We start from the raw sequence: 72089 nt of genomic DNA on the forward strand, positions 1-72089 counted from the left end.
AATGCCTACCTCATAGTATGGCTGTAAAGTTTAAATGAGGTAATGGATTGAAAATGCTCAGCACAATTTTTGACACCTAGCAAGTGCTCTATAAATGTTAATTTTCTGTCACATTAACACACACACACACACACACACACACACACACACACACACACACAACTGCCCCTGCCTCCCCACCTCAGCCTTTACATTGCAGGTTTAAGTCTTTTTTTTTTAAAGATCTAAACTTAAAAATAAAAATACATTGTACTGCTTGCTTTTATTTCATTTTTATTTTTGGCCACACCGCATGGCATGCGGGATCTTAGTCCCCTAACCAGGGATCAAACCCGTGCCCCCTGCAATGGAAGCATGGAGTCTTAACCACTGGACCACCAGGGCAGTCCCGAGGTCTTTGTAAATATCCTTTGATGGTGACACAAGACTCCAAACACCTGAGCCCACTTTATGCATTCTCACCTTACCCTGCAGCTTCCCTCCTCTCTACTCTAAGGAAGTTTGTCCCTTAGAACTAATGAAACTAAATTCCTCTTTTTATGATTCATTTTTCAGCCTTACCTGGAGATGGAAAGTCACAATCTACTCTAAAAGAGTTCCAGGGCTTCCCTGGTGGTGCAGTGGTTGGGAGTCCGCCTGCCGATGCAGGGGACGCGGGTTCGTGCCCCAGTCCAGGAAGATCCCACATGCCGCAGAGCGGCTGGGCCCGTGAGCCGTGGCCGCTGAGCCTGCGCGTCCGGAGCCTGTGCTCCGCAATGGGAGAGGCCACAACAGTGAGAGGCCTGCGTACCGCAAAAAAAAAAAAAAAAAAAAGAGTTCCAACTGGGGACTTCCCTGGTGGCCCAGTGGGTAAGGCTCCACGCTCCCAAATGCAGGGGGCCCAGGTTCAGTCTCTGGTCAGGAAACTAGATCCCGCATGCCGCAACTAAGACCCGGCCCAGCCTAAATAAATAAATCAATATTTTTTTAATAATAATAATAAATAAAAGGGTTCCAACTGTACACAGGCCAGTCCTCCCAATATTGTTTGTGAAATGTTTTGGTTACCTATTGTTATGTTAACAAAGTACCTCAAAATTTAGTGGCTTACAGCAATGCCCACTTTATTTGCTCCTGATTTTTCAGTTTGGGCTGGGCTCATCTGGGTAGGTAGCTCTTCTGCTGTTCTTGACAGGGGTCTCTTGTGTGGCTGCATTCAGCTGTTGGGGCAGCTATAGGGACTAGGCTCAGCTCACACGTCAGGACGGCTGAGACTCCCGCTCTCCACGTAGTCAGAGAGCTTCTCTCTCTCCATGCGGACTCTACATGTTTTCTGCAGCAGGGTAGCTGGGCTTTTGACATGGTGGCTCAAAGCTCCTAAGAGCACAAAAACAAAAACTGCCAGATTGTAAGACCCAGAACTGGCACAGTGTCATTTCTGCTGCATTTTATTAGTTAAATCAGGTTCCAGCCCCAGCCCAGATGCAAGGAGAGGGAAATCTACACAGATGTGAATACACAGATGAGGCCCGTCGCCTCATCCATCCAGCCTGGTGACTCGAGAGAACAGAGGTGAGCCCTCTATTCTAGCTTCTGGGTCACTGAGGAAGACAGACTGCCACTCCGCATGCTCTCCCTCCACCCCAGGCCCACTGGTAAACTCCTCTTGATTTAGAAGCTCTCTTTCAACTCCACATACATACATTGTGTGATTACTGGGTGCTGGGCATTATGCTGTGCTCTGGAAGTAACTCCAGAATAAATAGCAGCGGTTTGTGTCCTTGAGGAGTTCATAGTGCAGCCAACAAAGAAGGGGGCTTAGAACCTATCTTCCCAGCTGACATGAGGTGACCTCACAAACCAAATCAAGAGCTGGGAGACATCCAGGCTAGATGATGGCCACAATAGCCACTTGACCTAACAGGCTGAGCCTTAGGTCACAAAAGGGCATCTGATTAGTCTAACAGGCATAATTTTGCTAAGGGCATGAGGCTATTACTAGTGTGTGGCTTTATTGTTTAGATCAACATTTTTTAGATTCTGAAACTAAAAGCTAGCTACTTTTGCCCTGTATAACCTAGTACTATCTTCATTGCTCATAATAGGAGCCAAACAAAGATTTATTTTTAAGTTGAAATGAATTAGTGTTTTTTTTAATGTCTAAGAAATGCTGTTTTACTGTATGTGATACTTAGAACACCACTATTACAAAAATACCCAGTAAACCTCCAAAGACACAGATACACACCCATATATATAAACATAAAATAGCTATTAGTCCTAGATTATTTTAGTCTGCTTTTAGCCAATTACATTTTTTAAAGTTCTAGGACACTTTGAGAAGCAAATAGGCACCACTTGTACTCCATAGCTAATCACTTTTAATTCTTCCAGTAGTCATTTTGATAATGTCAGACATAATTAAATCACTTTTCAGTAACGTGGGTCTAATTCCCCCTATGCAAAATAGTCCATTTTAATTCAGGTTTGGAATCCCTGCCAGAGCTCTTGAGGCTGCTCTTTCTATAGGGTCATTATTGAAGGAAGTTTATTTTTATGATAATAAATTCTTATACAAATAGATCTCACACAATAACACGGAACCCCAGCTAGTCTTTCCCAACTGTTGTCATGAGATGTTATCATTCTCCATATTATATGAATAAATAAGAAGCTGGCGGTTTCTAAACTACACCAAGTATACTGTAGGGGGTTATGAAGGTGACTCCTGGATCCCTGATAATCTGTCATTGCACTAAGAATTCAGATTAAATGGAATCTTATTAAATCAGGTATGAAGAAACTGAGGGCAGAACTGCTTTTATCTTTAATGTAAATAAGGATTGGAGCGCATCTTTTTTTTTTTTAAGGCATGATTTTTCTCTTGATGGACGATGTGGCTTGTCTGACATCATTAAGGCCCTTTGTGTGGTTTTAATCTGCAGTTTGGATACTGGAGAGTGTTATGCTATTTTCACTCTTTAAAGTGACATAAGCTTGTTTAATGGAAGAAAGAAGATGAACCCCTGAGGGTCCTCAGCCAAAAAGCATTACTTACGGGATAAATCAGTCTTCTATTTGGGTTGGAGAAAATCAGCTGAAGAGAGGTGTTGAATAGCCAGGAAATGGAAAGGAAGTTGAAGAAAGGAAAATGGGAAGGGAATGAGTCAAAGCCACCTCCATGGTCTTGACCATTCTTCTTCACAATGGGACCCTTTCTCTTCTCCAAGCTCCTCCTTTCACACACAGAGCCTGACAGCCTAAAATTGCAGGAAGTGGACAGTTGGTACCATTAATAGCTAAAGGAAAGAAACATCCAGCCCTGCCCCCAGATAAGCCAGATACTCTTTTGTCTTTCTGCATAAAACTTGGAAAATAAGGGCATGCATGGTATGAAATATAGCTTTGTCTTAAAGTCTCTGAAGAGGAAAAAAAGACCAAATTGCTATCTTAAACTTACTGTGAAAATGTGTTTTAGTCACTGCATTTTCCTTTCTTGATACATCTACATCCTCACAAATGGATTCATGCTGTACCAGTCACTATTCACGTTAGAATCCTTGGACCAAATTTGCAGAGAAAGATTCAGCTCTAACTCTCTTGCATATTTGTTGTTGTTGTTTAACTCAACCAGACCTGTGATTCATTAACTGCTTGTCATGTTTTGATATGTGGATCAGGAATTGATCAATAGCGGGCAAAATTTAATAAAAGGAGCTCATTTCTGGAGAAACGAGCTCGTTGCCATGCCAACTATCGATCTTCCCTGATGGAGGCTCGGCAGTCAGTCACAAAATGGGCCCTGTTAGGCAGACCCTACTGTCTGTCCATAGAAAATCACTGGGTCGCCAACCTCAAATGAGTTCCTAAAAATGACATCCGGTTCACAATGGAGAGAACTAGGCTACACTTTTCTGCAGGGAAGACTCTGCCTTACTATTGCTCGAAGCACATCTATTCCATTGAGCACCTGAGAATCTTGTCACATAGCTGGTATGGAATGCAACATGATGGAAATACAGCATTGCATTCTGCTTGTGCAGTGCTTGCCATATTACAGCCATGGAGAAAAAATGAACAGCTTAATATATTACTGCTTCATGTTTATGAAGTGTAAATGGGAAGAAATCTGTTTACTCTGTGTCATTATGTACTCGCTTCCTAGGTGTGAGAAAGATTAATAGCATCTTTATCAAAGAGAGATCTGGGTCTGTACTATGTTGTATAACATAAAGGCCAGGGGAAAAAGAGAGTGAGAGAATAATAATCAAAGAACTCTTTGAACTTTTTCAAACTCTGAAAACTCCTTTAAAGTTAAGAAGTCATCAGAATATTTGAAAATGTCACAGATTCTAATTTGGGGAATTTCATTTGCTTTTATAGGAACTAAGACATCTTTAAATATAGAAATTGCATTTTACTATATTGTTAAGTGAATAAAGTGCTTAATATTTGTTCAACAAATATTTATTTGAACACCCACTATGTAGAAGGCAAAGCTCATGAATGTAACTTTTACCTGCAGAACAAGTTTTTGGAATCATACCGTCATAAGGATTGAGATACGAGGTAATGGTCTCCTGTTTAAGCTTTGTCCAGCAATCTTCAAGCCTCAGGGACATGATTTCTCCCTCCCCCATCAACTGAACTCAGGAACCAGTTTGTGATGATGAGAGAGGACCACACTCAAAACAGAACCAACCATCACATATATAGTCAATAGATTTTTGACAAGGGTGCCAAAATCATTCAATGGGGAAAGGACAGTTTTTTCAACAAACGGTGCTGGGGCAACTGGACACCCACATGCAAAAGAATGAAATTGGACCTTCACCTTACTTCATATACAAAAATGAACTCAAAATGGATCAAAGATCTAAAAGTAAGACCTAAAACTATAAACCTCTTAGAAGAAAACATTGGAGGAAATCTTCATGACATATGGTTTGGCAATGACTTTGTGGATATGACACCAAAAGCATAGGCAAAAAAAAGAAAAAAATAGATAAATTGGACTTCATCAAAATTAAGAACTTTTATGCATTAAAGGACCTTATCAAGAAAGCAAAAAGACAGCTTACTGAAAAAGAAAAAAAAAGACAGCCTACTGAATGGGGAAAAATATTTGCAAATCATATACCTGATAAGGCAGCCATATCCAGAATATGCGAAAAAAAAAAAACCTCCTGTAATTCAACAACAACAAAAAACAACCTAATTCAAAAACGGGCAAAGGATTAAATAGAGATATTTCCAAAGTAGATGTGCAAATGACCAATAAGCACATAAAAAGATGTTCAACATCATTACTCATTAGGGAAATACAAATCAGAACCACAATAAGCTGCCACTTTTACACCTACTAGGATGGCTACACTTTTTTAAAAAATAGAAAATAAATGTTGGTGAGGATATGAAGAAATTGGAACCCTCGTGCATTGCTGGTGGGAATGTTAAATGGTGCAACCACTGTGAAAAACAGATTGGTGGTTTCTCAAAAGGTTAAACGTAGAACTACCATGTGACCCAGCAATTCCACTCCAAAAGAATTGAAAGCAGGGACTCAAATAGATATTTGTACATAGTAGCATTATTCACAATAGCCAAAAGGTGGAAAGAACCCGTGTCCATCAACAGATGAATGGATAAACAGAATGTGATATTTACATACAACAGGATATTATTCAGCCATAAAAAGGAATGAAATTTGTTACCTTGCTACGGCATGGATGAACCTTGAAACATTATGCTCAGTAAAATAAGCAAGACACAAAAGACAAATACTATATGATTCTACTTACACGAGGTACCTAGAATAGTCAAATTCATAGAGACAGAAAGTAGAATAGTGGTTACCAGCGACTTGGGTGAGAGGAAATGGGGAGTTATTGTTTAATGGGTACAGAGTTTCAGTTTGGGAGGATGAAAAAGTTCTGGACATGGATGGTGGTGATGGTTGCACAGCAATGTGAATGTACTTAATACCACTGAAATGTACACTTCAAACGGTTAAAATGATAATGTTATGCATATATTAGCACAATTTTTAAAAACTTGACCTGAAACTAATATTGCATATCAATTATAATTCAATTTTTAAAATAATTTAAATTGAAAAAATACTAACCTTGAGAGATATCCTGGTTTAAAAAAAAAACAGAAGCAGAATCATCTGCTATCATTCCCTTTTCTAATTAATAAATACCCTCAGCAAAGACATATTTCTCCACTTTCATACCAGCGTCCCATGGTGTTGTAATTGTCAGTTTCCTTCTCCATCTTTCCCACTGCTGTGAGCATCTTGAGGGCAGAGGCTGGCTTTTCTTTTCTTTTCTTTTCTTTTTTACATCTTTATTGGAGTATAATTGCTTTAAAATGGTGTGTGAGTTTCTGCCTTATAACAAAGTGAAACAGTTATACATATACATATCTTCCCATATCTCTCCCCTCGTGTCTCCCTCCCTCCCACCCTCCCTATCCCACCCCTCTAGATGGTCACAAAGCACCGAGCTGATCTCCCTGTGCTATGCGGCTGCTTCCCACTAGCTATCTATTTTACATTTGGTAGTGTATATATGTCCATGCCACTCTCTCACTTTGTCCCAGCTTATCCTCCCCCGCCATATCCTCAAGTCTTTCTCTAGTAGATCTGTGTCTTTATTCCTGTCTTACCCCTAGGTTCTTCATGACATTTTTTCCCTTAGATACCATATATATGTGTTAGCATACTGTATTTGTTTTTCTCTTTCTGACTTACTTCACTCTGTATGAAACACTCTACGTCCATCCACCTCACTGCAAATAACTCAATTTCGTTTCTTTTTATGGCTGAGTAATATTCCATTGTATATATGTGCCACATCTTCTTTATCCATTCATCTGATGATGGACACTTTGGTTGTTTCCATCTCCGGGCTATTGTAAATAGAGCTGCAATGAACATTGTGGTACATGACTCTTTTTGAATTATGGTTTTCTCAGGGTATATGCCCAGTAGTGGGATTGCTGGGTCATATGGTAGTTCTATTTGTAGTTTTTTGAGGAACCTCCATACTGTCCTCCATAGTGTCTGTACCAATTCACATTCCCACCAGCAGTGCAAGACTGTTCCCTTTTCTCCACACCCTCTCCAGCATTTATTGTTTGTAGATTTTTTCATGATGGCCATTCTGACCAATGTGAGGTGATATCTCATTGTAGTTTTGATTTGCATTTCTCTAATGATTAATGATGTTGAGCATTCTTTCATGTGTTTGTTGGCAGCCTGTATATCTTCATTGGAGAAATGTCTATTTAGGTCTTCTGCCCATTTTTGGATTGGGTTGTTTGTGTTTTTGTTATTGAGCTGCATGAGCTGCTTGTAAATTTTGGAGATTAATCCTTTGTCAGTTGCTTCATTTGCAAATATTTTCTCCCATTCTGAGGGTTGTCTTTTGGTCTTGTTTATGGTTTCCTTTGCTGTGCAAAAGTTTTGTAGTTTCATTAGGTCCCATTTGTTTATTTTTGGTTTTATTTCCATTTCTCTAGGAGGTGGGTCAAAAAGGATCTTGCTGTGATTTATGTCATAGAGTGTTCTGCCTGTGTTTTCCTCTAAGAGTTTGATAGTTTCTGGCCTTACATTTAGTTATTTAATCCATTTTGAGCTTATTTTTGTGTATGGTGTTAGGGAGTCATCTAATCTCATACTTTTACAGGTACCTGTCCAGTTTTCCCAGCACCACTTATTGAAGAGGCTGTGCTTTCTCCACTGTATATTCTTGCCTCCTTTATAAAAGATAAGGTGACCATGTGTGCGTGGGTTTATCTCTGGGCTTTCTATCCTGTTCCATTGATCTATCTTTCTGTTTTTGTGCCAGTACCATACTGTCTTGATTACTGTAGCTTTGTAGTATAGTCTGAAGTCAGGGAGGCTGATTCCTCCAGCTCCGTTTTTCGTGCTCAAGATTGCTTTGGCTATTCGTGGTCTTCTGTGTTTCCATACAAATTTTGAAATTTTTTGTTCTAGTTCTATGAAAAATGCCAGTGGTAGTTTGATAGGGATTGCATTGAATCTGTAGATTGCTTTGGGTACTACAGTCATTTTCAAAATGTTGATTTTTCCAATCCAAGAACATGGTACATCTCTCCATCTATTTGTATCAACTTTAATTTCTTTCATCAGTGTCTTATACTTATCTGCATACAGGTCTTTTATCTCCTTAGGTTTATTCTAGGTTTATTCCTAGATATTTTATTCTTTTTGTTGCAATGGTAAATGGTAGTGTTTTCCTGATTTCACTTTCATATTTTTCATCATTAGTGTATAGGAATGCCAGAGATTTCTGTGCATTAATTTTGCATCCTGCTACTTTAGCAAATTCATTGAATAGCTCTAGTAGTTTTCTGGTAGCATCTTTAGGATTCTCTATGTATAGTATCATGTCATCTGCAAACAGTGACAGCTTTACTACTTCTTTTGCGATTTGGATTCCTTTTATTTCCTTTTCTTCTCTGATTGCTGTGGCTAAAACTTCCAATACTATGTTGAATAAGAGTGGTGAGAGTGGGCAAACTTGTCTTGTTCCTGATCTTAGTGGAAATGGTTTCAGTTTTTCACCATTAAGGATGATGTTGGCTGTGGGTTTGTCATATATGGCCTTTATTATGTTGAGGAAAGTTCCCTCTATGCCTACTTTCTGGAGGGCTTTTATCATAAATGGGTGTTGAATTTTGTCGAAAGCTTTCTCTGCATCTATTGAGATGATCATATGGTTTTTCTCCTTCAATTTGTTAATATGGTGTATCACGTTGATTGCTTTGCATATATTGAGGAATCGTTGCATTCCTGGAATAAACCCCACTTGATCATGGTGTATGATCCTTTTAATGTACTGTTGGATTCTGTTTGCTAGTATTTTGTTGAGGACGTTTGCATCTATGTTCATCAGTGATATTGGCCTGTAGTTTTCTTTCTTTGCAACACCCTTGTCTGGTTTTGGTATCAAGGTGAGGGTGGCCTCGTAGAATGAGTTTGGGAGTGTTCCTCCATCTGCTATATTTTGGAAGAATTTGAGAAGGATAGGTGTTAGGTCTTCTCTAAATGTTTGATAGAATTCGCCTGTGAAGCCATCTGGTCCTGGCCTTTTGTTTGTTGGAAGATGTTTTATCACAATTTCAATTTCAGTGCTTATGATTGGTCTGTTCATATTTTATGTTTCTTCCTTATTCAGTCTTGGCAGGTTGTGCATTTCTAAGAATTTGTCCATTTTTTCCAGGTTTTCCATTTTATTGGCATAGAGTTGCTTGTAGTAATCTCATGATCTTTTTTATTTCTGCAATGTCAGCTGTTACTTCTCCTTTTTCATTTCTAATTCTATTGATTTGAGTCTTCTCCCTTTTTTTCTTGATGAGTTTGGCTAATGGTTTATCAATTTTGTTTATCTTCTCAAAGAACCAGCTTTTAGTTTTATTGATCTTTGCTATCGTTTCCTTCATTTCTTTTTCATTTATTTCTGATCGGATTTTTATGATTTCTTTCCTTCTGCTAACTTTGGGGTTTTTTTGTCCTTCTTTCTCTAATTGCTTTAGGTGAAAGGTTAGGTTGTTTATTCGAGATATTTCCTGTTTCTTAAGGTAGCATTGTATTTCTATAAACTTCCCTCTTAGAACTGCTTTTGCTGCATCCCATAGGTTTTGGGTCGTCGTGTCTCCATTGTCATTTGTTTCTAGGTATTTTTTTAATTTCCTCTTTGATGCCCTCAGTGATCACTTCGTTATTAAGTAGTGTATTGTTTAGCCTCCATGTGTTTGTATTTTTTACAGATCTTTTCCTGTAATCGATATTTAATCTCATAGCCTTGTGGTCAGAAAAGATACTTGATACAATTTCAATTTTCTTAAATTTACCAAGCCTTGATTTGTGACCCAAGATATGATCTATCCTGGAGAATGTTCCATGAGCACTTGAGAAAAATGTGTATTCTGTTGTTTTGGGATGGAATGTCCTATAAACATCAATTAAGTCCACCTTGTTTAATGTATCATTTAAAGCTTGTGTTTATTTATTTTCATTTTGGATGATCTGTCCATTGGTGAAAGTGGGATGTTAACGTCCTCTACTACGAATGTGTTACTATCGATTTCCCGTTTTACGGCTGCTAGTATTTGCCTTATGTATTGTGGTGCTCCTATGTTGGGTGCATAAATATTTAAAATTGTTATATCTTCTTCTTGGATCGATCCCTTGATCATTATGTAGTGGCCTTCTTTGTCTCTTCTAATAGGCTTTATTTTAAAGTCTATTTTGTCTGATATGAGAATTGCTGCTCCAGCTTTCTTTTGGTTTCCATTTGCATGAAATATCTTTTTCCATCACCTCACTTTCAGTCTGTATGTGTCTCTAGGTCTGAAGTGGGTCTCCTGTAGACAGCATATATATGGGTCTTGCTTTTGTATCCCTTCAGCCAGTCTGTGTCTTTTGGTGGGAGCATTTAATCCATTTACATTTAAGGTAATTATCGATATGTATGTTCCTATTCCCATTTTCTTAACTGTTTTGGGTTTGTTATTGTAAGTCTTTTCCTTCTCTCCTGTCTCCTGCCCAGAGAAGTTCCTTTAGCATTTGTTTTAAAGCTGTTTTGGTGGTGCTGAATTCTCTTGCTTTTGCTTGTCTGTAAAGGTTTTAATTTCTCTGTCAAATCTGAATGAGATCCTTGCTAGGTAGAGTAATCTTGGTTTTAGGTTTTTCTCCCTCATCACTTTAAATCTGTCCTGCCACTCCCTTCTGGCTTGCGGAGTTTCTGCTGAAAGATCAGCTGTTAACCTTATGGGGATTCCCTTGTGTGTTATTTGTTGTTTTTCCCTTGCTGCTTTTAATATGTTTTCTTTGTATTTAATTTTTGACAGTTTGATTAATATATGTCTTGGCATGTTTCTCCTTGGATTTATCCTGTATGGGACTCTCTGTGCTTCCTGGATTTGATTAACTATTTCCTTTCCCATATTAGGGAAGTTTTCGACTATAATCTCTTCAAATATTTTCTCTGTCCCTTTCTTTTTCTCTTCTTCTTCTGGAACCCCTATAATTCGAATGTTGGTGCATTTAATGTTGTCCCAGAGGTCTCTGAGACTGTCCTCAGTTCTTTTCTTTTTTTTTTCTTTATTCTGCTCTGCAGTAGTTATTTTCACTATTTTATCTTCCAGGTCACTTATCCGTTCTTCTGCCTCAGTTATTCTGCTATTGATCCCTTCTAGAGTATTTTTAGTTTCATTTATTGTGCTGTTCATCATTGCTTGTTTCATCTTTAGTTCTTCTAGGTCCTTGTTAAATGTTTCTTGCATTCTCTCTATTCTATTTCCAAGATTTTGGATCATCTTTACTATCATTACTCTGAATTCTTTCTCAGGTAGACTGCCTATTTCCTCTTCATTTGTTAGGTCTGGTGGGTTTTTATCTTGCTCCTTCATCTGCTGTGTGTTTTTCTGTCTTCTCATTTTGCTTCTCTTACTGTGTTTGCGGTCTCCTTTGTGCAGGCTGCAGGTTCGTAGTTCCTATTGTTTTTGGTGTCTGTCCCCAGTGGCTAAAGTTGGTTCAGTGGGTTGTGTAGGCTTCCTGGTGGAGGGGACTAGTGCCTGTGTTCTGGTGGATGAGGCTGGATCTTGCCTTTCTCGTGGGCAAGTCCACATCTGGTGGTGTGTTTTGGGGTGCCTGTGGACTTATTATGATTTTCGGCAGCCTCTCTGCTAATGGGTGGGGTTGTGTTCTTGTCTTGCTAGTTGTTTGGTATAGGGTGTCCAGCACTGTAGCTTGCTGGTCGTTGAGTGAAGCTGGGTGTTGGTGTTGAGATGGAGATCTCTGGGAGATTTTCGCCATTTGATATTATGTGGAGCTGGGAGGTCTCTTGTGGACCAGTGTCCTGAACTTGGCTCTCCCACCTCAGAGGCACAGCACTGACTCCTGGCTGCAGCACAAAGAGCCTTTCGTCCACATGGCTCAGAATAAAAGGGAAAAAAGTAGAAAGAAAGAAAGAAAGAAAGAAAGAGGATAAAAGAAAATAAAATAAAGTAAGATAAAATAAAATAAAGTTATTAAACTAAAAAATAATTATTAAAAAAATTTTTAAAGCAAAAAAAAAACCAAAAACAAAAACGGACAGATAGAACCCTAGGATAAATGGTGAAATCAAAGCTATACAGACAGAATCTCACACAGAAGCATACACATACACACTCACAAAAAGAGGAAAAGGGGAAAAAATAATAAATCTTGCTCTCAAAGTCCACCTCCTCAATTTGGGATGATTCGTTGTCTATTCAGGTATTCCAGAGATGCAGGGTGCATCAAGTTGATTGTGGAGCTTTAATCCGCTGCTCCTGAGGCTGCTGGGAGAGATTTCCCTTTCTCTTCTTTGTTCGCACAGGTCATGGGGTTCAGCTTTGGATTTGTCCCCACCTCTGTGTGTAGGTCGCCTGAGGGCGTCTGTTCTTCGCTCAGACAGGACGGGGTTAAAGGAGCCGCTGATTCGGGAGCTCTGGCTCACTCAGGCCGGGGGGAGGGAGGGGTACGGAGGCGAGGCGAGCCTGCGGTGGCAGAGGCCGACGTGACGTTGCACCAGCCCGAGGCACACCGTGCGTTCTCCCGGGGAAGTTGTCCCTGGATCCCGGGACCCTGGCAGTGGTGGGCTGCACAGGCTCCCGGGTGGGGAGGTGTGGATAGTGACCTGTGGTTGCACACAGGCTTCCTGGTGGCGGCAGCAGCAGCCTTAGCGTCTCATGCCCGTCTCTGGGATCCGCGCTTTTAGCCGCGGCTCGCGCCCATCTCTGGAGCTCCTTTAAGCGGCGCTCTTAATCCCCTCTTCTCGCGCACCAGGATACAAAGAGGGAAGAAAAAGTCTCTTGCCTCTTCGGCAGCTCCCGACCTTTTCCCGCACTCCCTCCCGGCCAGCCGTGGCGCATTAGCCCCTTCAGGCTGTGTTCACGCAGCCAACCCCAGTCCTCTCCCTGCGCTCCGACCGAAGCCCGAGCCTCAGCTTCCAGCCCCGCCCGCCCCGGCGGGTGAGCAGACAAGCGTCTCGGGCTGGTGAGTGCCGGTCGGCACCGATCCTCTGTGCGAGAATCTCTCCGCTTTGCCCTCCGCACCCCTGTTGTTGCGCTCTCCTCTGCTACTCCGAAGCTTTCCCCCCTCCACCACCCACAGTCTCCGCCAGTGAAGGGGCTTCTAGTGTGTGGAAACCTTTCCTCCTTCACAGCTTCCTCCCACTGGTGCAGGTCCTGTCCCTATTCTTTCGTCTCTGTTTTTTCTTTTTTCTTTTGCCCTACCCAGCTACGTGGGGAGTTTCTTGCCTTTTAGGAGGTCTGAGGTCTTCTGCCAGCGTTCAGTAGGTGTTCTGTAGGAGTTGTTCCACGTGTAGATGTATTTCTGATGTACCTGTGGGGAGGAAGGTGATCTCCCCGTCTTACTCTTCCGCCATCTTCCGCCTCTCTCTGGCTTTTCTTTATGATAGAGGGCTGGATGGAAGTGGGCTTCAGATTCAAATAGGCCTTAGAGTCCAATTCCAAATCTACCAATAACTAGCCAGGGGGCCTTAAGCCAGCTCTTGAAGTCTCTGTGACTGTGCTTTCTCACCTGCAAACTGGAGATTGTTTTAAATAAGGTCATACATGTAAAGTGCCTGGAATCATAAGCATTCAAAACATCTCAGTTACAGTAACAACCTTAATTTTAGTAATTAGAACTAGATGATGTTTAATGTAAAAAATTTATAACTTTAATCAATACAATGATTTCTATTATAATTATTATACCCAACATAGGCCTAACACATGACTGGCTCATGGCAGGTAAGTTTCGGGGTATGTGCTTTTACCACACTGTAATTGCCAATTGCAGCGGGCTCTTTTCTTGTTTGTCTTCCCACTAGATTGGTCTTTCCTGGAGGGCTGAAACAGTGTCTTATCTCGGTATCTGCAGCATGTTGTATAGTACTTGGTATACAGTAAAAAAAAATCAGTATATGTTTATTGAATGAAGAAAATGAATGAATCGGGGACTGGGTACGTTGGGAAACCAAGTGAGAGAACCCCAAAGGAGAGGGAGGAGAAATGAGGAAGGAGATGATAAGGACTGCTTGTGTGGCCACTTCCATCTATGTGGAACTTTTCCTAGAGCTCTTCTCAAGACTTGCGAGGTCTTCTGATTATTTTGAACGAATGGCCTTTCCTTGTTCATGCTTCCTAATTAGAATGCAGCAATGTAGAAAGTTACAAGGTATTTGCCTGTTTCCTTGTTTGCCTCCCTCCTCTAGACTGGGAGCGCCTGGAGACAAGAAACCATCCTTCATTCGTCTTTGTGTTCCAGTATCTAGAGCAGTGCCTGACACACACTGGTGGTGCTCAGTGCATGTATAATGCATGAAAGAAGCAGAACAGAATTGGATCATATGTTCACATTTTACTTTACTAAAGACCTCTTACATTGGGGAGGGGGCAGTCCTGGCACAGTCAACGCTCTTGAATAAATGAATGAATGAATGAATGAACCTTATTGGTTAATGTTAGGTTTGGGCTTTTCTTTCCCTGAGAAGAGGGGCACAGTAAAACATTCCTTCCTCAACATCCTTTAGGCATGTTTAAATGATCTCCTGCTCATCATGAACTTAGGCTTATACAAATAAATAGGAGTCTGTCCATGTTTTCAGGGTTTTAGGAAGTAGGAGATGGTAACAAATTGAGGGGGTACAACAGGGAAAATAATAAAGGCCCAAGAATTTTCCATCTGAAGGACGTTAAAATAGACAAAGGGGAAGAGAAAGAAAAAATACGGAATGCAAAAGAGAGAAAACTCATGGATGTTTGCACCCTGCAATCTGGAGGAAAGAAATTCATAGAGCATCACTTTTATTTAGAATGATAGTATTGTCTTATTTTGATGCTGCTCTCTCCCTCCCCTGCAGTCTCTTCCTGCTGCAAGCCCTTAGAAAATGTTTTTGAGTTTACTGGCTAGTTCACATCCTCTCACTATTTTCAGTTTGGGGAGTCTAGGTTAAAAACAGTCCAGTGACTTGACTCCATTTTGCATAATTGTCCCTGACTTCTGAGTTCTATATTGAGATCTCCTGACTTTCTTTTAAAATATTATTGCAAGATTTCCTAGAGTGGATTCTCATCGTAGGAAATGCTTTATCATCAGGAGTAATGAGTCACTCCAACCTGGAATATGTGTTAGTTCACAGTCACCAGCAAATACACCGATGTGGGGTTTAGCCAGGGAACAGTTACCACCAGGAGTATTGAGAATCAGCCCAAACCTGCTGCTCCTGGTGACATAGGGCTGTCAGCTGGGCCTGAAGGCAGCCCTGCGTGGCATCCATTCTCCATGGCTGATCCTGTACTCCGTCCACAGTCCAGTCAGGCCTCACAGGGACCCAGAATTTAGCTCCAGTGACAGGTTAAATCCTGCTAGAACAAACTGTGCAGTCTGGCGCCAAATTCCTTTGCTATAGAGGAACTCAGCTATAATAAATAGTGCTTGAAATCCAGCCATCAGTGGGACTTCCTGCCATATGGAGTTTTTTGGCTTGTGTGATGGTATTTCTTGTAACATAAGTTGACCTGCATCGTTTGGGGTCCTGCTGTACTTCCTTTCTGGGCATGAATGTCTGAAGAGGCCTGGTTACTCAGGCTATCACTTTGAAAGAGTCCTTCCATTTTTAAATATATGGTAGCAAAGGGAGTATTCAGATACACAAAAGTGGGAAGGCTCCGCTTTCACAAAGAAGAAGTCTATAAGTATCTCTAACTATGAAAGGCAAACTGGCTTCAATTTGTCAAATGTGCCAGCAAGAGAACAATGCTAAAACCTTTTGGGAATTTATAAATAAATTGTACAAACTGTACACATGGTATACCTTTTTGTCTCACAGTACAACCTCGTCTTATCTGTAGACACCTCTTTTCAATTTCCTTTGCAGTTTTGGAGGAAAGGCAGTTTGAAAGTTCCTCCACATCTAGGTGTGCCCCATCCACAGAGTGTTTCAGGACTTCTTGAGCCACGGCCACTCAGAATTCCCATGTTATGTGACATCATGGCTTTGCTATATGCCATTAGCACCTAGAAATAATCTATTGTTCCAAAAAGAATAGCTCTTATATCATGAGAGCAGGGCACAAACTTGGCTACATTCTAAGGATACAGTGAGAAGGACACAGTTCTGATCCTTCCTTGAGGAGTTTACAGGCTAATGAAGAAGGGAGTCAAGGAGTTGTGATCTGTTGTGATTCATGGTGTAGCAAGGGGCACACAGTAGATACCTGAATCTAGTCATTGATTTATTTTCAGATACACAACCAAGCCAATAACAAAATCCAAATTCCAGCCTTCTTTGAATTTGTGTATCTACTCTGCACTGCTTCTTAAAATTGGATTGAATACAGATAGGCCCCAACCCAGTAATAATTTAAGCCAAAGCTTTCCCTGTGTTTTTATTTTTATTTATTTATATATTTATTTATTTATTTTTTTGGCTGTATTGGGTCTTTGTTGCTGCGTGCAGGCTTTCTCTAGTTGCAGCGAGCACGGGCTACTCTTTGTTGCAGTGCACGGGCTTCTCATTGCACTGCAATGGCTTCTCTTGTTGTGGAGCACGGGCTCTAGGCACGCGGGCTTCAGTAGTTGTGGCTCGCGAGCTCAGTAGTTGTGGCTCACGGGCTCTAGAGCACAGGCTCAGTAGTTGTGGCGCACAGGTTTAGCTGCTCCGCAGCATGTGGGATCTTCCCGGACCAGGGCTCGAACCCGTGTCCCCTGCATTGGCAGGCGGATTCTTAACCACTGTGCCATCACTAAACCCATGTGCCACAACTGCTGAGCCTGCGTTCTAGAGCCCGCGAGCCACAACTACTGAGCACACACACCACAACTACTGGTCCCGTGCACCTAGAGCCCGTGCTCAAGCTTCAAGAGAAGCCACTGCAATGAGAAGCCCACACACCACAACGAAGAATAGCCCCTGATTGCCGCAACTAGAGAAAGCCCACGTGCAGCAATGAAGACCCAACTCAGCCAAAAATAAATAAATAAGTCTCAAAAAAATAAATAAAATTATATTCAAAGCAAATATCTGAGCATAAGGTATGCAAAACCATGAACACTAAACTCACAAGGCCAAAGCCACATAATTCTACTTAGTAGCCAGGGCAAAGCCATGGTATTTTTAGAGCCTTTTATTCTAACCACATTGTTTCTTCTTCTCCTCAGAAAGTCCAAAGCAGAGGAGAACCCAAGTGTGGATGTATTCTTCCTGAATCCAATGAGGCTGCCTGTCTAAATACCCTACTGTTCAGTCTAACAGAGATAAGAGCCAAACTACAATCACCTAATGCCAAAAGAGTTTAGAATTATCTTTCCTTTCTTCACACACGTGTTCAGAGTTTTTGACACAAAGAAATGTAGCAGCTATTAAAATGCAACTGAAAATATGCTGTGACTCAAGTGACGGTCACTTAAAGTTAGGGAGTCATTGATTCCAGAATGAGCTATTTAAAGGGAGTGTTACAGAGATTTAATAAGAACCTAAATGGTACAAACCAAGTCCAAATGCAGGGACTACACTGAAATCATTTTCTTAATTGAGAAATCTCTTACATGTCTCATTACTTGTATGTTGGGAGATTATTTTTAATTGTCACGATACTCCTTGTGTTTGATATTTTCAGTTATGTGGGTAGGCATTTGGGGACTCCAGAGTTACTTAGTCCATGGCTCATAAGCGAAAATGGATGTGATCCTGAGAGATATCAGTTGGCTAGGATTGTTAACCTGGGCACTGTCGGATGGTTCTGGAAGGTCTGGGAGACAGATGCGCCCTCCCTTGGAAGGATGGAGAGAAAAGATCCCACCTGATTTTTCACCAGTGAACTCCCTGGGGAACCAACACCATTCCTTGCAATTAGGTTAACCAAGGCCAAGCAAAACCACAGGAGTTTAGAATAATTTCCCAGAGGCATATAATGCTGTCCAATATAGGTGCAGTTAAGGTATATAGACTCTTCAACTATGGTTGACAGATTCAGTGGGAACCTGGGATCACCATGACCCCAGGAAGGAGGTCAGGACATCCTTCTCAGGTAACCTGCTTCTACTTTCTCTGTTAGGTTGCACTTCCTCTTGATCTGGATTCTTGAAGTAATGGATCATGGAGATTTCTCGTCTCATTCTTAGGAAAAATCTTCTGCTCAGAAATAATCCAAAGGGCTTAGAAATGCCATAGCCACTCTCCCTCAGCCCCGTTCTGGCTCCACCCAGTTATTCTCTCAATGCTGTCAAACTTGATCTTGACTTTTTACGCAGGACTATGGTCATAGATCCTTAGGAATGGAAGGGCTCGTAGGGATCATCCAGTCCAGCTGCCTCACATTTGCACATGAGTCCAATAGAAACCCAGATAGCTTAAGTAACTTGTCCAAGGTCACTTGGCTAGTTTAGGGCACTCCATTCAGTTGCCCATTGTGTCTCCACTTCACCATCTTCTTTGTCTTGAGATCATATTTCCAGAACTCTGCTACTGGCAGAGCTCAGGCCCAGGACTGACTCTAGGCATTCTGAAATACTGTCATTCTTCTGGGTACCTTGTTAGGGTGAGAGTTGAGTTGAGCTATTGAGAACTGGGCAGTGATTAAGGAAAGGAAAACTGATGGGGTCGCAGGAGTTCCATTTTCCCAACCCCACCATGCATGTAGCTCAAAGATTGCCCAATGGGTTCTCCTTCCTCACCTGGTACTTCCAGTTCCTTAGGTTGCATTTTATGACTCCTCCCACACATTCTGGACTGCTACTGATAATCCTCTTATCTTCACTTACCCGGGAACGGGAACACTTTGGAATGGAAATGAAGGGAAGGGCAGAGTCTTTTTGCTGGTCCACATCCCCTTAGGGCTGGGTCTTTGGCCGCCCTGGGTAGAGATGGGCCACTGGATCAGGGAAGACTTGTCCTATTTTAGAGAGAGGAGTTTCCAGCTTGGCCCGGGCTAGGTCTGAACTGATAAGGGGCTCAGTTAAAGTATCTCCAGCTGGCAATGGAGTTGCTCTTTGGGGATCTGAGGCCCAAAAGCATCTGTCCTAAGTTGGTATGATGGCAGGTAGGATAAGGGGCTATAGTCATAGATTCAGGGGCTTCCCTGGTGGCGCAGTGGTTGAGAGTCCGCCTGCCGATGCATGGGACGCGGGTTCATGCCCCAGTCCGGGAGGATCCCACGTGCCGCGGAGCGGCTGGGCCCAGTGAGCCATGGCCGCTGAGCCTGCGCGTCAGGAGCCTGTGCTCCGCAAGGGGAGAGGCCACAACAGTGAGAGGCCCGCGTACCGCAAAAACAAACAAACAAAAAAAGGAACTTCATTCAGCACACTTTTCTCCAAGACCCCACAAAGATGGTGAAGCACATTAACCCCTTCTAGCCACTTTGCCTGCTCTGACACATTACAGAGGAAGCCACTTTACCAGAGATTACTTTATTCATGTTAGTAGCCATCACTGAGTGGCCACTATGATGTGGCTCCATTTCATCTAATTTACCCGAAGACCATAAAGATAGGCACCATTATTACCCTTCTTTCACAGATGTGGAAACTAAGGCTCAGAGTTCTTAAGTCACTTGTGCCAGGTCAAGAAGCTAGTTAATGGCAAGATGTAGAGAATCAAACCTTCCTAAAACTGTTTGACTAAAGTCTGTGCACTGATCGCAGGGCTTTTGAGAAAGAGAGAGAATCAGTGAATGAATGAATGAATGAAGTGTGTGAGAGAGAGCGAAAGAGAGAGAGACAGATACAGAGGGAGAGAGACGGGGGGCTGGGGGGAGAGAGAGAGTTGTGTTAGGTCTTCTGTGGGGTGGAGAGGTTAGACTGGATTCCCCATATCTCAGCTTGACCAGAGGGTGGGAATCAGTTAAAACATTGCAAGGAATGGGACATTTTTAGGTGTGGCAGTGTGGGCCACTGTCCCCCAAACCAGGAAGACTAACAGCAAAAGCCACTGCTTCCCCCAGAGCGCCCTTGAGGTCTTGTCCCAAAGCCCCTCAGGACCTACACCCGGCAAGCTTGTGGACGCCAGGGCACTATTTATGCCCTCCCTCACTAGATCCCCGCCGCCCCCGCCCCGTTCCCGGCCTGAGACACTTCAGAGTGAGCAAAAAAGCGCCACCGCTTTTCCCACTTGAACTTTCCAAAGCAAAAATGCTGTGCCCATCCCCCCGCCCGGAGTCGGGGCCCTCAAGGCCAGGTTGGGTGCAGGTGGCGCTAGCCTGCACACCCCGATTCCCACCCTGTGCACAGGCTTTCTGGAATGTCTACCGGAACCGAGCGTCAGTACTTCTGTTTACACTTGACCCCGCGCTTTGCAGCCCCAAGCTGGGTGTGGCCCCAAGTAAGTTCGAAATAGCAAGCAGAGTAGCTGGGCCAGCTGGAACGCAAAGCATTTTCAGAACAGCCTCGGTCACCGGGGGCGGCGATTCTCAGGCTGCCAGGTGCGCCCGAAACTTTCCCCCAGACTCTGTGCGGGCCCGGCCCGGACAGTGGGACTGAGTCCTGCTCCAGAGGCTTCTCCAGGGTTGGGGGGGGGGGGTCGGGGGACTTCCCAGCCGCAGTCCCCGCAAGTCCACTTCCCGTGAAGTGGGCTACTGGCATGCTGCCCAGCATCCTGGGCAGACAAGGACCCTCTAATCCTGCCTTTGCTCCCTGGATCAGCTAATTTCAACAGTGCATTGTACTTGACAATATCGCAGACATTTTCTCCCCGGATTCTGACGTCCACCCAATGAAGGGATAGGTGATTATCATGATTCCCAATATAAAGATGGGGGAGAAGCAGAGAGGCGACGTGACTCCCCCAAGGCCCAGGGCTGGTCAACAGCAGTCTAGACAGGGCTCTAGATCTTGCACCTCATGCCATGCAGTTGCTGAGGGCAGACTCGGTGGGCAGTTGTGCCTCCCACTCAAAGCCTCTTTAATTTTGACCCTTCTCTTCCAGCCTCAGGAGGAAAAGAAGAGGTTAGGGACCACTAAAACCGGTTAAGAAAGGAGGCTTCACAGTTGGGTCAAGTTAGGTGGTGGAGGGGCCTACTAGATTCTAAACACTTGCAAGCAAGTCACTTCAGCCCCGTGCCTCAGTTTCCTGATATGTAAAATGAGGGATAGTAGTACCGACCTCGGAGGGTTGTGGAGGGGATTTCTTGGCACGATGTACGCTCAGCGCCTTATATTTAGTAGGTGTTAAATAAATCGCTGTTCCGTTGCTTTCCCGGAGCGCTCTGAACACCGCAGGTCTCACAAAGTTGTGAAATCATTTTCTAAACGACTGGAAAGTCCAAGGTGAGGTGGGGAAGCTGAGAGAGGAGGCAACTTTGAACTGGCTGGAAGCAGATGTTAATGCGGGACAACCAGTTGACATGGATGGAAGTCTAAAAAAATTATAAGCGCAAAGGGCAGAAGGGCCAGTCGGTGCACTGGGCAAACTGGATTAAGCCAGCGGATTTTTTTTTTTTTTTTTTTGTGGCCAGACTTTGGCAGAAAGGGGCCAGTTTGGGGGTGGTGGGAGGAGCGGCCGTGCCGGGACCCTTGAGGGTCCTCCGGCCTCCTGTGCAGAGCACCAAGTGTTTGCCCCAGGCGTGCTCATTCCTAATTCTCGACCCCGGGAGAGCAAGGGACACGTTCCTCCCACCTGCCTCTTGGCTGGGGAGGTAGTGCGCAGCGCCGAGGCAGGGGGAAGCCAGATGAGAAGACGCGGGCTGGAAAGCGGCGGCCGGGGCAGCGGCGGAACAGCTGGGTAGTGGGGAGCCCCGCACCGCGGACGAGCATCGCGCCGGGCAGGGGCTCAGCCGACCGCCGGGATCTTCGCCTATCGTGTTTCTCTGGCCTGTGGGGAGAAGAGGTCCCACCGAGAAAATGGTCACACGGTGCGGGAAAGGAGCTATTTGTGTCTGGTGTTCTCGACCCGTGAGGTTTTACAACCAGGCAGCGATCTCAGCCGGGCAGTGGAGAGCGAGCAGGAGGGCTGCGTCTGCACGCTCTTGGACCGCTCGGAACTGCTTGGGCACAGCCTGGGATTGGCCTCGGCTTCTTAGCAGGAGATTGGACAGCCTTATTTTTGCGATCCCTAAACATTTAAAGCCCCCCGTTTTTCGAAGAGGCAGCCCGGGATCAAAGTGGCCCTCTGGCCCCCAGAGAAGGGGCGCGGTCAGCCCCTTTAGGTGGAAGTCCAGGCAAGGCAGGGCAGATGGCCCGATGAGCCCTCACTCCACCCTGCTGCTGCTGAGCGGCCATCCCTGTCCTTCAGGATCGTCGGGCTCAGGGACTGAGGTGAGGGGCGCTGCACCGCCAAGACCCCAGCAACCCCTGGCTGCTGCAGTGGAAAACTTCCCGCGTTGGCAGGGCTCTGGGGACAGAGGAGGTGGTAGAAGATCAAGTCCGTTCAGGGGACAGAAGGGCTCAAAGGAAGTTTTTAGGAGTCTCTGTGAGAGGAGGGCAAAGGGGAGAGGCAGGAGTCCATCCGTTTGCCGAACAAACATATGGTGAGCCCGCGTCTACCGCCAAAGACCAGGCACTGTGCAGAATGCTCTAGAAGGACCCTTCCTTTTACAGGGAAGAAATCGAGGCCTGGACAGGAGCCAGGATTGTCCCGACGTCAGTCAACTTGTAGGAGCCTAGCTGAGACTGGAAGCGAGGTCCTAATTCCAACTTGAATGATGTGTGACACTGTCCCTTCTCTCAAAGGTAGACGCAGTAAATCATCGGAGCTCCTTGGCCTCTGGCCCTTATTGCCAACCGCTTCTCCGGGTACGGTCTAAGACAACAGCGGGCTCCTGGGTGGCGGTGGCGCAGGTGGGCTTTGCCAGCCGGGGAGAGTCCGGCTGCTGGAGGTAAACGCTATCCGCAAGGTCCTGGGTTCTGGGCTTCCTGGCTTGGCCCTGGGACCCTGAGCAAGGACTGGTACCCAAGCCGTGGAGAGAGCCTGGGAGGGACGCGTGCGGGGGGCTCAGTCGGGGCCTGGGGTGACGAGCGACGACAGCTCGGGCCAGACTGGGCGCTGCCTTTGCTTCAGGCTCTTCCGCCAGGGTTCGGGGAGCCACAGGCTTCCCAGCGGACCGCGGCTTGTCTCCTGCGTACGCGGAAGTCCTCGTCTACCTGTCGCGGCTGTTGGCAAGCTGCCTATTACAGCCGTCGAGTTCACACTTGAACTGCTTTACGCCTGGAAGTAGAAACCTAAATGTTCACCCCGGATTCCCAGAGCCACGATGCAATATAAAAGAAGGGTAATAACGTGTTCACTGGAGACAAGCAATTCCCCGCATCGAAAGGACCCATTATGTTCAGGATTTGTGTGTGTGTGTGCATACATCTATACCAAGATTTCACCGCGCTCCCCATTGCATCAAGCATTTCAGAAATTTCCGTGTGATCTGCCGCTCAGAGACAGACTGGCGTGGTCCGGGAGTCACAGCAAAACCCCAGCCCCTGTCACCTTGCTAAACCGAGGCAGGTGAAACCCCTCGCGCCTGCATCCCTCCCGGTCCACAGGCTTCTGCGGCCTCCGGCGCCTGCACTGGGGCCACCTTCGCACTTGCAAACTTCGCCAAAGGCTGTGGCAAAACCCCACACTTTGTCTTACAAAGCACGGAAGGGGAGCATTGCCCCGACACAGGCTTCCCGGCAGGCTCCTCAGGCCTCCCCGAGGGCACCAGGCAGCAGCAACTTACCTCCTCACCGGGAGGGGAGGCGTCCCTTTTCCGCCCGGCGGCCCTACCTGCGGGAGTCCGGGAAGGGAACTCTGGAGAAGCTACCGACCCGCAGGGCCTGCGCTCCACGGGGCGGGGCCTTGGGGAGAAGATGAGGGGAGCCCCTGGGAGTCGCGGAGCGCCGGGCAGGGTTGGGCGAGGATTCCTACTGATCTGCACCCCAGCCACCGCGTGGAACCCGAGGCCCAGCTGAAGGGGGGCGGGGAGGCCTGAGGGCTTCTTCTTCCCTCGTTTTAGAGTCAGCCTGAGGACCAGGTCGTCACTGAAGAGACCCCTGGGAAGGGGCAGGGGGAACGGCGATTTCCCTTCCAACGGGAGGGAGCCGGGGGGTGGGGTGACGGGGGTTGAGCAAAAATCCAGGGAACCTGGGCCCCCTCCTCTCCTCGCCCTAGGCTCCCGGAGGGACCCAGGCCCCTCCCAACAAGTGAGCCCTCTGGGGAATGCTAAAGAAAGAAACTGGCAGGTGGGGCAAAGAGGTGCTCTTGAGCGCTGGAGGGGAAGTGTCGCAGTCCGGTGGACATGGAACATGTGCGCGGAGGGCGCGTGTAACTGGAGACTAGGGCGGGTCTGCAGGAGTGTGTGAGAGTGAGCGCGAGACAGAGACAGAGAAATGAGAGACAGAGAGGCAGAATGGACTCACACTGGACTATTTCGAAATGCAGACTTTTGTCTATTCTACAAATGCATAAATCTCACACAGTTTTCACTTGTTCATCCCCTGAGACCTTAGCCAAACCGCACTCTCCTGGTTCAAGTTCGAAGTGGAACTGGAAACAAAAGCAGGCGACGATTCCGGCGCTGCCGGAAAGGAGGACCACAAAGCCTCCTCCCCCGTCTCCCCTCCCGGAGCCGGGAAGCCAATGTGAAGATCAAAAGCTTCCACAGCACCCCGGCGGGGCGCGCGCCCCCAGCCCTGACAGAGACTGACTAAAGGATGGGGGATCGGGGGGAGGGGGGAAATCTGTGGGACTCCGGAGCTGGGCGGCTCCTTCCAACCCTTCCTTGCATCCAGAGAAGGCGCGGGCGTAGGCCCTCACCCTCGTGGGTTCTCGGCAGCGGTTTACGAGTTTATATTTGGCCTTTCAGAGCCGCCCGCGCCGTCCCAGCAGCTCCGTGGTCCATTAGGCCAGTAAGCGTCCCAGTTGGGGAGCTGTAAGCTCTTTCCGGCCCGAGGCCACCAATTCGGTACTACCGGTGGGCGTCCCTAGCCGAGCCCCTCTTTCAGGGCTAGGGCTCTGTGAGAGCTGCTGGGGTCTCAGTGGTTTTGTGGCCGCTCCGGGGGCGGGATCGGCCTTTCCCAGAAGGTTGGGGAAGTCCCCCGAACGTCTGGCTAGGATGGGGCAGGGAGAGGGGCCAGACAGGAGAAACCTGAGGCTCGCTGGGAACCAATGCCCTAGGCTAAACCGGGCAGAGCAGCAGACCTCTCTCGTGGGTGTGGCCGGCCGTGCCTCCCCCTCCCCAAACTCGCGGGTCCCACAGCTCTGGAGGGGAGGCGCATCCCGAGGGCCCCAAGACTCCCTGTAGTCGAGGCGCAGCGTCAGGCTGCGCTGGGACTTGCTTTCCCGGGGCAGACCGGCCAGGAGGGCGGCTACTGAGCCTCGCCGATCCACGCCAGTGGCTGCTGGGTGGAAGCTGTCGCGCGGCCATGACAAGCCGGGTCCTCAGCACTGACCCGAGTTAGCGTCGGGATACCCCCGCCAAGTGACCGCCACCTGAGAAAGCCCAGGCCGCGCACAATGCGCCGGCGCCTCGTTAGGGCCGGGCGGGCGCTCAGAGAGCCAGGCCTGCACTGTCCGCGGCCTCATCATTCATTTCCCTGGACGTGCTGGTAAAAATGCATCAAAACAGGCTGCGGAGCGCGGTATAAAAGCACAGCGGGATGAGTTGCTTTCCAAAAAGGATCTCGGTGATTGGACCGGGCTCTGTGTGATTGACAAGAGCTTAGTTTGGTAAAGGGAAGACACGCAAGCTTTCACAGCGGGATCCCTTTTCTAAAATATATCACACTAGCCTTTGAAAAGCGCCGCACACTATAAGGAAATAGCGTTTCACGGCTCGCTTTATGGTGCGATGACATTTCTTTAAAACACAGCGAAGATCAAAAAAGGGAGAGAGAGAAATAAAATGTGTTGCAAACACAATGTTTTAATTAGTTTATTCTGCGCGTTGCTTTTATCTGACGTATACATTGCGGGTTCCCCTTTAATTAAACAGCCCCTCTCAAGCAGCGGCAGGCAAGGAAGGGAGGCGAGGCGCTGCGCCCCTTGGTTGCCTTTAGGGAAAACGGAAGGGCTGGCCGGCCCCGGAGCCAGGCTCGCAGGCCCTTGTGCCCTCTGGGCCAGCATCAGGCGGCTGAGGCTTTGGGGCTTCGGGAAGCGGCAGGACCTGAGCGCCCCACGCAGGCAGAGAGGAGGGAGGGGAAGGAGAGGAGAGGAAGGGGAGGAGGTTTTCCTCTTCAGGGAACAGAATGGAACGAAGGCCGTCCAAGTAGCTCAGGCTCTGAGCCAACATCTTACCCCTCCCCTGGCGTACCCCCAGCACCACCACTACCCCCGCCCCTGCTAGCGGCCGGCGTCCCTCCTCCCCCGGGCCCTCTCGGCTCTCCAGGTTGGGCGGGTACGGGGGAACGGTAGGCACCAGGATAAGCACTGGGGGCTTTGCCCACTCCCCGGCTTTTGGACTCCGACTTCCGGCCACTTCGCCCTCCTTGGGTCCCAAAATAGCGGATCCTCTGTCCGGACCAACGGGAAGAGGAGACTTAGCCAGCGTCCGCTCACTGAAAGCGCGGGCGCCGCAAGCGCTGTTGTAAGTGACGCCTCAAGAAAGGCGAGGGAGAAGCTAAGGTAGGATGTGTTGTGAGCCTAAGCAAGGCATGTTCTCACACACACACACACACACACACACACACACACACACACCGCGCTTACTTCTTAGGAAGCTCTGCGGACTTAAGCTCCACCAATAACTACCTTCTCCCTCCCAAAAACGCCGTGGCCTGGCTTCAGTCTCAGCCCAGCCCTTGAGCCTAACACAGAACAGGCCCATGCAGCACTCAGCAATATTTGCTGCTCCAGCTGGGAGGTAATGATGGTAAGCATGTTGTAGCCTTACACTCAGAGAGCATTGTTTGTTCATTCTGCGGTGAGACCAGATAATTCAAAATATAAACCTTTGGGGGCGGGGAGGGGGCGGAATAAGAGATGCAGATTTGGCCCTCTAGACAAAGCCAAAACACAACCCCGTAAATTGATGGACTGGTCATAAGACCTCCTCTCCTGACCAAATTTGTCCCTTCTACTGAAACTAGTAAAGAAAGTCAAGGTTTTCGGCCTGGGAGCAGGGATGGGGGTGAGGAGACCCACCACAGTGCTGGGATGCCTCCTTTCTACCTTTTGCTCAGAGGAAAATTTCCTTCTGACTTAATTCCACTCAAGGAAATGAGACAGAAGGCAGGATGGGCTGCTGAATACCTCTGTAGCGTGTTTCACTATGCAAGGAGGTCTGCAGTGTTGCCTCTCTTTGGAAAAGGGGAAGATCCATTACTTCTCCCACCAAATTTTTTTCTTTTGTTTTTTGGCCCGAGCCGCGCAGCTTTTGGGATCTCAGTTCCCCGATCAGGGATTGACCGGGCTCAAAGCGCTGAATATTAACCACTAGACCACCAGGGAACTCCCAATATATTTTTTTAAGTATTGGAGTTTGAATATCGGGATTTGTGAAAATGTCTGAAAGCCATGATCTTCAATATCAAGGACTCTTTTTAAAATCATATACACTCTCTCTATGTAATAGCACACATAAGCAACATATGATATGTTTGGATGGAAATGTAAAAAAAACAACTGCAAGGACCATTTGATAATAATCAAAATAATTCACTTAATATGTGGTTTCTATGAATCAGAAAATGTGATGTTACAGAGCATATGCATAATATGCTCTCTCCATTGTATTATCCTCTAAAGCCCTTTCTTTCATTAAATTATTTGTGATGGGTCTACCTTATAAAAACAATTAACAAAAATTAACTGACATGTGTGATGACAAAGCAGTGCCAAGCCCACTTCCAGAGCAGTCTGCCTCCCAACCTTTTTGAGCATTATACTCAAAATAATGATTTGAACCTACCACAGCTGTAGAATAACAACATAGCTCAAGAAATGAAGCTCATGTATGGAACTGAACTATAAAGGACTCTCCCATGTTATGCTTCTCTCTCTCTCTCTCTCTCTCTCTCTCTCTCTGTGTGTGTGTGTGTGTGTGTGTGTGTGTATTTCAGGGAGTCACGGAATTGGAAAATTAATAATAATAAAAAATAAGCCTCCAGTTGTTACCAAGTGATCTTTAAAATTGTTTTAGAGGGGCTGGAGTGTAAGCAATATTAAATGAAGCCTCTGACCTTGAAGACTTTATATTGCAGAACAGGACAAAAGAAGAATACAATGGAAGAAGCCACTCCCCAAATTAAGAAAGTAATAAACTCAAGCTGATTTCTTTTTTCTCACAAAAAGATAAACTCTTCTATAAAAGTTCAATTTGGGTATTCATCCCAGCAAACTCCAGTAACATATCTGAGTCGGAAAAGACATAACTCAGAGAGGCATGTTTAAAAAAATGAATAAGCTCTATTGGTTACTCCAGACTTCCAAGCAATCAATATAGTATTCATGAAATACCTATTCTAAAACTTCAAATCCTAGCATTTGTTTTTAAGGTATTAAAATGTTTTGTTGGTCCATGTGCAAGACTGTGTCACAATGTGCCATCCTTTACTCTTATCTCCCCCACAGCGCCTAAGACAGTGTCTTGCATATAGCAGGCAAGTTGTAAATATTTTTTGAATAGAGTGAAACTAGCTAATGTATTGCTTGTGTGAATTTTTTTTTAAGTTTTCTAAGGAAAAAAAGTTAAATTTCAAATCACTGCAACTTGAGCTGCAACCACTTGCCCCCACCTCTCTCTGCCTTCCACAACTTCAGGGAGATGTCCCTGGAGCCTGAACCAAACTGCACTATCCCTGGACAGCTCTGTTCCTCGTAATTGTCTAAACCTGAGAGGCCTAAGGCTCCCCTCAGAGTCCACCTAGGGTAGGGAGGGGGAAGCAGAGAAAGTATTCCTGAGGAACAGTTCCAAGTGAGAGGAAATGCCTCCCCATCCACATCCACATCCACTTCTCCTTTCTTCTGGCAGGAAGTCAGGACTGGACTGGGTAAGATGGAGAGAAGTGGGATCAGAACAGCCCTTTTGTTCAAGTAGCTCCATCCCTCACTGTCTTCCTGTGGACATTTTGTTCTGTGACAGCAAAACTGTAGCTCTTTAGTTGAAATAAAACAAATGGGACCAGAGCCAAGAGCAAACCATTTCTTGATCAGATGCTCGTGATTTCTTCCACCTCAGACCAGGGCACGGCAAGGGTGCATTTCTAGAAAGCAGAGAGTGAGGCAGGAGTTGAAGGTGAGGTTCTCCTTCATGGGAACATTTGGTGGGCAAAGGGAACAGATAGGGATGGCAGTCTGCAGTGGGGACTCCACGTTTACTCTCAGAGCACACCAAGTTTGTGTAGCTTAGACCTGCGTAGTGACGCCAGGGCCACAATGTGCCGGGGGAGGTTGCAGGGTTGGAGTAAAGAGGCTCCAGCCATTGACCTACCCTAGCTCAGTGATTCCCTCATTAGAATCACCTGGGGAGCTTTAAAATCTAGTAATATGGTACCCCTCCCTAGACTAAGCGAGTCAGAAGTTCCGGGGTGGTCTGGGCATCTGAATCTTTCAAAGATCCCCGGGAGATTCCAATGTGGAGCCAGGGTTTCCAATCCTGGGAACTCTGGCTCCATTCTACTGTTTCTGTGGCAGAAGTCAGGCAATTCCTCCCTCTTCCAAATTTGAGGAGGTGTGATGTCTGCAAAGGAAACTAGATATTGCAATATAACTCTCTGAGAACCACAAAAATAACAGATCAGGCCAGAGTTGGAGCTTTTAAGTGTGTGCATAAAGGAAATGGGTCCCCCTCCACTCCTAGGGGGCGTATTAGAAACTGGGGAGGTCAGGCATGTGTATACTGATGTTCACAGTGGTAAAGGGCTATATATAAACCACCCAGAAGGCTAGTTTGCATCAGAAAGCAGTGGAGGCGCCCTTGGCTTCAGAAATACCTAGAGGCCAAAACAACTTCAGGAAGACTGGAGAGGTGAGAAATAAGAATTAGTGAACTTTTTGTAAAGTGGGAAAGGGGTACTTAGGTGATGGGGGGGTAGAGGGGTCTTCTGGAATGTACTTGAGGCCACTGAGCTGAGGACAGATTCAACCTGTGGAACTAGTACTGAGGGAGTGCGGAAAAGAATGTTCTAGGCCGTGCTTTTTTCCTCTACATTTTATAGGTAGATAGATAAGAACCTCTGTCAAGAAACGTGGGGGGCTTCCCTGGTGGCGCAGTGGTTGAGAGTCCGCCTGCCGATGCAGGGGACACGGGTTCGTGCCCCGGTCCGGGAGGATCCCACATGCCGCGAAGCGGCTGGGCCCGTGAGCCATGGCCGCTGAGCCTGCGTGTCCGGAGCCTGAGCTCCACAACGGGAGAGGCCACAATGGTGAGAGGCCCACGTACAACAACAACAACAACAACAACAACAACAAAAAGAAATGTGGGGTGAGGAAACAGGAGGGGAGGAAAATGGATGTCTGCTGATAAAATGTGTTTCACAAGGGCCTTGGTGCTGAGGAAAACTTGACCTTTTGCCCTGGAAGGCTGCAAAGGGGTTTCTGCACAACTGGTGTTGACTGAAGCATGTGTGTGTGTGTGGAGGTTGGGAGAAGGACAGGGCTGGGCAGAGGGACCCCAGGCTCTGGGAACTCCTCAAGGGCCCACTGGGTGTTCTTGCTCAAATCGAAAGTCAGGGAGGGGGAGAGAGGGCAAGGCACAGTGGTCTTTGGGGGCCAGGTCGGTGTGGAATTTGGATCCTGGGGAGGGAGCCTCGGGTGCACACAGGCAGAGCAAATTAGGAAAGGACAAGCAGACCGATCCCAGCCTCCAGTCCCGCTGGGGTGGCAAGAGGTCACTGCACGGGACCTCGAGGCCTGCAGGGCACGGGGTCTCAAGTTCCCCAGTACACGAGTCCTTCCACAACATCTGCTGTTTATGGGTCCCCCGCAGTCAGTAGCACACGGGGTTTCCATCAAGGGGTTAAGGACCTGCTCTGAGAGGGGAGGCAGGAGCCCTAGGGGACGCAGTTTGGGAGCAGCAGCAGGGGAGGGTGCTAGTCCCAGAGTTCTGCGGCCCCCTCCCACCTTCCGAGAGCTGAGGGTTTCTCTAGGCAGGGCCAGGACGGGGCTCGCTTTAACTATCGTGCCCTTGGGACTTCCCTGGTGGCTCAGTGGTTAAGACTCCAGGCTTCCACCACAGGGGGCACAAATGCGATCCTTGTTGAGGGATCGGGGAACTAAGATCCCTCAGTGGCTCAGTGCAGCCAAAAAAACAAGTCTGTCTTCCACATAGCCCCACCAAGATGGCTCCTGGCCCGCTTGAAGAGAAACGGCACCTTTGGGCCTGCCAGGGTCACGGGTCCCCAAGCTGATTTTTCGCAAATGGCGCCTGTGGAAAACCCTAGGTTCAGGGAAGTCCCTCTTTCTTCCTCCCCTAGGCACGTGATACCTGGTCCCGCCGCCTCTCCCCGTTGAGACAATTTAGCCTAGCTTCTCAGCTCATCTAGGCCTTCTAGGCCAGGGGCCTGAATCTTAGTGTTACCAGATAAGATACAGCTCGTTCAGTTAAATTCAAATTTCAGACAAAGAAGGAATAATCTTTCAGTGTAAGTATCTCCCATGCAATATTTGGGACATACTTATACTTAAGAAAATCACTGTTTATTTGATATTCAAATTTAACTGAGCATCCCAGATTTGTATGCTAAGTCTGGTAGCCCTACCAGAGTGGAGTGACTACTTGTGTCTGGAGGAACTGTTGACTCTGTTTGCCAGCCTGGGCCAGGTTCAAGAGGTGAAGTGTAATCTACCAAAACTGAGTCTGTGGGGAAAAGGTTGAGGGCAGGGAGGAATTGCAACCTTGTAGAGAAATTCCTGACAGGGCTGAAGTCTGGGAGGAAAGAAGAGGAGGGAGAGACCTTAGCAAGAGGGCAAGCTAAGGTTGTTGGGAGCACCCTGGGACCTTTGTGGTTTTAAAGAAAGGAGGGGCATTCAAAGGGAGGGGGCCTAAAATCCTTGCCCAAGTGTACTGGCTGACAGCATTTGTCCATGGGAGAAAGGGAGGGAGTGTTTCTGGGAGAGAAAGAGGCGAGGGATGAAGTCCAGGCCCTCGCAGAGGAGGAGCAGTTGAACTGGGGAAGAGTTGTGACTTCTCTTCCTCAGAGACCCTTGGGCCTGGGGAACTGGGGTCACTTCCCTTGGGCTTCCTGAAGGCAGGCTGCTCAACGGCCTTAGCCTGGAGTCACGGCTCGCTGGGTTTGTCGGTTGCAGTTGCCCCTCAGGGCTCAATCATGCAGAAAGGGTCAATAAACTATGTATCTCTAGTCAAAGAAGAAAGACAATAAAACCACCCTCAGGGTGGGAGGTCACCCAATCACGGATTGAGATATTCACAACCCTTTTTCCTGCCTCCTCTGTTCTTGTCCTCTCATTCTCCCTCGGGCTCATCCTCCCTTGACTCTACTTTTCGCCTTTCCCCAAAGCCAAAGTTGTCCCCGGAAATAACTGAGGTGTGAGGCTGAAAAAAAAATCATCTCATGCAAAATGAAGCTTGAAAAGTAGGAGAGTGATGGTGGATAAAACCCACCGGTTAGGAATACCTAGCTTCCGTGAAGGCTGCCGTCCAACCTCTAGTCCACGGGTCAGCAAACGTTTTCTGTAAAACGTCATATAGAAAATATTTAAGCTTTGCAAGCCACATTCAGTCTCTGTAGCATAATCTCCCCACCCCCTTCCTTCTCCTCCTCCTTCTTTTTCTACTTCTAACTCTTTAAAGATTAAAAAAAAATATTCTTGGTTCCTGGGGCCATACAAATACAACAGGCCAGATTTGGTTTGCAAGTTGCCAAATCACATTCATGCTAGAAGTTAGTCTAATTCACCTCCACTCTGTCTGTTTGGGGCGGGGGCGGGGTGGGAAGAGGTGAGAAGGGAGGCCCCCATGCTTTGTTTTAATATCAAAGCCCTTTCCTCCTGTCCCTTCACTAGGAAAGGACTAGAGGAGTGAATCCAAACCAAATGCAAAAACCACAGGCAATTCCATTTAAAAAATGCCATCCCTGAACTATATAAAGTTCCTTGGGAGTTGAATGAGCCAGCCAGTTGAATGGATGGCATTTCCTTAGGTGGCAGGGATTCTCACTCCAATTTGGGCTAAAGGGAAGATAACTCAGGTAATACAGCATCTGCCCCCCAGGGAGAAGGGGAGGAGGAAGAGGGAATGGTAGAAGAGGCCTGGAATAGGTAAATGGAGCTGGGATGCTGGGGGCATCAAGGATGAGTCGCTGCCAGAAACCATGATGTGCTACAGAGGTACCCTTCCTGTCACCTTGGGTGCAGGATCCTGTCTCAAAGCAGAGAAATGAATAAGTAAGTACCTCAGGAGAGTCAAGTCTTCTCTCCACTTGTTTTGGAGCCGAAATCATTTACTAGAACTAATGGAGCATTTAGCAGTTAGAAGGAACTTGGGACCCTGGGTAAATGAGAGCTCCAGAATGTTAGGCAAGCTTTGCACCTCAAATCCATTCTCCTTCCTCCATCTCTTCAGGTGACTGGGGAAGGACTTGGAATCACATATCAAATGCATCATTGCGTACTTCTGCCCCTGCCTGGATCTCCCTCTCCGCTTGCCTAAGTGCTTTCCTACCTACAAAGGGTTCTGATCCCAAAGGAAGGGGAAGTCTTCTTTCCATGTGACTTGTCCTTCTGGCATCCAGAGCCCCTCCCAGTGTACCTTAGAGTCTGGAGGCTAACATCCAGGCACCCCCAGGGCAATAAAGGTACTCATTGGCTGCAGGTTCTGGTGGGCCAGGACCACCGCTCACCATGAGCCTGGCACCCAGACTTGGCTAGTGACCGAACACTGCCCACTGCCTAGGGTTTCACTCCATTTCCTGTATTTCCTGGGCTCTCTTCATAATCTCAAACTAGATTCTGATAGCTCTAGTTCAACTTCCTGCCTTTCTCCAAGTTCAACCCTATTTACTTCAACCTGTGTCTCTGAAGTTCAAATATCTATCTATCGTTTATCTGTCTATCTATCTGCACAGCCTTGATTGACAAGTACAATGAATGAAAATGTCTCATTCCTGTCTGGTTTGCATTTCATTACATTGGGCAGCGATATGCGGTGGACTGCAGAGGACAAAGACAAAACAGATTTTTAAAAAGGGTTGGTTATAACAATATCTATTTGTTCATTCTATATTGAATTTAAAGGTATCCAGAACTTATAAAATTTTTGTCAAATGATGAGAGGGTAGTGAAAACTCTGATGTAGCAAATAAAATCTGGACCCCAAATGAGCGGTTGATCAGAGTGTCCCCTAGTCTCGGAGCTCCCGAGATCGATAGTTTAGCTCGGCCCCTGAAGCCAATTAAGAGCTTTATCTTAGCATAAAAATAAAGAGGAGTTAAAAACGCATTCCTTTACCAGCTTTCTTCCCCCTTCATTTTTTATTGCGATTTGCAGTTTTTCTTTTAAAAAGATCTGGGACTCTGAAGAGAGGGTGGGGATTGACGTAAAGAAAGTGTCGTTTACCAGGAAAAAAAAATTGCGAATAATGGTGAGTTTAAGGACATGTTTCAACGAGAAACACTTTGTGCCTCGCTAGGAAGAGGCAGGGGCACCAAATTCAGCGTCTTGGAATAATTCCTTTCCTGGATTCAAAGATTCATTTATTGAAATAAATCAGGAAGCATTGGCAGAACGGAAATCCCCTTGCTGGGTTTAAAGGGTCTTTAAAATGTTGCGAGTGTTAGATTGCAAGTCTTTTCTAAATACAAAACAGAAGAAAGGACCGCAGTGTTTCCCTTGGACTTAAAATTGCTAGGTCTCCGACTTAGGATAATTTCATGTCCGCCACAGAAAATGTGTTTAGGAAGAAATTCTGCCCGATAGCACAACTGCTGTACATGTTTTGTTTTTTAGTAGGCTGGATTGAAGAGAAAAGTGCTGCAGAGTGGGGCTCTGGCTTGTATGGAGAGACCAGTTCGTCCCTACTGCCCCTCTGGACGTTCTGTTTCCCTCCTGCTTCTCCAAGATGGATCCTAAAATTCTGGCTCAAAAGCTTTGCTCATTTGGCAATGATCAGTTTCTCTGATTTTATTTATTGCTTCAGATTTGGGCATGAAAATAAATCTTTTTCCTATTTACTGTTTGAACTCAGTGTGAGGGAAAGGATCCCATTATATTTCCTATCCGTACAGACATGTGGATATTTAGACCAGACCACATACAACTGGGGGACGCATAAAAGAGATTTATTGGTTAATTTACGCCGCCTAATACACATGTAAACCCCAGTAAGCCAAAGCTGCCGAGGGAGCCTCGGTTCTAGTGTAAAATAAGAACCACGACCCCTGGATTCCAGTCGCCCTGCCCTGCCCTGCCCTGCCCAGTGATTCCTTCCTCTACCTGAGAAACGAAGAAACCAGAGCTCTCTTCTGCCTCGCCCCAGCCTGTGTGCAGAAAAAAACTTTTCTTCACTTGCCTCTTTCCGCCACCACTCTGCTCTCAGACTCAGCTCCCTAAAGCCCCCTGTCCCCCGAAGTTGTTCCCAGAGTCCCCTCCAAAAAGTGAGTTGAGGGGCGGGGGGCTGCAGGTAATCAGGAGAACTTCGCTTATTATTATTATTATTATTGCCCAACAGGAGTGGTTTGCTTTGCGGGAGGGGGGGTTGTTTTCTTTTGCAGCAACTTGCTATATCTGGAGGTATTTCGCTTTCTATCGTGTTCCAAGGCTCAGGGTTCCCCCTCCCCAGAAAGAAACCTCCACTCAGACCAACCGAAATAGAATTCGAAATGGCCTGCCTCTGCCCTGCTGCTCACAAAGTCCCCAGCCTCGTCCTCTTGGGGGCATCGGGGGTCCCTGCGCCCCAACGAGCAACGACACCCCCTCAGAGTCGCACACTCGGGCTGGGCCGGGCCGCCCCAGGCAAGGCTCCACCGCCCGGGGTTTTGGCCTGGCTGAACCGCCTCAGGTCGGCCCCTTAACAAGCATCCCCCCTCCCCACTTCTCGGTTGATGACCTAATTGAATTATGCCTTTTTGTTCCTGGGACTACAGAGCACGTGCTGGAGGCAATTAATTATCGGAATGTGGCCATATCAAAACGGACACTGGGCACCGGGTAGGTCAGCGGCGGCGACATCCCCTGCCCTAAGCTCGGGACCCCTCCCCGCAAAGGGGCAGGCGAGGCTCCCTCGGCGCCCTCCTTCCTCGGCTCCACGCCCCGCTGCCGGCCCGGACTCCCAAACGTGCCGGGCCCCTGGTTCTCGGGGTACCTGGCGGGGCTCCGCGGAAACCCTCGCATCAGCGCTGGCCGGGTTAGGGCTCGAGAGCCGCCTCCTCCCCGCCCCCGAGCCCCGCTGTCCTCGGGGCTGGCGCCGGTAGGAAATCCAAACTTTTTCAGACCAACTGTGCGCCCAGGGTCCGCGGGGCTTGTTGGGAGGTGAAGAGAGGTAGAAGGAAGGGAGAATATAAAAGGGGGAAGGGGGAAGAAATGGGAAAAAGAAAGAAAAGCAATCCTCCCTTTTTGTAAACCTGACTCCAGGGAATTCACTTGCACGATTTAGGCTTATTTGTTCTTCAGGGAACATTTCCTGCCCCCGCACCGCTCCCCCGCAAAGAAAACCTCTGCTGAGCGGCACGGAAGCCAGTCTTGGAGAGCCTGTTTTCAGTAGATGTAATAATTTAAGTCAGCAGTGAACTCACCTTCCAACCTGGGGAGAGAGCTGTGATGTAGAGGGAGAATTGGGGCGAGTTTGAAGGGAGGGGGTGACTACGTAAGTGCGCTACCGGCAGGGTTTCCCCCCCAGCAAACTGGCAAAGAAAGAAGGTGAAGTCTTGACCAGGCCAGGCGGATTGGGGGGCAGGAAGTGAAAGGCTGCAGTTATAAAGCGCTGCTTGAGGCGGTCTCGCCAAGCGCCTCTGAACTTGATCAGATGTTCGGTTTCCTACAGAGAGATGGCGGCCAGGCTGTGAGGCTGCCTCAAGGCGCAGACTTTGGGGCTCGGCTCTCTTCGGGGTGTGACAATCACAGCCATCTTTCTCTCCGCCTTTTCTTTTCATTCTCACTCTCCTACAGTCTTCGCAAATGCCCTGCTGGACAAAAAATGAGTGGATTTATAGCCCTGTCTGAACCTGCTCATTATGTCCAGAAAGACCTCGCACCAGACAGGAGAGGGGACAGTGATCCCACACACAGCCCTGGAAAGTCAATCCTTAAGGGTAAGAAGTTCCTGAGGTCACTATATGCTTCTTTGGGTAGGAGTAGAAGAGGGCAAAGCCTTGGCAGTTCAGAGGGAAGAAAATTCCACCTCACAATCCCCATTCCCGCCCCCCACTTTTGCATTTGAAAATGTTGAGAATTCGAAGCTGTTTAGCCCTGTGGTTTGAAAACGGCACTGATCCTGTGTGTGTCTAGTGAGTTTGCTGTGTAGTGTGTTGTGTGCATGTTTGGTGTGCACAGGCTATGTGTATACTGTGCATGTTTAGTATTTGTGCCTCTGTGTGTTTGCTGTTACGTGCGTGTTTATCCTGTTGTGTGTTTAATTTGTTGTGTGCCTGTTTACTGTTTTATGTGTAGTTTGTTGTGTTACTGTGTTGTGTGTACTTACTGTTGCTAGTTGTGTGTGTTTTTAGTGTGGTGTGTGCGAGTTTACTGTGTTATATGTGTTTGCCGTCTTGTGCCTGGTGTGTCCTGGCGGGGGGAATGGCGGGGACAGTGGTGGGGACAGTATACTACAGCCACGACTCACAAACCAAAGAGTCAATGCGCGGCTCAGACGGAAGTAAGGGAGATGGCTCTAACTGTAACCATTTCTCCTCCTTCGGGCCTCAGCCGGCCGGCAGCAGCTTGGATCACAGACGGCGAGCTGGTTGGCCTGGGTCTGGGCTCTCGGGGACATCAGGGCCCACAGTGGCGCGTGGGGAGGACGCGGCTAATGGGCCGCGAGAGTGGAACTGTTGTTCTCGCCCCGGGATCCGCGCCCTGCGGCCGCGGAGGGGGCACATTATCGAGGTGTTGAGGCGGAGCGGGCCCAAGCGGGGCTGGACGTCCAGCGCCGCGCCGACGGTGGGAACGATCCTCGAGCGGCAAAGAGTTCATTTGGCCAAAGCGGGTAAAGCGCGCCCGAGGGGTGCTCGACCGCTTCTGACGGGAGGGAAGCCAGGGAGAGGCCCTGGCTCCGCCCCGCCGGTCGCCAGCTTGAGCCTGGCTCCAGTTCCCCACGGCAGCGCCAGCCCCGCGGAGCCCACTCGCGGGCACCCGGCCGCCGCCGCCGCCGCCGCCGCCGCCTCACCTGCCAGGCTCCCAGCCACGGCCCAATCAGAGGCGGCCGCTCGGCCGCGGCTGCCATGTTCCCCGCTCCGCGCTGCCAATCAGTGTGGCGATGGCCAATAGGCTGCGGGGCCGGGGGTCAGGTGACCGCGGGCCAGCTGGCTCCCCATTGGCCCTCGCCGCGCGGCCTCCCGCTCGGTTTATGTGAGAGGAGTGAGTGAGTGACTTTCTCAGTCCAAGGACATCACTCTGGAGGCGAAGAGGCTGGGACTGGCGCGGCGAGCTGCGAGGACCGAGCCTGCCTCCTGCCCGCCGGCCGCGAGCTGGCTCTGCTTCTAAGCGCAGTCTAGCCGTGAGGCCCGTGCCGAGGGAGCCTCCTGGCCCCGCGGTTGTGCGCTCTCGGGGAGAGGAGGGGTGCCCCGGACAGGATTGGCAAACTCCGCCCTCCACTTATTATTTTGCTTATTTTTCTTTGTGCACGCTTGTTAGTTTGTTAAACCAGATCTAGTCCCAGAGTCTTTTCTCCTCCCTTCTCCCCTCTCCTCCCCCCTCCAGGTCCTTCTACTTCCCCTCCTCCCTCCTATCCCTCTGCAGGAGACTCTCGCAGCGACGGAAAGTTGCAGCCCCTGGTACTGCCTCGGGGGTCTTCGTCCCTCTCCGACTGCGACACTTCGGAGATCTTCGCCCGCACCCTCGCTCATTTCAGACGGATTGCTGGTGACCAGAACGCCCGACCCATGACGATGCTCCTGGACGGAGGCCCGCAGTTCCCCGGGCTGGGAGTGGGCAGCTTCGGCGCGCCGCGCCACCACGAGATGCCCAACCGCGAGCCGGCGGGCATTGGGCTGAATCCCTTCGGGGACTCGCCCCACGCCGCCGCCGCCGCCGCCGCCTTCAAGCTGAGCCCCGCCGCGGCTCACGATCTGTCTTCCGGCCAGAGCTCGGCGTTCACGCCTCAGGGTTCGGGTTACGCCAACGCCCTGGGCCACCATCACCACCACCATCACCACCATCACCACGCCGGCCAGGTGCCCAGCTACGGCGGTGCCGCCTCCGCCGCCTTCAACTCCACTCGCGACTTTCTGTTCCGCCAGCGCGGCTCTGGGCTCGGCGAGGCGGCCTCGGGTGGCGGGCAGCACGGGCTCTTCACCGGCTCGGCGAGCAGCCTGCACGCTCCGGCTGGCATTCCTGAGCCCCCCGGCTACCTGCTCTTCCCCGGGCTGCACGAGCAGGGCGCCGGGCACCCGTCGCCCACCGGGCACGTGGACAACAACCAGGTCCACCTGGGGCTGCGCGGAGAGCTGTTCGGCCGCGCCGACCCGTACCGCCCGGTGGCCAGCCCGCGCACGGACCCCTACACGGCCGGCGCGCAGTTCCCTAACTACAGCCCCATGAACATGAACATGGGCGTGAACGTGGCGGCCCACCACGGGCCCGGCGCCTTCTTCCGTTACATGCGGCAGCCCATCAAGCAGGAGCTGTCGTGCAAGTGGATCGACGAGGCTCAGCTGAGCCGGCCCAAGAAGAGCTGCGACCGGACCTTCAGCACCATGCACGAGTTGGTGACACATGTCACCATGGAGCATGTGGGGGGCCCGGAGCAGAACAACCACGTCTGCTACTGGGAGGAGTGCCCCCGCGAGGGCAAGTCCTTCAAGGCGAAGTACAAACTGGTCAATCACATTCGGGTGCACACGGGCGAGAAGCCCTTCCCTTGCCCCTTCCCGGGCTGCGGGAAGATCTTTGCCCGCTCCGAGAACCTCAAGATCCACAAGAGGACCCACACAGGTAAGGGGGAGGGCGGGAGGGCGGGCGCGGGGTCCGCCGCGGCACCGCGCCACGAAGCCGACTTTCAGCGCGAGGGAGCGAGGGGTGGCGGTGAGAGAGAGGGGCGGCGCCCTGCCGGGGCCGCTCGAAAAAGTAGCGCTGTCACTGTCCCTCCACCTCTCGCCTTCCCCGCCCCGCGGCGCTTTTGCCCAGTTCTAGCTTCCCGGGCAGACGGCTCTGCGGTCTCAGGAACTAATTGGAACCTTCTCGCGCCCAGGAACAAACTGGCGCCGCCTCTTTTTGTCTCTTTCTGGGTTACTATGAAGGGACTCCGAACGTGTGGAGGGGAGTTGCTTACGAGCGACTTAGTCTCGGCACACAGTCGGGGGAGGCAACCATAGAAATGCTAATGAAAACTAACTGTCGGTTACTTCCGCTCTTTTTTACCATTGATTGGCACATCTAATTAAATGATACTTTTGTCAAACTATTTTTATTTGGAGTTCCAGGTTCAATTCAGTCCTCCGGGAGGAAAGCTAAAGTAGAAAAGACACCACAGTTTCGTGGCTTGTTCAGAGCATCTTGTAAAACTGTCCAGAGCCCCTGGATTTATATAGTTTTCTCTTTTCGAACGTTAAGTACGACGACCCAAGGTTTTTAATACTGGGCTTAGCAAAACCGCTGCATTTGAAAGAGGCAAATTAAAAGGTACAAAGGAGGAACTAAAAGGGATTGTCCCATCCCCGGTCCATTGTCCTGCCCGGCCTTGGCTGCAACGCCGAGATATCGGCGGTACGGGGCTGCGCTTGGAGGCCCCGGGCCGGGTAGCGGGGTACCGCAACTCAGGGGCAACTTTGGAGGAGCCAGGGGCTTTCCATCCCGCGCGAGAACAAAGGGCCGGGCAGGTTCTGGGCCGGCCCTGCCCCACCCCCGCCCCCGACCACCACTCCCCACCCCAGCAGGCTCAACCCGCGCTCTCCATTTTTCACCAGGGAAAAGAGATGCTACAGCCGCCCCCAGTCGGCGCTCCCTCTCGGGGAAGATCGCCGGACGCTCTGTCTCCCGCTGCTCGGCCCAAGGAAGCTCTCGGCCCCTGACCATATTTACCCCCCTTTGCGTTTCTGCGTTTTGCAGGTGAGAAACCTTTCAAATGTGAATTTGAAGGCTGTGACAGACGCTTTGCCAACAGCAGCGACCGCAAGAAGCACATGCATGTGCACACCTCGGACAAGCCCTATATCTGCAAAGTGTGCGACAAGTCCTACACTCACCCGAGCTCCCTGCGCAAGCACATGAAGGTAATTACTTCTTTATTAGCGGTCGGCGGTTTATAAACACTCGGCCCGACACCGGGTCGCGGAACGGAAGCGCCTGCGCTGCCAACCCTGTATCTTCCACGTTAAATCCGATTTGCTCCAGCGTTGACACCTTGAACCCATTTTGGGGACCCGGAGGGGGGCGGGGGAGAGCACAGTGGGGAGGAGGAGGGAGCGGAGGGAACAATCAGTTGTTTACTGGGAAGCTCTCACCGAGCTCGCCAGGGCTGGAGGTCGCAGTGGCCGCCTCTACCCGGCTCAGCCCGTGGTGGGAACCGAGAGTGCCCGCGCCGAACCCGGGGGCGGGTGGTTCATTCCCTCTTCGGCTTCCGGTAAAACAATAGGGCCGAGGAGCGCGGTGGGATTCCCACGCATTTGTCTGAGACCTCGCAGCGCCCAGGGCGCCCGTGCCACCTTTCTCTGTACCTGCTTTCCCAAGCCAAAGCGGGCTTGGCGAAACCTGGGCCCGGAGTATTTTGTAGGGCCCCAAAGACTACGTGCTTACCCCGCTCCATCCGCGGAGAAAGCATTTCTGAAGGGGCATGAATAAATCAGAGTGCTTTATTCCTTTTCCATAATGCCAGTCTTAGGACTCAGACTGTTTTGTTGGCGAACATCTTGGGGTTTTCTAGACATGGGTAATGTGGAAATTAAAAACAAAACCCCCAAATCAGCAGCATTTCTCTTTTAAGTGGGTCACTGGGCGGTCTTGCTCTTACAGTGCTCTAATTCTGCTCTTGTTTTTGCTTGCACAATGCCAGTTGGAATTATATTCATTATAATATATACATGTTAATTTTAGGTTCATGAATCTCAAGGGTCAGATTCCTCCCCTGCTGCCAGTTCAGGCTATGAATCTTCCACTCCACCCGCTATAGCTTCTGCAAACAGTAAAGATACCACTAAAACCCCTTCTGCAGTTCAAACTAGCACCAGCCACAACCCTGGACTTCCTCCCAATTTTAACGAATGGTACGTCTGAGGACAAACACAAACACAAACCCTGTTAACCATAGAATGGACCAAATGCATTTTAAAAAGAAAACTGAGACCAATCAGATGGAAATGGAGTTTTAAGGCAAGAGGCCATACATAGGGCTACATCTTGTTAATTGCAGTTGTCCAGGAAGGTTTGGGGCAAGATCCCAAAGTAGCCATGCCCTTTTTTCTCAGGATTAGAAAATATGTTTTGGCATTTGAAGGATTAAAAAAAAATTTTCTCACTGCTTTTTTCTCCCTTTTCTCTTGCTCTCTGCTCACCCCATCCCTAAACGCCTTCAGTTCATTTTAACTCTTGTCCTGTTTCCTGAGAGGAAGTTATAGAAGGCTTATTGGTGGTGGTGGTGATGTTAAAACTGATGGAAAAATCTTCGCCTTAGTGGTGATTGTTTAAACTCTCACAGTCTTAAACCATGCCAAAGTCCTGTTATGTCTTGAACTTTTCCTCAAAGCATTACACTTGTGAATGTATTTTTGTCTAATGGGGTCGAAACTGTTGTTCAGTATTTTTTTCAGGCTGAGGATGTGATGTTACTCTACACAGATTGTGACGTTTAGTATACGGTTGCCTTTTGTAATAACTTTTTTTTTGTAAATACATATCCATTGATGCCATATTTATCGTTTGTAATTTAATTATTGCTACAAGTGCCGGGAACTGAACAATATTTATGGAAAATGTTTTCTAACAAATTCTGTACAGCTTTTGATTATAACCGCTTTAGCATTAAACTTTATTGTTTTGATGGAACACAATTTACAATTTTTGAACCACTGACTCCTTTCTCTTGTTTTGTAACAGCCTCCTTCTACAAAGAGGAGACAAGAGCAAATGAAACCTTGTTTGTTGGTATTTATAACTCACTCAGATCCCTTTTTTAATTGTTAAATTATTTTTCTATTGCAGTATAGATTCTTTACAGTGTCAGTTTCCATCTGGGAAGACCCTCCTTTCTTTATCTCTAGCTCAGATGGTTGTTTAACTGCGAGTTTAAATGTGTTTGTCCTGGATTTTCGGCATGCAAATCAAATATTACTGATCAATTCAGTTAGTGGCCATGACATCTCAATCTTGTACTTCAAAGACTGAGAAGCTGGATTTAATCATCCCTGCCCTACATATATAAACATAAGGTAACCTAATTAGTTTTATGTCCCTTAGTTTTTTTTATTATCTTACATAAAAATGAACATTGTGGCAAGATGCATGTCTGTCTATTCTATTGAGAGATCACCCATATACCTATATATGTTTGTATCTATGACTTATCTAATCTGCCTATCAAATCTATCTATCTATCTATCTATATATTTTCAAAAGTAAGCATATGTCTGAAACAGTGGTGATGAGTAAGGCCAGTCGAGCCGTGCTTACTTATGATTAAAGTGCTTCTTAAAAGAACCATAGTCCAATTACAATTTTGGAAGGCAAAGGCTGGTTTGTTTTCCTGTTTATAGTTCAATTCGTAATTATCACAATTATTCATAACATTTTTATAGCGGTGTAATAACTGCAGCGGTTCTGAAATATGGAAAGAAAAAACATTTGCAAAATATGTATTTTTAAAGTTCATGGTTTGTAGGCAAAGATGTTAAGAGCATTGTTTCCATTAAAATCAATAACAATGAAAAATGGTTGTTTGCTTTGTGATAAAATATTAACAATCCATTTAATCTTCAGCGAAGCAACTCATTTGGACAAACAGTTCTCTTACAGTTATATGAAAAAGAAAGTGATTGCTATTTTGGGGGGGGTGGAGTGGGTAGAGTACTGAGAGAGGTTTTTTGTTTTTTGTTTTCTTACTAATTTAGGGTGCTGTTTAATATTGAGAGCCCAATCTCTTCATGAATAACCAACTTGCAAATCAGCAAATAGAATGGTGGAGATAAGGAATTGTAAAGAATTTAGAAATGTAATGAATAGGCCATGTACCTCCTTCTCTTGAAGGGACAGTGCTCTAGAATTTCTGGTGGCAGTCAGTTTGGTATTATACATAATCATTTTGAATTCTAGAATTTTGTTTATTGTTCTTTTTGAAGAAATAAAGTCTTGGCACATCTATTTATAACATTTTTGTATTTGGTGCCTGATTTTTTTCCATGTTCAAATAAATCGATCTTAAATTGAAATGCTCAGAGAAGTTCTGATGATTAAAAGAAACTTTGATTCCCTGGACACAGTTGAAGCAGTGTATTTTAAGTTATCTACTGATCTTTGTCAACAATTAATTATTGACAGTTTCTAATTGCACAATGCTTTGGATGCGATTTTTGTTTGTGGAGAATGCGTTTTTTTGCACTTTCCTCCACCAATAGACAAGGCAAGGGTCTGAATGCCATGAACGGATTGGGATGACTTCACAAGTGATGAGCAGGTAACCTGGTCAGTCTACCACTCCTAGCCCAGACATTCCAATCTTGACCTTGACATTGAGGGTGCTGGACCAAATTCCTATTTCAGGATTTTTCCTTCACTTCAAACCAGAGACCATTTTAAATACTCAGCAAGTTTTCAGAAAGTGCGTACTCATAAGATTGGCTCTAAATGTGTTCCAACTGAAGTCTAAATAATGTTTTCCTTCTGAAATATGCATCTAACTTCCACAGTTTACTGTTCTCTCTGAATTCCCTCTCCACCCCCAATGCAACCTAACCTTGAATGGCAGTAGAATGATGGGTTGGTTGAAAGATTACTTCATAAACTTGCTTCCCCCACCCCTCCGCATTAAATATATTAAACAATTAAACATCTCCTTAGGACACAAAGAAGAGTTTGCTTTCTTTACTAGGCTTGAAATTACTCTACCATAAAAATTTACAGTAGAGCATTGTGTCCTAAGAGGGGAAGATGCCAATGAACAATGATGATAACCTATATTAAGATCATGTAAAAGTTTTGCCCCTCTACATGATTTCCTCTAATCTTGGGTGTAGCATCATATTTCTCAAATAGTCTATCCCTCTGCCCTTGTCATTTGTTGCAAAGAAAAGTTTACGTTAGTAGAAAACTTTTCACAGATTTTCTTCCTATAATCTGACTCTGGGAGTGCACATTGACATTCTTGAATTTTCAGTAAATACCTTAAAGAATACGCACCCCCCACCCCCCAACAAAAAAACCTTGTAGCCCTAAAGATAGATCAGCTGGAAACCATGAATGTCACCTGGGTTCTTCGTAATCGACCTGTTATTTTACTTCTTGCACCTGGTAAGACCTTTGTTAAAAGTCCATCATCTTTTCCAAAATGGGTGGTTTAGTTTAACATTTTCACGTTGGGTGGGGAAGGGTAAGGTGTCTATTTCCACGCAGACAGAAGTCTGGACTTCATCCAGCTTGGAAGGTTAAAGATCAGGTCCAGGCTAAGCAGGGCAGTCGGTCCTAGCTACTGAGGAGGTTGGAGAGTTAGCAGGGACCTCCTCCGTTCACAAAGCTTCCCAGGAAAGTTGTGTTCAGGACTTCCTCGCCCCTCCCCCGCTCCTCGCCGCCTGCTGTCTCCTCGCCTCTTCGCCCCTGGCTCCTTCTCCTCCCCTTATAAAACCCCCCAAACAAACGAAAAAAGTCTAAGGGCCTCTTTCCACTTAAGTTTCTGAAAGAATCGCTACCGGCGTGCTCATCCCCTGAAGCGCGGGATCTCCGCCCGGCAGCTAGGCTGGTTTTCTCTCGGGCTGTCTGCCCCATCGGGGCTCAAGTCTAGTCAGGCTTTGCCCCGGGACGAGGCCAGGCGTTGTGGAAGTCAGGGCTCCCGCTCGGGGTCCTCAGGCCCCTCGTCGGGGCGCCCGGGGTCCCTGTACACACACCAAGTTCTTGCAAGGCCCGTTCGAAGCTGGGGCCGGGAGGAGGGGACCTCATTTCCTAGGGTCAATTCTCTCGCGGTCTCGGCCAGCTGACCCTTTGACCTCCACCTACAGGGCCCTTGGCGGCCGTAAGCCGGCGGTCGCCCGGGCTCCGAGGACGCTTCGCGCCCCATCGCCTTCCCGGCCTCATTAGGCCGGCGGGGCTGTAAAGCAGGAATCAGCCGCTACCTAATCCGGACCTGGGGTCAATACGAGCCCAAACAATGGTGAGCTCCGATGGCCACGGCGCAGCGCTGGCCGCAAACTTTGTGTTCCATTCATTTTCTTAAGGCGGTGCGGTGGAGGTGGGGTGGGGGAGGGAGGGAGGGAGGTACTCGCACGCCCGAAGGCCGATACCGGCGCCCGGCGCTCTCAAGCGAGCGTTCTTGCCCTCGGCCCTCCCGGTCTCGTCGCCGCGCCAGGGTTTTGGAGGGGGTGGCAAGGCTCGGGGCCTGGTTGGCGGCCCGCGCGAGGGCCCGGGGGCCGCCCCCGCGCCAAGAAGAGACTTTGAAGTGGGTTTTTAGCGCGCACGTGTGAGAGCCGCGCCGGGGCTGGAGCGGTGACCCGCTGGGAGGAAAGAGTAGGCTCCGGCCCGGGCCCCAACCCCTCCCCCGCTCCCCGTCGCTCCGGCCTTTTCAAGCCGCGGCCGGGAACCCGCCGGCCTCCCCCGCCCGCCCCCGCGCCCGCTCCCGAGCCCGCGCCGCGCGCAGGCGCACAGCCGGCAGCCGTCGAGTCGGGTTTCGCTGCGAGGGGGCGGCGGGGGAGAGTTGAAAGCGGCTTTGCAGCGCCGCGGCCTCGGCCGGGCCGGGAGGGGGGCGGAGGGGAGGGCTGGGGAGAAGGGGGGTTGGTTTTGGGGGCGGCTCTCGGGTCAGGAACATGGCGGCCGGATGCGAACCCCCGCAGAGCGCAGCAAAGCGCTGACTGCGGGCTGCCGAACTGTTGTGTGGTTTCAACTCCCTTGTTATTCCTCGGCTAGGAGCGCCTCGCGGGAGAATGTAGGTCGTGGCGGCCGAGCGCAAAATTGTTTAAAAAAAAAAAAAAACGGAAGCGAAGAAGTTCTTCCAGGGCATGCTGGGCGTGGGAAGTTGGCGAGTCTTCTGGGGGCTGGGGTTCCCGGGGTGGGGGGGGGCTTGGACCTGAAACCCACTCGAGGCCGCCACTCCCTCCAGTCCCGACTGAAATCGTTTCTCCCGGGCCCTCTGGGGTGGGGGATGTCATTTTGAGCTTCGTGACCGTGTCGGGATCCCCCAGCACCTTCGAGTCTCGAAATGCCAAGGAGTGGACACTGTTCTCTTCCATGACAATGGCGGGGCTCGTGAGCGGAGCACGGGGGCACCGTTTGCAAACCAAATGCCCTGGATTAGCGACACGGATGTGCCATTGCGATTTCGAACCCTACACTTTCCTCAGGCCCCGTTTTCTGCATATCTCATTTAAACACGGGCCTGTGAGAAACAGTACTGTGTACGCTTTTGTGTGTGCTGTAACAGCTGGTGGTCTAACGAAAAAAAGAAAAAGAAAAGGCCACGATTCCGAAAACTTTCATTCAGCTTTTGCTTAACTGCCTTAATACTGGCGTGTGAAAGAACCCCTGGTAGCTCTGGGATCTCGAGTCCGTGTTTTCTCTGCAGAAAAATGTTGCAGATTCGCCTTCAGATGTCTTTCGTGAGGAAAAAACAATGTGGGGTTTTAAAAATGTAGTCATTGACCCCCGTCTCCTGTAGAAAAATAAGCGGCACGAATTCTTTCAGGTTGCGTCTTCGTGGAGGCCAGCAGCTATACGAAAAGACAGCCTTCTGGGGCTGCCCGCTGTCGAGTATTTGGGCTCCTGAAGGTGCGGGGCAGCTCCCGTGGACCACCTTGGGAAGGGCCCCAGGTGGGTGGGCAGGTCATTAGAAAAGCTGGCTCAGATTTGGGGGAAAACTACAAAACAATGCCTTTATCTGCAGAGAACAATTGATGGGGTTGTCTTTCCTCCTTTTCAGTGCACAAAGAAGATGGCTTTGGAGCAAGAATTCGGAATATGCATTTAAGTTGTCGAGCTTTGCATTGGAAACCCGTGGGCAATTAAAATAAGCCTGCCTTGTAGTGTTTTCTGTCCTTTTCTTATGTGTGGTTCCTGCAAGTCAAAGGGGCTGGAGTCCCTTCTGCAGTTTGAAAACTTGTTTTGAAATTGCCACCAAACAGATTTTTCCCCCTTTGGGTGAAGTTTCCTTCCAGGGCTCAGCCACTTCACCCCACCCCCGGACTGGAATAGAGTATTGACATCTTTGAGAGATCAAAGGAAGTAGATGGTGCTTGCTGTATACTTTGTTTTTTCATGCTGTAGTTTGAACCCTGAGGTTTGAGCTTTTTCCTGGTTAAATCTCTTGGTACCAAAAGTGTGGCAAATGAAAAGTTCATTAACTTGAAAAATCTTTAGCCCATGGGTAGGCAGTTTGTCTCTGAGAACTGCAGCGCCCAGATTGTCTCTAAGGTTGACTTTAAAATCAAGCTAAAGATGCACTGGTGAACGATCTCCCCTGGATACCTGTGGTGTGCTTTGGGTCATTTGATATGGTAAAACTGTGGTTGATTTTCATAGGAGTTATGTGAATGGAATTTCTGCAAAACTAGACAAGTGATAAATTGGTAGAACTCTTATATTTGTTTGAATGACAACTCCAAAGGGCACTGCTTTTCCCACTGAGGTTTGGTTTCTACCATAACTATTGAAATTTATAGCTTGAAAAACTAAGTTTGCAGGAAGCATTTAAAGGGGGGAGTGTTCAGAGCACTTGGACTGATACAGGAGCAAAACTTTTTTGAATAAGATTCCTGTTGCCAAGAACCTGTTAAAACTAAAGAAAATATATTTCTTTAAAAATCACCTAATAGAGCAAACAATTTTGTATATTTCTAATGTGATGACAGTTCAACCCATTTACTGATCTGATTGAATAGAGAAACGTGAGCTCTATAGTAACTATAAAAACAGCCTTCACCAGATGGCAAGTTTTTAATGTTCTCTAATAAGATGTGTATGTTGTCTGATGTGTTTTATTAAAACACAACCTATGTAAAGACCATACCTTTAATACCTTTGAACATGAGGTATTAAAAATAAAAGATTCCATCGTGTTTTATTATAAGCTAGCATTTAAAATGACATATCCAGTAATGTTTTATGAAATTTTTCTAAGAGTAAATGTAGCTTGTTTTGACCTATCTGCAGTTCACTCTTTGTTTTTTTGCCAGTGTTGTCCTGCTTGGTATCCGGGACAGTCTCTAATTCCTGATGAAGAACTTGATACTGACGTTGGTATGCAGCAGCCAGCCCTCCATAACACTACCTATCCTAAATGCAGGGTTAATGCCGAACCTACTGTGCAAGAAATGATTTACTGATGAGGTTTCAAAGAAAACCACATCAATTTGGATGTCTGTTACCTTGAAGTGATCATTTGAAGAGTAGTAGCTTCTTCCCTAGGTATAAAAAGACTATTTTCTTCTTTTGGTGTATTTCATTCTGTGTTGAGCAATCATTTGTGAAATGAAAAAGCAAAAAAGCACCCCCCCACACACACACACACATACATTCCCCCAGCCAATTTAGGATGATAAACGGGAAGATGGAGGTGAAGACTAGCCTAATCCATAACCCAGTGCGTATTATCTCGTACATTGTGTTGACCTTGTTGAAAATCTCTTTCAAATATCTGCATTCCACATGTAGAACTAAAGTGTTTAAAACTAGAAATATGAATGCTTGTTTTGTTAATTTCCTATGTTTGTGTTCAAAAAGCAGTATCTAGGATCTCTACAATTGTTTGACTTAAATAAAACCATTTAAATTATTTTTGTGATTATTTTACTACAGTGACAACTATAGCCCCTAAATAACCTTGATTAACCTGTTGAATTGGGACAATTTATATTCTATTCACATTTTTCATGATATACCTTGGCTTTCACTGAGCAATAAACTTGGGGAAAAAACCCCACTGAACAAACTCCAACCAACTGTTTTTAGCTCACAGTGTTTTCCCAGAGGGACTCAGGGCCAGGTGCTGGGGAGGTCAGGGGAAGAATTCAGAGTCAAGGATTGAATGGGATGATTAGAAGGAAGAACTGGAGGTAGGACTTTGGAGAAAAAAGAGCATTTGAACTAAAAAGAGCTAAAATTTTGAACTAAAAAAGAGCTATTTGGGTGAGAAAGAGAGGGAAAGACAAAGCCGAAAATAACCTTAAAGGAGAAAGGAGGGCCTCTGGAAAGGGGACACTGCAGCATAGCACATTACATGTCCATTATTCAGAAGCTCCAAAGTGGTTCTTGGGGCAGACAACTTGGCAACCATTGATTAGAACACTTATAGAATCATGGAATATAGGTGTTATTAAAACACAAGTTGTCGTTAATTAACTGTAGTACTAGAGAAGATGAAGACACTTCAGAGAAATTCTTCGAACTCCAGATACTTGATTTCTCATTTTACATTTAACATCTGTAATCTAATGTAATCTGTGAGTGGCCATCATTCTATTTATTTGACGTGATTATGCCATGATGAGGTATTGTAAAACTGTGGACTGCTAGACTATATTGCTATTGGTTCTTTAGATCCAGTTTTATTAAAATTTCTGCTAAGTAGACTGATGATACTATAATGTTTTAAGTAGAGGGGAAAACTCATCTCCCTCTGATTTTTGTTGTTCATTTACATCAAGAGTAGGCACACAGGCCGGTCAAGAAAGACTCTGATTCTTTGATTCTTAGCTCCCTAGAACTTGACATTCTTATATCCCCCCAGAGATATGTTGGTAGAATTTTGTGTTTTGTTTTTGTTTTTAAGAACAAGAACTGCGTTCTTTCAGACAGGCAGTGGAGTGTTATAATGGGATTATTTAAAAAGCCCTTGGAAAGGTAAACTACCAAGTTGTGCATGAGCCAGCTGCACTATGATAATAATACCTCCTAGGGTTGTTCTAAGGATTAAACAAGAACATGTCCGTAGAGAGCCTGGCACAGAGTAGGCCCTGGACAAGTGTTAATTCGCTTCTTTTCCTCTTGCAGGTAGCTATTGTTTCATTGCTTTGGGGTAGTTTCCTATTTTTAATATGGAATATTTTACTAAAAACATATAGTGATTTGTACTGGGGTGCAAATTAATGCAGTTTTCAGACAGTAGATGGAGAGTTAGGGCATATAAGAAATACTGCATTTCATAAGCATAATCACTGGATCAGGCATATGGGTTTATGAACATAGCTATGAATATTTAAACACATAAAATTAAAATGTTATTAAATGCCTGTTGTTCATTATCTTCCGATGAATACACTTATTCTTAGATTGAAAATAAGTTGTGTACTTAAAAATCTGTAAACATAGTAATTTAATGGTGTACTTTTAATTTGACACAATTTTTACTCGAGGCAACAGCTTCTTACTATATTTAAATTAAATGACAATTTTACAATGTGAAAATTGGCATTCACATTTAAGGATAAGATTAAATCTTGTGGTGTCTTAAATTATTCAGTTTCCCCTACTAAATTTATGCTAGTATTGTGTGGGTGTGACTATAGAGGAATGAGACTGATTTTCTTGTGGGGCTTGGAAGCTAGCTCTGAAGGCAGTTCCCAAAGAGGAGTCCCCAAAATGTTTTGACCAATGTCAGCATCCTTAGAATAAGTTTATGGACTCCCTAGGTGATGGCCTCACTTCAGTTTGTTAAAAAACAAACATCAGCCACCAGTCATTACTTTACAGCCAAACTTTTGCTTTTACTATGTTTTTAAAGGGTACCCTGATTATTTTATGTTAATAAAATTGAGGCTTAAATGAAAGTGTAGAAATCCTCTATTATAGCATGATGAAATGTATTTTTTCTCAGCATAGGTCTATTTATGCGGTAAAACAAGACAAAAACACCAACACACTAAGCTCTTCCCAGATGGACTGGTCTGAGTGGGAAGTATTTCCTTCCCACTGATTTTGGGGGCTTGGAGCTTCCCTGAGAGGCTGTACTGCTAAATGTTAATGGCTTTTGTACGGAGGCCTGGGGGACTTTTCATTATTCCTTTTTTCACCGGTTTATCACCTTTGTCTATTTCTTTCTTCCTGACGCTGCCCTATTAGAAGCGGGGGTCCGCCGTGGTGTTAACGTTATTTTGAGTATTGGTTGTTTGTCAGCGAGTAGGAGCAAGGTTATGTTAAATGACCAGTTTGAAAACTGATGTCTAGTGCAGTGCTGTAGTGCCTCCCGTGGCCGGATCCTCCTGTAGGTGAGATCTGGAGTCCGAAAATCAAGTCTCTCAGTACAGCCTTTTCCTATAGAACTGGGAAGGGGGGTGGGGGCGGGCAGGAGAACACCCTCTTATGTTCTCAGAAAAGAATCTAAGTTCCTGCTCCTATTGTGTGTGTGTGTGTGTGTGTGTGGTTTTTTGTGGGGTTTTTTGCTACTCTGGGGGAAAAAAAGTCCTTTTTAAAAAAATTGGGTCATCAAAAACTTCATTGAAGAAATGAGAAAAATGTTATTGCCAATGATTCCCTCTGTAAATGTCCCAGAGACGATAATAGGAGGCTATTTGTAGTACAGCTAAATAAATGTATTTTAACATCTTGATATAAATCCAGTGCATGGAAATTGCTTACAAATGATTCACTAATGTTACCCAGCCAGAACTTACACGGAAAAGCTACACTCATATTCTATTTTTGCAGCTAATCATCCACAGAGTATGTAATTGGTTGGGCCAGCTGATAACATATTTTTGGCGACTTCACTCTTCTTTACAAAAATATTTAGCCAGGGTATCCACTGAGATGTGACATCTTATTGGTTGTGGTGATAACCCAATACAGAAGGTGTTCCGTTAACTTCTGACCATTGACATATTAAATGAAGATGTTCAGTTGAGCAACATCAGTGATTTCAATTGATTCATCAGTCGCCAGTATCTAGCAGCCATCATGTTTCATTTTGCTAACAAGCCGATATCCCACATCTGATGCCAACAAGTCTGGTCTTTCAAACAAATGACATGTTTGATAAAGAAATCTTTTCAAAATCATTATGCACTTCAGCATTTGTCTTTTCTTCCGGCACAGCATCTGTGCATCTGTTCCATCAGGCGTCTATTCCTTGATCATTTCTCAGCCTTCCATGATTTTTGAGCCTGATTTGCGGGTATTTCAAGGATGTGAAATGAAGCTTCTTCCATTGAATGTTTATGTTCAAGGCACTAGATTTAATCTTGTGAATGAGACGGCAGGGAAGCGTTCTCACAAGACTTTCTGATAAGACATTGTTGTGAAAGAAATCGAGTGGGGGAGGGGAAAGAAGCCCTACTTTAGGAAAAACATTAAGGGCATATTTTTTTGTTGTCTTTGCTATGGGTACTTGAAACTTCACACCACTATTACAGTATTGAAAAGCTTCAGAGCTTTAAGGCATCTCTCTGAACTGGTGAAATGAAAATTCGCATAGTCCAACTGGTTAAAAATGGATGCAATTCATTCTTCAGTGAGCCCTGTTTAACTGCATCATTTGCTTATATGCATAAAACCGAGGAAGTCTTAATCTCTAGTTTGCATGTATCTGGACTGCATGCATCTGGCTCCATTAGATTCCCTGTAATTGCATATTGACTAATTGCATAATACAGCTATTTGAACACTGAATTTAAACCCAAATGCTTCTATTAGCACTGTAATCACTCTGGATAAGTGAATAGTTAGAATATAGTACTTGAAAATCACAACGCAGGACAATAACCACTTTCCTGTCTGAAAAGAAGAAAAATCTAAAAGCAACTTTGAATTTATAAATTAACCAGTAATGCTTTCTCTTGGGCAAATGTTAAAATCAGAAAATGAATCAGTAATTGATAAATGCAGAATCTTCTTACGTAATATTTTATCAAATCTTCTACATTTGCTTCTTTTAAGTGTTTTAAATTGAACATCCACATGCAATATAAATATGTTAATTAAAATTAAATCATTTTGAAAAGGTAATTGTGCATTTGTTTTCAATTTGCATTCATTTCTTTAAATGTATGGCCTGGGGCATTTTGTGTTGGCATGGGGGAGGATGGATTCTGTAGCCTGTGCTAATTGAAACTTATTTGGTGCATATGTGTTGTTCAATAAAGGAATCGCGGCTTGTGTGTGCACACATATAACATTCATTTAGACTAAAAGCGTGTGTTTATCGTCGCCGGGTGTTCAAAGCTGAAGTTCCTGGTAGAATCCAGAGAGAGCATCTTTAGCTAAAATAGGTGATAAAGACCATTTCTTCAGTGCTAGAAAAATATTGCAATTGCTGTGCTAAGTGTAGGTTGAATGGCTCAGATATTTATGTTTGAGTTTTAAATGTATTGTCTCGAATGAAAGAAATGGGGAACCTCATTTGTCCTCAAATTGAGCATTAATTAGCCTTCAGCATGTGTGGTGGATCACGGGCTTTTCCCCCTCTTACTTAAATGGTTCAGTTCAGGGCACAATCCAAGGACCATTCTAGGAACTTCTCTACTTTAAGCTTTTTTTTTTTTAATGTAAAAATGGTGTTTATTTTTGAATAGGTAATGCATGTACATGATGAGAAATTCAGAAGTGTACACAGTGAAAAGAATGTTCTTTGCCCACCGACAACTCCCAGTCTCCCTGTTTCCGTCTCAAGAGACGGTCATTGTTTCTTATGTTCTACTTCAAGCTTTGAAGAATGTTCTCAGGCAAGACTTTCACTACCTTCCTCCTTGATTTCGTTAGGCATTCTAAAACTCAGAGAGTGGCTACATCTAATCGAAGCCAAAATTTTAGTCATCTCAGAAAACATTCAATATTTGTCGGGAAGTTATTGTGTATATTTAAACTCGTCGATACATTAAATGAACTGGATGTTCTGGCATTGTATAGGGACAGCTGTATTTATATGGACAGGATGAAGTGGGAGCCAGGAAATTATACGGAGAGCTGGGTGTTAAAGAAATTGAGTTTTGCACCTACTATGTGCCTGGCTTGCACAATGTCCAACCAATAAATGAGTGTTGAATAAATGGATGAATATAGCTCAAAGAGTGTTTGCATGGAATATACTATGTAACTTAATTGACATTTTAGTTTTGCTTATTTAGGTATTTCCACAGAATTATGAGGGTCACGGGGCTGCCAGCTATGTGGCCTGCAGGTCACGTGTATCAAAATTTCTTGGACCCCCGCTCAGATAAACAAAACCATAGTTCTCAGTGTCAGGGCCTGGGGATATGCCTTCAAAACAAGTGGTTCCAGGGAATTCCCTGGTGGTCCAGTGGTTAGGACTCTGTGCTTTCACTGCTAGGGCTTGGGTTTGATCCCTGGTCTGGGAACTAAGATCCCACAAGCTGCACTGTGCGGCCAAAAAAAAGAAAAAAAGAAAAATAGAACAAGTGGTCACTCCAGCTGAATTTGATATATATGAAAGTTTGAGAACCACTGTTTTACAGAGAATGGCAAAAAGCAAAACTCCTGAAACTCTTTCCTACCAATTTATCTACTTGTTCACCAGTGGTCTTTTAAGATTCAGTATATCAGTATGGCCTCCTCAATTAGTAAACTCCAAAATGACTTTTGCCTGAGGCAAAGTATTTTTTCCAGTGCGGACAAGTGTCTCAATTCTGTCTACTTCATTTTGCCAACGTAGAACTGCCAACCATTCAAAGACACATAGAGGTAGATCTGAGGACAAATTGGTATCTACAAGCAGGGGGTAGATTCCTCAGCATGTGTTTGTTTGATTTAACATTTAACTTAAATGCAAAACCCAAGTCTTTTTCTATTTCTGATCATTTCCCATTCATTATGCCAAAAGTCCTCCTCCAGATTTCTGCAGCTTTCTGTGTCAATGCTCATGACATATTAAAAATGGTAACATTATAAATACTGTGCCCTTGCTTTTTTCTGTAATGAGTAAGAACAATAATTCTCTCACCTTCCCTACACTTCTGTTAGACAGATGTTACAACAGTTTTAGTTGGAAGGAAAAAGCAACTCTAAAGTTAACTTTTAGCATTACGGGTGCTAAAGGATTGTTTTTTCCATTATATTAAAGAAAATACCTGCTTGAATGCGGCAAGTTTTCTAAGCCATCGAGTGCTCTCTGCGGAGTCTTTTCAATACAGGCTGTCCCAACAAATGATTTGGAAATGAGTTATGTTCCAAAATTTACTTTTTGAAGTTTTAGGTTATTTTCAATTCACAATTTTATTTTTCTCTAGAATCAGTGATAGAATCCTTGGATTACCTCACCGAAAGTTCTTTTTAAATTCTTCTATTTGAACTTTAACTCACAATGTAGTCAGATGATGGCACCATAATAGTGCTTGGTGACCCAAGTACAGATGCCAAAGGCATACCTTGGCTCTCCTTCCCCAGCTGCCTAGACAAAATCGGGGCAGTAATGGTGGAAGGAGGAAAATAGGAGACCACCTCCTCTTCTTCTGTATCACCCTCTTTTCTCATCCCCTTGGGTCTGGGGTGGGGCTGAGGAGAGTTCTGGAATTGGAGTGTGCGCTGAACTGGGTTTCTGAAGTAGGATGCAGCTTCTAACAGCAGGTAGGGAGTAGATAAAGGGAATAAATTGCCGTGAGTGTTGGAATTTGTAAAGCAGCATCTTCTTTTCAGAACCACCCCCCTGCTCTTCTTCCTATTCTGCTTTGAAAACCTCTCCCTATCTCAGTTTAAAGCTTTGGTTTCCAAGTCAGATACAAAGTAAACCAACTGAATCTACCCCAAATTAGGTAATAATGAAAGAGTGAAGGAAAAGTATTTCAGCAGTAGTCAGTTATTTTTCACGTCACAAAAGGAACTGTATCCTTGAGTTGATTTTTGTATTTTTTGTTTTAGCGGTAACCAATTATTTTTCACTCCAAAAAACAGAAACTGCTTTCTCAACTTTGTGTTTGTCTTTGTGTCCCACGTGCTTTCAAAACATGCCCATTTCCTTAAAACAGCACCTTAATTCATATCAAGCCTCTACTATCTTGAGGACAAACTACAATAATGTTTACCTAAACACTGCTTGCAGAAAGGAATTGTACAAAATCAGAAAGGAAGCTCTATTTTTGTCTGTGGCTGCTGGCTTTTTTAAGTTACCATTTCCTGAGAACTCTTTGTGCTTCCTAATTTTAGGCTAATTCTGTAAATCTTCCAATTTCTTATACTTTTCTTAGTACTGATTTTTGTGTTTTGCAATGTGAAATTTTCTACTAAGGCTGTCAGAACAATTTCTAGTGCAGCAAACAATGGAATAGATGTAATAACTTTGCAGTAAGACGCAATAAATGTTCTGCCATTTGACTCCAAGCTGATGTTAAAGAGAACACAGGTATGACAAACCGAGACCTTTCTAATAGCTTTGGAACTCATCTCTAAATTCCTACATATTCAGAGATGCAATGGAAAGGCCACCCTTACAGGCTGCTGTTATGAAATGTCCTTATCCTCTCTTGTCCCTTGGACTCTGGAGAGGATTAGGGAGGTAGCTGACTGCACACTCGGTAGACGGCCCCCTTCTTAGTGCTGCTGCCGCCCAGTAGTTTTCCTTGGCAGTTGGTGAACTTCCCTGGATTTTTAAAGACTCTCCTTATTGTTCCATCAAATGCAATTTCCTTTGTCTCTTCAGTTCCTTTTCTGCTGTTTTCAGAATAGGGCTTAAAAGTAAGATAAAAGGCCTGATACTTTTCATCATAAAAAGTTGTAATGACAGGTCTCACTAATTAAAGTGTAACAATGGGAAGATTAGCCTTTCAGTCTGCATTGTGTTGAATCTGTACTGTATTTTCAAAAGCCCTAACTCAGAACATATTGGAGCACAACATCTTTAAAATATAAACATTCACACATGGATTTTATTATACTATGCACACCAAATAGGGGCACAGTACAGTAAGGCTTTCAGAACGCAGTAAATAGGAGAACTTCCCATTTCGGCACAAACCTTTTCGGTACTAACCATTCTACTACTGAAATGGGAAAGAAGGGAGGTAGAGTTGGAGGAACGCTCTGTGGAGCCAGGCTCTATGCTAATTTTGTGCGAGGAGCTTTCCCCTGGATCCCCTGGTATCAGAGAAGCAGAGCATATGTGCTTTTTACTGTGGCGTTTCCTTCCCTCAGTGAAAGAGCACATCTTCAACCCTGTCTTAATAAAGTAATATTCCTTTCTTGTGGTTTCACTACCACCACAATGTGCCTGACGCATTATTGGAACATTAGTAATTCCAAATATTTGAAGCTATGGAAATGTATTTGATGTGTAAAAACATGGTACACAGTGGGTCTTCCTCACTGGGGATCACAGGATAACATTGGTCTGCGTAGCATCTAACCACGCACTTTTCTAGAGATATAAAAATAATCAAAAGAGATCTAGAAAAATCCAGTTGCAGGAGGCCTGATAGGAAAGACCAGAGAGTGAGTAGGAGAGAAAATACTCATGTTTGCATCAGGTTTCAAAAAACATTTAATTTAGGTGTTTAGATGTCTTTAAGATTAGTGATCAGGTCCTCATTAAGGAACAAAAACACATGTGCAATTCTTTTCTTTCTTTTTGTTTAAACTTCTAGGTTAGGTTCAAATTCCTGACTTGTATACAAGTTAAGTATCTCTTATTTTCTGGAACATACTGTTTTTAAAAGAGGTTCCTGGTTCACACTTTGTCACCTTTACTTTCAATATCTTTGTCTTAGGCATTATGCAAGCTGAAGTGTCTGAACCAGGCAGAAATGTTGGGCATGTTTTACTGTATTTCAGCCGTGAAGATATAATACTGTGGCTCTGCTCCAAGTTGGAATAATCACAGTTCTCACTTTTAAATGTTTGCATTCCTTAGGGAAAACTGAAACACCTAACAGAAGAGTCTCACGTAAGGTGACTGTAGCTCAGTCACAAGGGGAGAAAGGAGACAAGGATTAGAATAAAAGGGTGCAAATTAAAACTACGTTCATTTTGTATAATATTGAGAGATTATCCCTTTCTTCACTTCTTGGGCTCCAGAAATTGACTTAGGAGGGTTGTGTTGACATTCCTTCTCAATTTTTAGATAATCAGTTCCCTCTTCTTTCTTGCAAATCTGCCTCTCCCCTTCAAGTGCTAAGGACTGTTTCGCCTGGACTGTTGTCTTTCCTCACTAACTGATCTTCCTCCACTTAACTACCCGCTTCAGGCTCTCACCACTCCCGTTTTCCACCCTACTGTCGGATTAATCTTCCTAACACCTAACACTGATCCTGTCATTTCTGGGCTGCAGAGCCTTCAATGGCACCCCATTGCTCATCAAATTAAGTACAAATTTCATAGCTTGATACATAAGGCCCTTCTCACCTAGGCCGACCTTATTTTGCAGTATACGTTTCCATACATCCAATGGTCCAGTCGAAATAGACTCCTTGGGAAGTAGTTTGAGATAATAGATAAGAGAATATTCTTTGAGAGTCAGATCAGAATTGCTTCTGTGTGATCCAGCTGTGTGACTTCAGTGCCTCTGCTTACTTTTTTGAATTTCAGTGCCCTCATTGATGGGGATAATACAAACACCTGCCACACAGGGTTGTTGTGAGGACTGAACAAGTGATATAAACTTCAGACATTTTGGGGAGTAACAGGATATTTTAGATTATTTCTATCAACCACCCAATGGTTACTTGTTGTGTAATAAGTATCGATAGAGCTGATCCTGGAGGGAAATACAGAAGCGGCTCTGAGGTGTCGAAAGTAGCCTGAGAGATGCTCTCACTGGCACTCTTTAAGTAGCTCAGGATGAAATGGGGGTGGTGGTGGTGGGGACAGATATTTATACCCAAAGTTAAATGATAAAAGTGTTCAAAAGTTCATGGCCATAATACCAGAATAGTCTCGAGACCATGTGTGAGCAATTGCCAGGTGAACAAGATTGATAGTAACTGTTGTGATGTATTGGAAGGAGACATCATGATGGTCCAGGATGGTCGAGGAGGGCTTCCAGGAAGAAGAGGGATTTGAGCTGGGTAGGTTTTAGATAGGAGGACAATTCGCACTCCAAGGGTAGCAGGTCCTGGCTTTGTTTGGGGGATCTCCGCTTCGATGAGCTCCTTTTGTCATAAAAGCCTTCAGTCTTTGTTTAGGAGGAAACTTACTTCAGAGTGAGATGCTAATCAATCTGTTTGGTGATGTAAATTGGGTTTAAGCAAACTACTCTCCAATAGAGTTGGAGAATTTCCCTCTTTCTAAAGATGGATTAAGCTTGGATTTTTCCACCTCCCCCCACCGCCGTCCCCACCGCCCTCCCGTCACACCCCCCACCCCAGCCCCGGAGATGGGTGTGGTTTTTTGCCCTGAGATTTTCTCACAATAGACTTGGAATTGAGATTAGTTTGAAGCAGGGGAGGTGTGTACGTTTGATTTTTCTTTAGCCTTAAATTGGAGGAAAGGCTGTGACACGGAGCTGAGCCTGGGCCTGGCTTAGTGCTGGCTAAAAGAGAAGAAAGATGGCCTCACTTGGAATCACTTGAGACATGTTTATGCCAGCCTTTGGGAGACGGGCTGTGGACTCCTGATTATCTATCTGGGTCATGGTGTCTGGAGATACCAGGGACTAGGATTTCCTTAGGAGGAAATGGAGAATCTCAGTGTCATTCACTCTGGGGTGGGAAAGTGGGCCAATGATCTTAGGTGGCAGGAAAGGAGTTTCTCCTTTAGCTGGAGCCAAGGGGATCTGGGTCTGGAATCTTAGCCATGGGAACTCTTAAAGATTCCTTTTGGTGTGGATTTTGAGCCGGTACCTGCTATAAGGATACTGCCAGGAAGTGGGCTAGAAATTGAACGTGGATTATAAATTACAAGCTAGTAGTTATAAGCTACTACCTCAGTCATCTCTATGCCATCCTCCAAGCATTCAGTAAAGTTCTGTTAAAAATTACAGCTTGGGGCTTCCCTGCTGGCGCAGTGGTTGAGAGTCTGCCTGCCGATGGAGGGGACGCGGGTTCGTGCCCCGGTCCGGGAAGATCCCACATGCCGCGGAGCGGCTGGGCCCGTGAGCCATGGCCGCTGAGCCTGCGCGTCTGGAACGGGAGAGGCCACGACAGTGAGAGGCCCGCGTACTGCAAAAAAAAAAAAAAAAAAAAAAATCACAGCTTGGATTGAAGGAATTAGGGAGAGCAGGGTCCTCTCTTTGAGGTAGGAGTGGGGGCGCCATCTGAAATAGGCCCTCCCAAAGTTTCTTACTGTCAGACGTTCCGATTCAGTAGTTTGTGGTAGGGTTGTGGAATCTGTATTTTTAGCAAATTCAGGTGATTCTGATGCACAATCAGGTTTGGGATCCACTTGTGTAGGCTGAAAATATTACTACCACTTCTTAGTGGGTTTTTCTATGAAGTGTTAGAATACCTTTAACTTGCTGGAGAGAAGTTGTGAGAGTGACGTGCAAGATAAAAAGAGTTGTATATGTTAGACTTGGAATCATTTTGATATTTTACAACAAGAACATGTTCATGGTGTCGTAACCCCACCACCACCACAATCAAGATGAAACAAAATAGAGGTGGGAAATTCTGCTCTGACCACCTCCCTTACAGGGCTGCCAGAACCAAATTAAGAGTGGATGGGAGAGGGGCAAGGCTTGAACAGCACAAGCTGTCATACAAATCTCAAGTGCTCGTAAGTGATGAGTATTACTTTTTAATCCAGAAAGAATCTATGAAAGTGGGATTTTCAAAAAATAAAACCAGGAAAAAGTTATGAGAGAATATATTTGTGTAACTTAAATCTCATACGACTCTAGAGGGGATGAAGATCCTTTGGTTGGGCAAATAATCACTCTCTCTTTCTCCTTTGTATAGATGTAGAATTATTTATGGTATTTGCTTTGAGTGAGGCCCATATAACAGAGAATGTCCTAGAAATTCCAAAACTAGTTATATGAAAGTCATTTGAGAAAATTTGACGCCTACTGCAAAACTTTTGGAAACTTACTAGTTAGATCTGCCACTAAAGTGCCACATATTTCAGACCATCAGCTTTTGTTTTCTTGACACGTGTTATATCTTACCAATGACTAGATATCACAGGAAATTATTAACCTAATTTATATGATTTGAAAGTGTTTCTTTTACTATTGAAGAATATGCAGTTACCTTTTGCCTTCTATAAGGATAGAGTATTTCCATATTCTTTCAGATATTTTAAAAGAAGTCCCAGATAGATTTCCTACCATTTGAGCCTCTATTGTGGGCCTTTCACACCACCAGGTTTACTTGACCTTGGCTCTAGTGCACTGAAACCCCAAGTGTGAACACTTCTCTCTCCCAGGAGCTTTAACTTCAAAGCCTCTGAGAACCATTTGCATGGTAATACTGTTAAGCACTAAGAAACAAACACTCATAAACTGTCTTCTGACCATCCTTCCACCACACTTGCATGTAGCACATTTGTCCATTCATTCCTAGCTGCACTGCCATGTGCCACTCTTTATGGAGAAAGTATTTCTTTGATTGTTTTACTTCCCCAATTCTCCCTGTGTGAGAACTGCAGTAGGGAACTCTCGCTTTGGCCTAGCAGATGGGCACAAAGAAACTCTGTTTGAGGTGTGAGCTGACCTTTCTTGAAATTTGAGATCAACTCCTACTTGGATTTGAACTTTGAAGACCCAGAGATAGGAAGTTTCCATATAAGGATCAAAACACGTCAGAGTAGGACCCATTGATTTGGGCTGGCAACCTTGGCAGGTAGGATTACTTTGCTCCACAGCTCAGAACAGTGTATCCTGAGCCCTGAAAAGCCACCTCACAAATGTCTACTGACCGGTCCTGATGGTAACTGGAGAGAGTGTGAGGATAAATCAGTTCAACCTATCTCCACCACTGGAAAAGCAAATCAGAGCATGTCCTAGTGAATATCATCCTTCATTCCACAGCTAACATTTGTGAGAGACTGTTAGGTTCACAGCAGTGTGGCAATCGCAAAAAAATATATAATTGTAGTAGTGTCTGCAGGAGGCTGGTGCCTAGTGAACACGGTGGTATCTAGCAGAAGCAGCATTGGTGCCAGTGGGGAGCATTGGTGCCTGGCAGGGGTTGAGAGCAGGAAATGAGGAAAGGAAAGGTATATGCCACATGGAAGCAGACCTGGACAGCTGATGGGGGCCCAATCATGAGCCAAGGTGAGATGCTGCTTGGAGACTCCCAGAAATACCTGAAGGGCACTTTACAGGAGGACAGGGTCCCACATGAGCAGATAGGGACAAAAGTCAGGGAATTATAGATTCCTGCGACCCTATTGTGCCCACAGGCTGGCAAACCCTAAGGAAATTCAGGTTACATGATCAATACATCAGTGTAAGAGACATGGTTTCCACTCTTAGGGAGCTTCTGCACACAGCTTAGGGACTAACACACAATGCAATAAAAGAAAGATTCTAAAAAATGATGAGGAAGACATTGCTGGGGCCCATAAAAATAAGTAGGTTCTCGTAGTGGTACAGGTGGGTACTGAAGAATCCGTAGTATTCAGAGAGCTGGAAAGGCAGGAAGGGCCTTCCAGATAGGGGTCCTCATGATTGCAGAAGATCAGGCCATCATCACATGGGGTCCTGGGAGGTAGGCCTGGCATTGTAGTCTGGGCCAGGCTGTGGGAGGGTGTCGACTGCCCAGCTGTCCTCTGGAGTTGGGACATGTAACAGTGGAAAGCACTCAAGGCTTTGGGCCGGCACACTGCTGGGGATTAGGAAACTCTGTATAGGACGGAGGGAAGGTTTGTGGCCTGGGAAGAGAAACTACAGGCTGGGAGAAACTGCAATAATTAAGGGGTGAGGTGATAAAGGTCTGGACTACCAGGTAGGAAAGTGGAAAGGAAAAGAGAGGAAGAGAAAATCGAGAGAGGTGGGGAGACAGAGTTGATAGGACTAGTTAGAATTGACAGCCTGGGCACTGGCTCTGGACTGATTTCCTAGAAAGAGGTCAGTCAGGGACTTCCCTGGCGGTCCAGTGGTTAGGACTCGGAGCTCTCACTGCTGAGGGCCCAGGCGCAAGCCCTGGTCCAGGAACTAAGATCCCACAAGACACACAGTGCGGCCAAAAAAAACCCCTAAAAGAGGTCACTCAGAGAATGGAGATTTGAGCCCCACTAACTGGGAGACAGGCTGACAGAAAAAGGGAAGAGCTCATTGACATTAGAATTACATTTCTGAGTAGGATTGATGACACATGCTTTTGATTCTCAGAACTACTAAGTATAACCCGGCCTTCTCTTCCACCTTCCTTTTTCCTTCCACTCTCCACCTTCTCAACACCACAACTCTGATCCTGGTTAAATTTCTATAATTTATAAGCACATGTTGGTGTTTTTGTTCTTAACAGAAATGGTAGCATGACATACATATTGTCCTGCAACTTCCTTTGATTAACAATACATCATGAATATCTTTCACTGCTGTTGCATATAGATTCTCCTGAATCTTTTTAACAGCTATGTAACAGTCCGCTGTATGGCTGTACCATTATTTATTTTACCAATGCTCCATTGATATGCATTTATGTTGTTTCCAAATATATATTCTTATAGCCGATGCTTCAGTTAATATCAGGTTCCTATCCTTGTGCAAGTGTCAAGGATAAATTTCTAGAAGAGAAATTACTGGGTCAAAGGATATGTACAATTTTACATCAGTTGATACATATTGCAAAATTGCTCTCCAGAATGTTTATCTCATTTTAATTCTTCCATTAACAGGTTAATCAAGACCTCTTCGTGGATGTCTGTGGCAATTTGTCAACCTGCTCTTCCTACAACTGCAATAAATACTAGTTTGCCCCATTGGAAAGGATTATATTAGTCAACAGAACTCTAATGAATGAAGGGTTTCTTAATTAAAATAACCAGAAAGTCATTACTTGTAAATATATAAACAAGTTGATTATAGCAAGAGGCTGAATACTTCTAATAAGCATGTGTGGATATTAAATTAACCATGGTTCACAAACCATCCATGGATGCATGGTTGATTAGAAATAACCACTTCACAATGGTTACCCGATTCCTCTTTGCCAACTGCCAAATGGTATTCCCGTTTGTTTGATTATTATGGTTTGACATAACTCACCATACTCCCAAACACATATATATGTCAAGTAAAAGCGTGGGTTTATTTTAAGTGGACATTGAAGAAATTGAATACTTAATGGAGGATTAGGAAACCAGCTTTTCTTTCCTTTTTGATTCAACAGATATTTGTTCAGCATGTACAGTATGCTAGGAAGGTACCTTATTAATTGCTTTAGAGAGTACGTAGATGAGTAAAACCTGGTTCTTGCCCTCAAAGTGTTTATAGGAAACACACAGGAACATATGATGAATATAAAAATAAATATTAAAATGGGGGACTCCCCTGGTGTCCAGTGGTTAAGAATCCACCTTCCAATGCAGGGGACGCGGGTTCGAGCTCTAGTCGGGGAACTAAGATCCCACATGCCGCGGGACACCTAAGCCTGTGTGCCACGATTAGAGAGAAGCCCGAGCGCCGCAACAAAAGATCCCGCAAGCCGCAATGAAGATCCTGCATGCCACAACTAAGACCCGACACAGCCAAATAAATAAATAAATAAATATTTAAAAAAATACTCAGATGGCTATAAAACCAAGGCAGAATGAGAACAGTGCTTAAGGAAAGGCACAAAGAAACTACAGTGAAAATTCAAAAGAGAGCAAACACGTCTGGTTAAGAGGGAAATAAGTGAAGGCTTCATATGAAGGAAATGCATTTGAGAGGGGCTTCCAAGAATGAATAGGAATTTTTTTACTGAGACACTCATTTTTGGAACCTCAAGGCTACCATGCTGTGGAAAGCCAAGGTCACATGGGGAGTACATGTAAAGGTGCTTCTGTCAACAGCCCAGTTGAGTGGAATTTTTCAACCAACCCAGCCCAGGTGCCAGATGTGAGTGAAATTTTCAGCGGGGCAATTTCCAGTGAGTGAAGACACCCCTGGACATTTCTTGCCCTGAGCCACTGAATCACCCCAGCCATTCAAGTCTTCCTGTCTGAGGTCCCTGACATGGTGGAGTGGAGGTAAATCATGTCTGCTGTGCCCTGTCTGCATTCCTGACTCACAGAATTCATGAGCATTAATAAATGGTTGTTACACACATACACACACAACTGGATAGGATTCCACAGGTAAGCTGGAGATAGGGAGATCATTTCCAGCAAAGGAAACCACGTGAACAGAGGCCCTGACCTGGGGGGAGCATGACTGTGTCTACAGAACAATAAACAGTCAAGATGGGCTGGTGTCAAGGATTTCAACAGGGGAGTGGTAGGAGAGCAGACTAGTCTGAGAACGAAGAATGTGAAATGGCAAGCAAGTGTACCCTATTTGGTAGGCAAGAGCAAGCCAGCAAAAGTCGAGCATCAGGCTGTTCTTTTGAGCCAGAAAGAGAAACATATTCATAAATGTTTGGCAAAAATTAAATTTCATATTACCTTATTCTTGCAATTCACTTTTTTTTCCTTTTTTTCTTTTTTTTGGCTGCATTGGGTCTTTCGTTGCTGCGCGCGGGCTTTCTCTAGTTGCTGAGAGCTGGGGCTACTCTTCGTTGTAATGTGCGGGCTTCTCATTGTGGTGGCTTCTCTTGTGGAGCACGGGCTGTAGGCACTTGGGCTTCACTACTTGTGGTGGGTGTTCTCAGTAGTTGTGGCTCATGGGCTCTAGAGCGCAGGCTCAGTAGTTGTGGCACACGGGCTTAGTTGCTCTGCGGCATGTGGGATCTTCCTGGACCAGGGATCGAACCCGTGTTCCCTGCATTGGCAGGCAGATTCTTAACCACTGCGCCACCAGGGAATTCCCTCAGCTTTTAATTTGATTTAAAAAAAGTTCAACCTGTCATTCATTTAACAAATATTTGTTGAATGCTTCTGCAAATGTAAAAGTACTAAATGTATATAAATTACCTTCTAAGTTTAAATAAGCTATTTGTTTCTTCTCTCTTACATTAGTTTGTGTGATGCCTACTGTGAAAATGGTTTTCTGTCTTCCATCTAATTTTGTGCAGAAAAAAGGGTCATACCACTGGGATTGTGGGTAGGTTCTGGCCATGACACAAGTGTAGCCTTTATTAGTAAAAATAAAAGTACTATTGTATAAACATGAAAGATTTATTTTTCAGTTTGTTTTTAAAGTGGAATCAGATTTTTCACTATTGGGACTGAAACATGCAGTTTAACTAAATTTCAAAAGAGGCTATGTGGAAGTGCTTTGGAAATTATAAAAGCAATATTCAAATGCAAGTTATTATTACTGTTACTCAGCCGTATTCCAGAAGCATGGAGATGAACATGATATTGCCTATATTTCTTCTTTAAGTCTCTTTGGACTTTGTACCTTGCTATAAAGAATATTGCCTCAAAATAAAAAATAAACACACATATGCATAAATCCTAAATAAGAATTAAATACATTTAGAGTAATTATGTCAATAATCATGTTCAATATCAAAAAATAAATGGTTATCACCAAAATTCATACTTTGAAAAATAGTGAATGCAAATAAAATAGAGTCCTACTCTAACCGGACTCTGTACCTTTGATTTGACACAATTCAAATTCATACGTTCAGTAGGATACGTATGTATGCTGGTGTGTATAAGTATCATGTGGCTGTTTAAAGCCATGTTAGAACTCTTGCGCTAAAATTCAAAAGCACTTAATACATAAAAATAACATTCTTGCTTGATAAGAATACAAAAATAATAATAAAACAAATTTGAAATTTGTCCCAAAATAGGAAAGTTTCTCCTTAAAATACAGAAGTAACAGCTTCCGTTTATTAAGCATTTACTATTTCTATGTGTCAGGTAATATGCTAGGTACTTTATATGCAATATCTCCCTTAAAACTCACAGCAACCTCAGGAGTTAAGTGCTAGTAAGAGGAAACCAAGGTACAGGTAATTTAAGTAATTTTTCTAAGGTCACCTAGTTAGTAAGCAGGATTCAAATAAAAATGGGATCCAAACAAAGGTATTCTGAACACCAGGTACTGTGCTATTAACAACTTTGAATTACTTAACAAAGAGCCTCTCCCTGCGGGAAGGGACTTTAGAAGTCATCTAAAATAAACTAGAGAGAGACAGGTGTTAGTGGAATGAGAGGAGGATGCCAAAGACATCTTTGCCTGTTTTGAAGATTGCCCAGGTTCAGCCCTGTACCAGGCAATGTGGAAGGACTATGGTCCCAAGAGTGTGGAGTAAATAAATATTATTTCTCTCTCTGCCCTCCTACCTCTTAGCCCCTGAAGGGTTCAGATGTGCGCCCCCAAAATATGGCACCTTGGCATTTGAATACTTCAAGCTGAAGGAATTTGAGAAATGGCAAGTGCAGGAAGGATTTTCTGACTTTCCCCTGAAGCAGGTCATAAAACCCTCCTGTGACAGGTCACCTCCCTATACCTGGTGGAAAGGAGCATCTTTATCTCCCAAGACAGAGGGATGCTGAAAGGAATTTGAATGAACAGATTTTGCTGTTTCCCCCAGTTTACCACATTTAGCTCATACTATTCTTTGTCCTTTTACATTTTTCCAGGACTTTCCCCTCTTCATCAAACCTAGCATAAAAACACTCAGGTTTAACTGCTTCTTTGGGTCTTTCTTTCCTTATGAAGATTCCTATGTCATGTAAAACTTCTTATATTTAATAAATCTGTCTGGTTTCTTCTTTTAATTTATTTTTGTTACAGGGACCGCCGGCTATTACTTAGGAGGGTAGAGGAAAAGATTTTTCTTCCTTTACATACCATATGCAGACAATGGGAAGTGTTGCATCAGAACTCGCCAGCTTTCTGGCCAGAGGACTGTGAAGAGGGCCCCAGAGAGGCAGAAACTTGTCAGGGAGAGAGATCCTGTAAAGTGGTGTGTGAATGCCTGGGCACACCTCTGAGTTGTATACCAGAGACCATTAGACCACTACCTAGTCTCAGAGTGGCCATTGAGTGGTGTATATGCAAGACAGATCCAAATAACACTGCAAATGCTCTGAAAACTAAATTGACATTGGAACCACAGCCCAGAGAAGTTGGGTTGAAACCTGTAGCCTGAACCTCACCAGGTCTATTAACTTCTAAAGCAAAAATAAAACAGCACAAAACAAACATAAACCACAACATTTTCCTTAGAAATCATACGAGACCCAGAGTCTCATATTCAAAATGTGCAGGATGCAATCCAAAATTACTCAGCATATGAAAAATCAGGAACCTCAACTTGCAAGGGAAAAAACAAAATGATCATCAGATTCCAGCTCCAAGATGACACAGATGTTGGAATTATGACAATACTTTGAAGCATCTATTATAACCATGGTTCAATAAATAAGGGCAAATACTCTTTGTCTTCCTCTCTTTTTCTGCCTTCTCTGGTTTTAATTAAGCATTTTATGTGATTCCAGTTTTTCTTCTCTCTTAATATATCAATTATACTTCTTTTTAAAAAAACTTTTTAAAGTGGTTGCCCTAGAGTTTGCAACGTACACTTACAACTACATCAATTTCAAATAACACTATACAACTTCACAGGTAGTGATGGTACCTTATAAAGGAGTATTCCCAATTCCTCCCTCCCATCCCTTATAACATTATTGTCATTCATTTCACTTATCTATAAGCTATAATCACCAAATACCTTGTTGCTACACTTACTTTAACAAACTGTTATAGCAATTAAGAATGAGAAAAATAAAAGGTTTTTTTTTTTTTTTTTTTTTTTTTTTGTGGTACGCGGGCCTCTCACTGTTGTGGCCTCTCCCGTTGCGGAGCACAGGCTCCGGATGCACAGGCTCAGCAGCCATGGCTCACGGGCCCAGCCGCTCCGCGGTATATGGGATCCTCCCAGACCGGGGCACGAACCCGTATCCCCTGCATCGGCAGGCGGACTCTCAACCACTGCGCCACCAGGGAGGCCCAAATAAAAGGTTTTTAAACCTTCATTTATTCCTTCTTTAACACTCCTCCTTTCTTTATATAGATCTGGGTTCTGACCTATATAATTTTCCTTTTCTCTGAAAAGCTTCTTTTATAATTTCTTGCCATATGTGCCACTGGTGATGAATTCCCTCAATTCCTGTTTGCCTGAGAAACTTAAATACTCTTGAAACAAATGGAAAGGTAGAAAGTTTCAGCAAAGAAATAGAAAATATAAGGATGAAACTGAAAAATATGATAATTGAAGTAAAAATTCATTGGATGTGGTCGATAACAGAAAGGAGTTCTAAGAGGAAAAGTTCAGTGTACTTGAACATAGATCAGTAAAAATTATCTGGGAATTCCTTGGCAGTCCAGTGGTTAGGACTCTGAGCTTCACCTGCAGGGGGCACGGGTTCAATCGCTGGTGGGGGAACTAAGATCCCACGTGCTGCGTAGTGTGGCCAAATAAATAAATAAATAAAAATAAAAATAATCTTAAAATGAACAAAATAGCGAAAAATGATTGAAAAAGAATGAACAGAGACTCAGGGATCTGTAAAACAATATAAACATAAACATATAAATTAAATATTTGTTTCATCAGAGTCCCAGAAGAGAGAAAAAGAGTGTGGCACAGAAAGAATATGTGAAGAAATAACTGATGAGAACTTTCCAAATTTAGCAAAGGACATGAATTTGCATGTTCAAGAAGCTCAGGGAACACTACCCAGGATAAACTCAAGGAAATTCACATGTAGACACATCATAATCACACTACATAAAACTAAATATGAAGAAAAATATTGAAAGCAGCCAGAAAAATACCACATTACATATAGTGATACAATGATAGTGGATTTCTCATCATAAACTATGGAGGCAAGAAAGACATGTCATAACATTAAAAAAATGACTCTAAAGATGAATTGTTAACACATAATTTTGTATCCAATGAAAATATTCTTCTGGAATGAGGGTAATATAAAGATATTCTCAGAGGAAGGAAAACTGAAAGAATTTATCAACAGAATACCTGATCCAAAAGAAATGCTAAAGGAAATTCTTCAGATGGAAGGAAAAGGATACCAGAGGAAAACCTGGAATATCAGGAATGGAGGAAGAGCAACAGAAATGGTAATTGTATGGGTAAATATAATAAATGATTCTTCTCATTTATGTTCTTTAAAATATTATGAAGGTGGAAAGTAAAAATTATAATGTTGACTAATGCGATTTTCGTTTTTTTTTAAATATTTATTTATTTATTTGGCTGCACCAGGTCTTAGTTGCAGAATGCGGGATTTTTAGTTGTGGCATGTGAACTCTTAGTTGCGGCATGTGGGATCTATTTCCCTGACCAGGGATAGAACCTGGGCCCCCTGCATTGGGAGTGCAGCGTCTTAGCCACTGGACCACCAGGAAAGTCCCTCATGCGATTTTCAATGTATGTAAATAAAATATGTAAGACAAGTACAACATAAAGTGAGGAGGTTGAAGGAACTCATATAGTGGTAAAGTTTCTACATTTCACTTGAAGTAGTAAAATATTGATTCTGAGTAGGCAGTGCTAAGTTAAGTATGTATATGGTAATCCCTAGAGTAACCACTTAAGCAGACATGCAAAGAGATTTACTAAAAAACTCAATGGATAAATTAAAATGGAATACTAAATAATATTATTATAGTTAATATAATTAATTTATAATATAAGAAATATATTTGGATTAATAAATCTAAAAGAAGGTAAGAAAGAGAAACAGAGGAAAAACAAACAGAACAAAGAGAAAACAAGTAACAAAATAGTAGACTTAAATCCAAACATGTTGATAAATATATGTCAATGATCTAATCACATTAGTTAAAAGACACAGATTATCAGCATAGATTTTTTTTTAAAAAAAGATTCAGTGGTATGCTTTCTACAAGAAAGCCTTTTTTTATGTAATGAAATAGGCAAGGTAAAAGGAAAGAATGGGAAAAGATATCTATCATTCAGTCACTAATCAAAATAAACTGGACTGACT

General features: G+C 45.2%; 1 protein-coding gene across 2 annotated transcripts; it reads left to right on the top strand.

Moving 5' to 3' along the window:
* Positions 1-38920: 38920 nt before the first annotated feature.
* Positions 38921-49510, top strand: ZIC3 (Zic family member 3; the record flags this gene model as incomplete). 2 transcript variants are annotated; one of them, XM_079728278.1, is made up of 3 exons in its annotated part: positions 38921-39995; positions 41109-41272; positions 42093-42272. In XM_079728278.1, 3 exons carry the CDS (start codon positions 38945-38947, stop codon positions 42270-42272), a joined length of 1395 nt encoding a protein of 464 aa, XP_079584404.1. The 2 variants fall into 2 exon arrangements, with proteins under 2 accessions (XP_079584404.1, XP_079584403.1); XM_079728277.1 differs by lacking the exon at positions 42093-42272 and adding an exon at positions 49361-49510 and having other exon boundaries at positions 38945-39995.
* Between the last annotated feature and the right edge of the window lie 22579 nt (positions 49511-72089).

This window comes from Hyperoodon ampullatus, assembly GCF_949752795.1.
Source record: "Hyperoodon ampullatus genome assembly, chromosome: X".
Lineage (NCBI taxonomy): Eukaryota > Metazoa > Chordata > Mammalia > Artiodactyla > Ziphiidae > Hyperoodon > Hyperoodon ampullatus.